General features: G+C 48.7%; 1 protein-coding gene and 1 long non-coding RNA gene across 2 annotated transcripts; both read right to left on the bottom strand.

The window, feature by feature from the left end:
- Window positions 1-38271: 38271 nt before the first annotated feature.
- LOC122691379 (proto-oncogene tyrosine-protein kinase receptor Ret-like) lies at window positions 38272-60711 on the bottom strand. The gene is made up of 16 exons (XM_043897955.1): window positions 60505-60711; window positions 59020-59215; window positions 57540-57739; window positions 55155-55413; window positions 54315-54440; window positions 52685-52795; window positions 51747-51869; window positions 50539-50804; window positions 47909-48056; window positions 46381-46488; window positions 44971-45185; window positions 44766-44888; window positions 42576-42646; window positions 41168-41305; window positions 40017-40120; window positions 38272-38543 (listed from the first exon to the last, which is right to left on the bottom strand). The coding sequence occupies exons 1-15, from the start codon at window positions 60631-60633 to the stop codon at window positions 40036-40038; spliced, it is 2298 nt and encodes a 765-aa protein (XP_043753890.1). The 5' UTR covers window positions 60634-60711; the 3' UTR covers window positions 38272-38543; window positions 40017-40035.
- Window positions 60712-60719: 8 nt separating this feature from the next.
- Window positions 60720-65433, bottom strand: LOC122691378. The gene is made up of 3 exons (XR_006340402.1): window positions 65203-65433; window positions 63110-63397; window positions 60720-60746 (listed from the first exon to the last, which is right to left on the bottom strand). It is a non-coding gene; the product is annotated as an uncharacterized LOC122691378 (long non-coding RNA).
- Window positions 65434-70546: the final 5113 nt, after the last annotated feature.

The following is a 70546-nucleotide window of genomic DNA, read 5'->3' as shown; positions in this document are numbered from 1 at the left end:
ATACAAAAACGAGGAGAACACAAGGGGCGAAAATCAGAGGAGGATCAACAGTATGCCACTACGTGGAGTAAGAGAAGTGTGAAAATGCTGATGCGAAGAAACAGGGGAGAAGAATACGAGGAGCAAGAAAAAAAAAGCAAAATACAAAAACGAGGAGAACACAAGGGGCGAAAATCAGAGGAGGATCAACAGTATGCCACTACGTGGAGTAAGAGAAGTGTGAAAAACCCGAGGTGAAGAAACAGGGGAGAAGAATACGAGGAGCAAGAAAAAAAAAGCAAAATACAAAAACGAGGAGAACACAAGGGGCGAAAATCAGAGGAGGATCAAAAGTGTGGCACTACGTGGAGTAAGAGAAGTGTGAAAAACGCGAGGCGAAGAAACAGGGGAGAAGAATACGAGGAGCAAGAAAAAAAAAGCAAAATACAAAAACGAGGAGAACACAAGGGGCGAAAATCAGAGGAGGATCAACAGTATGCCACTACGTGGAGTAAGAGAAGTGTGAAAAACCCGAGGCGAAGAAACAGGGGAGAAGAATACGAGGAGCAAGAAAAAAAAAGCAAAATATAAAAACGAGGAGAACACAAGGGGCGAAAATCAGAGGAGGATCAACAGTATGCCACTACGTGGAGTAAGAGAAGTGTGAAAACGCTGATGCGAAGAAACAGGGGAGAAGAATACGAGGAGCAAGAAAAAAAAAGCAAAATACAAAAACGAGGAGAACACAAGGGGCGAAAATCAGAGGAGGATCAACAGTATGCCACTACGTGGAGTAAGAGAAGTGTGAAAAACCCGAGGCGAAGAAACAGGGGAGAAGAATACGAGGAGCAAGAAAAAAAAAGCAAAATACAAAAACGAGGAGAACACAAGGGGCGAAAATCAGAGGAGGATCAACAGTATGCCACTACGTGGAGTAAGAGAAGTGTGAAAAACCCGAGGTGAAGAAACAGGGGAGAAGAATACGAGGAGCAAGAAAAAAAAAGCAAAATACAAAAACGAGGAGAACACAAGGGGCGAAAATCAGAGGAGGATCAAAAGTGTGGCACTACGTGGAGTAAGAGAAGTGTGAAAAACCCGAGGTGAAGAAACAGGGGAGAAGAATACGAGGAGCAAGAAAAAAAAAGCAAAATACAAAAACGAGGAGAACACAAGGGGCGAAAATCAGAGGAGGATCAACAGTATGCCACTACGTGGAGTAAGAGAAGTGTGAAAAACCCGAGGCGAAGAAACAGGGGAGAAGAATACGAGGAGCAAGAAAAAAAAAGCAAAATATAAAAACGAGGAGAACACAAGGGGCGAAAATCAGAGGAGGATCAACAGTATGCCACTACGTGGAGTAAGAGAAGTGTGAAAACGCTGATGCGAAGAAACAGGGGAGAAGAATACGAGGAGCAAGAAAAAAAAAGCAAAATACAAAAACGAGGAGAACACAAGGGGCGAAAATCAGAGGAGGATCAACAGTATGCCACTACGTGGAGTAAGAGAAGTGTGAAAAACCCGAGGCGAAGAAACAGGGGAGAAGAATACGAGGAGCAAGAAAAAAAAAGCAAAATACAAAAACGAGGAGAACACAAGGGGCGAAAATCAGAGGAGGATCAACAGTATGCCACTACGTGGAGTAAGAGAAGTGTGAAAAACCCGAGGCGAAGAAACAGGGGAGAAGAATACGAGGAGCAAGAAAAAAAAAGCAAAATACAAAAACGAGGAGAACACAAGGGGCGAAAATCAGAGGAGGATCAAAAGTGTGGCACTACGTGGAGTAAGAGAAGTGTGAAAAACCCGAGGTGAAGAAACAGGGGAGAAGAATACGAGGAGCAAGAAAAAAAAAGCAAAATACAAAAACGAGGAGAACACAAGGGGCGAAAATCAGAGGAGGATCAACAGTATGCCACTACGTGGAGTAAGAGAAGTGTGAAAAACCCGAGGCGAAGAAACAGGGGAGAAGAATACGAGGAGCAAGAAAAAAAAAGCAAAATATAAAAACGAGGAGAACACAAGGGGCGAAAATCAGAGGAGGATCAACAGTATGCCACTACGTGGAGTAAGAGAAGTGTGAAAATGCTGATGCGAAGAAACAGGGGAGAAGAATACGAGGAGCAAGAAAAAAAAAGCAAAATACAAAAACGAGGAGAACACAAGGGGCGAAAATCAGAGGAGGATCAACAGTATGCCACTACGTGGAGTAAGAGAAGTGTGAAAAACCCGAGGCGAAGAAACAGGGGAGAAGAATACGAGGAGCAAGAAAAAAAAAGCAAAATACAAAAACGAGGAGAACACAAGGGGCGAAAATCAGAGGAGGATCAACAGTATGCCACTACGTGGAGTAAGAGAAGTGTGAAAAACCCGAGGCGAAGAAACAGGGGAGAAGAATACGAGGAGCAAGAAAAAAAAAGCAAAATACAAAAACGAGGAGAACACAAGGGGCGAAAATCAGAGGAGGATCAACAGTATGCCACTACGTGGAGTAAGAGAAGTGTGAAAAACCCGAGGCGAAGAAACAGGGGAGAAGAATACGAGGAGCAAGAAAAAAAAAGCAAAATACAAAAACGAGGAGAACACAAGGGGCGAAAATCAGAGGAGGATCAACAGTATGCCACTACGTGGAGTAAGAGAAGTGTGAAAAACCCGAGGCGAAGAAACAGGGGAGAAGAATACGAGGAGCAAGAAAAAAAAAGCAAAATACAAAAACGAGGAGAACACAAGGGGCGAAAATCAGAGGAGGATCAAAAGTGTGGCACTACGTGGAGTAAGAGAAGTGTGAAAAACCCGAGGCGAAGAAACAGGGGAGAAGAATACGAGGGGCAAGAAAAAAAAAGCAAAATACAAAAACGAGGAGAACACAAGGGGCGAAAATCAGAGGAGGATCAACAGTATGCCACTACGTGGAGTAAGAGAAATGTGAAAAACCCGAGGCGAAGAAACAGGGGAGAAGAATACGAGGAGCAAGAAAAAAAAGCAAAATACAAAAACGAGGAGAACACAAGGGGCGAAAATCAGAGGAGGATCAACAGTATGCCACTACGTGGAGTAAGAGAAGTGTGAAAATGCTGATGCGAAGAAACAGGGGAGAAGAATACGAGGAGCAAGAAAAAAAAAGCAAAATACAAAAACGAGGAGAACACAAGGGGCGAAAATCAGAGGAGGATCAACAGTATGCCACTACGTGGAGTAAGAGAAGTGTGAAAAACCCGAGGCGAAGAAACAGGGGAGAAGAATACGAGGAGCAAGAAAAAAAAAGCAAAATACAAAAACGAGGAGAACACAAGGGGCGAAAATCAGAGGAGGATCAACAGTATGCCACTACGTGGAGTAAGAGAAGTGTGAAAAACCCGAGGCGAAGAAACAGGGGAGAAGAATACGAGGAGCAAGAAAAAAAAAGCAAAATACAAAAACGAGGAGAACACAAGGGGCGAAAATCAGAGGAGGATCAACAGTATGCCACTACGTGGAGTAAGAGAAGTGTGAAAATGCTGATGCGAAGAAACAGAGGAGAAGAATACGAGGAGCAAGAAAAAAAAAGCAAAATACAAAAACGAGGAGAACACAAGGGGCGAAAATCAGAGGAGGATCAACAGTATGCCACTACGTGGAGTAAGAGAAGTGTGAAAAACCCGAGGCGAAGAAACAGGGGAGAAGAATACGAGGAGCAAGAAAAAAAGAGCACAATACAAAAACGAGGAGAACACAAGGGGCGAAAATCAGAGGAGGATCAACAGTATACCACTACGTGGAGTAAGAGAAGTGTGAAAAACCCGAGGCGAAGAAACAGGGGAGAAGAATACGAGGAGCAAGAAAAAAAAAGCAAAATACAAAAACGAGGAGAACACAAGGGGCGAAAATCAGAGGAGGATCAAAAGTGTGGCACTACGTGGAGTAAGAGAAGTGTGAAAAACCCGAGGCGAAGAAACAGGGGAGAAGAATACGAGGAGCAAGAAAAAAAAAGCAAAATACAAAAACGAGGAGAACACAAGGGGCGAAAATCAGAGGAGGATCAACAGTATGCCACTACGTGGAGTAAGAGAAGTGTGAAAATGCTGATGCGAAGAAACAGGGGAGAAGAATACGAGGAGCAAGAAAAAAAAAGCAAAATACAAAAACGAGGAGAACACAAGGGGCGAAAATCAGAGGAGGATCAACAGTATGCCACTACGTGGAGTAAGAGAAGTGTGAAAATGCTGATGCGAAGAATCAGGGGAGAAGAATACGAGGAGCAAGAAAAAAAAAGCAAAATACAAAAACGAGGAGAACACAAGGGGCGAAAATCAGAGGAGGATCAACAGTATGCCACTACGTGGAGTAAGAGAAGTGTGAAAAACCCGAGGTGAAGAAACAGGGGAGAAGAATACGAGGAGCAAGAAAAAAAAAGCAAAATACAAAAACGAGGAGAACAAAAGGGGCGAAAATCAGAGGAGGATCAACAGGATGCCACTACGTGGAGTAAGAGAAGTGTGAAAAACCCGAGGTGAAGAAACAGGGGAGAAGAATACGAGGAGCAAGAAAAAAAAAGCAAAATACAAAAACGAGGAGAACACAAGGGGCGAAAATCAGAGGAGGATCAAAAGTGTGGCACTACGTGGAGTAAGAGAAGTGTGAAAAACCCGAGGCGAAGAAACAGGGGAGAAGAATACGAGGAGCAAGAAAAAAAAAGCAAAATACAAAAACGAGGAGAACACAAGGGGCGAAAATCAGAGGAGGATCAACAGTATGCCACTACGTGGAGTAAGAGAAGTGTGAAAAACCCGAGGCGAAGAAACAGGGGAGAAGAATACGAGGAGCAAGAAAAAAAAAGCAAAATATAAAAACGAGGAGAACACAAGGGGCGAAAATCAGAGGAGGATCAACAGTATGCCACTACGTGGAGTAAGAGAAGTGTGAAAACGCTGATGCGAAGAAACAGGGGAGAAGAATACGAGGAGAAAGAAAAAAAAAGCAAAATACAAAAACGAGGAGAACACAAGGGGCGAAAATCAGAGGAGGATCAACAGTATGCCACTACGTGGAGTAAGAGAAGTGTGAAAAACCCGAGGCGAAGAAACAGGGGAGAAGAATACGAGGAGCAAGAAAAAAAAAGCAAAATACAAAAACGAGGAGAACACAAGGGGCGAAAATCAGAGGAGGATCAACAGTATGCCACTACGTGGAGTAAGAGAAGTGTGAAAAACCCGAGGCGAAGAAACAGGGGAGAAGAATACGAGGAGCAAGAAAAAAAAAGCAAAATACAAAAACGAGGAGAACACAAGGGGCGAAAATCAGAGGAGGATCAACAGTATGCCACTACGTGGAGTAAGAGAAGTGTGAAAAACCCGAGGCGAAGAAACAGGGGAGAAGAATACGAGGAGCAAGAAAAAAAAAGCAAAATACAAAAACGAGGAGAACACAAGGGGCGAAAATCAGAGGAGGATCAACAGTATGCCACTACGTGGAGTAAGAGAAGTGTGAAAATGCTGATGCGAAGAAACAGAGGAGAAGAATACGAGGAGCAAGAAAAAAAAAGCAAAATACAAAAACGAGGAGAACACAAGGGGCGAAAATCAGAGGAGGATCAACAGTATGCCACTACGTGGAGTAAGAGAAGTGTGAAAAACCCGAGGCGAAGAAACAGGGGAGAAGAATACGAGGAGCAAGAAAAAAAGAGCAAAAGACAAAAACGAGGAGAACACAAGGGGCGAAAATCAGAGGAGGATCAACAGTATACCACTACGTGGAGTAAGAGAAGTGTGAAAAACCCGAGGCGAAGAAACAGGGGAGAAGAATACGAGGAGCAAGAAAAAAAAAGCAAAATACAAAAACGAGGAGAACACAAGGGGCGAAAATCAGAGGAGGATCAAAAGTGTGGCACTACGTGGAGTAAGAGAAGTGTGAAAAACCCGAGGCGAAGAAACAGGGGAGAAGAATACGAGGAGCAAGAAAAAAAAAGCAAAATACAAAAACGAGGAGAACACAAGGGGCGAAAATCAGAGGAGGATCAACAGTATGCCACTACGTGGAGTAAGAGAAGTGTGAAAATGCTGATGCGAAGAAACAGGGGAGAAGAATACGAGGAGCAAGAAAAAAAAAGCAAAATACAAAAACGAGGAGAACACAAGGGGCGAAAATCAGAGGAGGATCAACAGTATGCCACTACGTGGAGTAAGAGAAGTGTGAAAATGCTGATGCGAAGAATCAGGGGAGAAGAATACGAGGAGCAAGAAAAAAAAAGCAAAATACAAAAACGAGGAGAACACAAGGGGCGAAAATCAGAGGAGGATCAACAGTATGCCACTACGTGGAGTAAGAGAAGTGTGAAAAACCCGAGGTGAAGAAACAGGGGAGAAGAATACGAGGAGCAAGAAAAAAAAAGCAAAATACAAAAACGAGGAGAACAAAAGGGGCGAAAATCAGAGGAGGATCAACAGGATGCCACTACGTGGAGTAAGAGAAGTGTGAAAAACCCGAGGCGAAGAAACAGGGGAGAAGAATACGAGGAGCAAGAAAAAAAAAGCAAAATACAAAAACGAGGAGAACACAAGGGGCGAAAATCAGAGGAGGATCAAAAGTGTGGCACTACGTGGAGTAAGAGAAGTGTGAAAAACCCGAGGCGAAGAAACAGGGGAGAAGAATACGAGGAGCAAGAAAAAAAAAGCAAAATACAAAAACGAGGAGAACACAAGGGGCGAAAATCAGAGGAGGATCAACAGTATGCCACTACGTGGAGTAAGAGAAGTGTGAAAAACCCGAGGCGAAGAAACAGGGGAGAAGAATACGAGGAGCAAGAAAAAAAAAGCAAAATATAAAAACGAGGAGAACACAAGGGGCGAAAATCAGAGGAGGATCAACAGTACGCCACTACGTGGAGTAAGAGAAGTGTGAAAACGCTGATGCGAAGAAACAGGGGAGAAGAATACGAGGAGCAAGAAAAAAAAAGCAAAATACAAAAACGAGGAGAACACAAGGGGCGAAAATCAGAGGAGGATCAACAGTATGCCACTACGTGGAGTAAGAGAAGTGTGAAAAACCCGAGGCGAAGAAACAGGGGAGAAGAATACGAGGAGCAAGAAAAAAAAAGCAAAATACAAAAACGAGGAGAACACAAGGGGCGAAAATCAGAGGAGGATCAACAGTATGCCACTACGTGGAGTAAGAGAAGTGTGAAAAACCCGAGGTGAAGAAACAGGGGAGAAGAATACGAGGAGCAAGAAAAAAAAAGCAAAATACAAAAACGAGGAGAACACAAGGGGCGAAAATCAGAGGAGGATCAAAAGTGTGGCACTACGTGGAGTAAGAGAAGTGTGAAAAACCCGAGGCGAAGAAACAGGGGAGAAGAATACGAGGAGCAAGAAAAAAAAAGCAAAATACAAAAACGAGGAGAACACAAGGGGCGAAAATCAGAGGAGGATCAACAGTATGCCACTACGTGGAGTAAGAGAAGTGTGAAAAACCCGAGGCGAAGAAACAGGGGAGAAGAATACGAGGAGCAAGAAAAAAAAAGCAAAATATAAAAACGAGGAGAACACAAGGGGCGAAAATCAGAGGAGGATCAACAGTATGCCACTACGTGGAGTAAGAGAAGTGTGAAAATGCTGATGCGAAGAAACAGGGGAGAAGAATACGAGGAGCAAGAAAAAAAAAGCAAAATACAAAAACGAGGAGAACACAAGGGGCGAAAATTAGAGGAGGATCAACAGTATGCCACTACGTGGAGTAAGAGAAGTGTGAAAAACCCGAGGCGAAGAAACAGGGGAGAAGAATACGAGGAGCAAGAAAAAAAAAGCAAAATACAAAAACGAGGAGAACACATGGGGCGAAAATCAGAGGAGGATCAACAGTATGCCACTACGTGGAGTAAGAGAAGTGTGAAAAACCCGAGGCGAAGAAACAGGGGAGAAGAATACGAGGAGCAAGAAAAAAAAAGCAAAATACAAAAACGAGGAGAACACAAGGGGCGAAAATCAGAGGAGGATCAACAGTATGCCACTACGTGGAGTAAGAGAAGTGTGAAAAACCCGAGGCGAAGAAACAGGGGAGAAGAATACGAGGAGCAAGAAAAAAAAAGCAAAATACAAAAACGAGGAGAACACAAGGGGCGAAAATCAGAGGAGGATCAAAAGTGTGGCACTACGTGGAGTAAGAGAAGTGTGAAAAACCCGAGGCGAAGAAACAGGGGAGAAGAATACGAGGAGCAAGAAAAAAAAAGCAAAATACAAAAACGAGGAGAACACAAGGAGCGAAAATCAGAGGAGGATCAACAGTATGCCACTACGTGGAGTAAGAGAAGTGTGAAAAACCCGAGGCGAAGAAACAGGGGAGAAGAATACGAGGAGCAAGAAAAAAAAGCAAAATACAAAAACGAGGAGAACACAGGGGGCGAAAATCAGAGGAGGATCAACAGTATGCCACTACGTGGAGTAAGAGAAGTGTGAAAAACCCGAGGCGAAGAAACAGGGGAGAAGAATACGAGGAGCAAGAAAAAAAAAGCAAAATACAAAAACGAGGAGAACACAAGGGGCGAAAATCAGAGGAGGATCAACAGTATGCCACTACGTGGAGTAAGAGAAGTGTGAAAAACCCGAGGAAAAGAAACAAGGGAGAAGAATACGAGGAGCAAGAAAAAAAAAGCAAAATACAAAAACGAGGAGAACACAAGGGGCGAAAATCAGAGGAGGATCAACAGTATGCCACTACGTGGAGTAAGAGAAGTGTGAAAAACCCGAGGCGAAGAAACAGGGGAGAAGAATACGAGGAGCAAGAAAAAAAAAGCAAAATACAAAAACGAGGAGAACACAAGGGGCGAAAATCAGAGGAGGATCAACAGTATGCCACTACGTGGAGTAAGAGAAGTGTGAAAATGCTGATGCGAAGAAACAGGGGAGAAGAATACGAGGAGCAAGAAAAAAAAAGCAAAATACAAAAACGAGGAGAACACAAGGGGCGAAAATCAGAGGAGGATCAACAGTATGCCACTACGTGGAGTAAGAGAAGTGTGAAAAACCCGAGGCGAAGAAACAGGGGAGAAGAATACGAGGAGCAAGAAAAAAAAAGCAAAATACAAAAACGAGGAGAACACAAGGGGCGAAAATCAGAGGAGGATCAACAGTATGCCACTACGTGGAGTAAGAGAAGTGTGAAAAACCCGAGGCGAAGAAACAGGGGAGAAGAATACGAGGAGCAAGAAAAAAAAAGCAAAATACAAAAACGAGGAGAACACAAGGGGCGAAAATCAGAGGAGGATCAACAGTATGCCACTACGTGGAGTAAGAGAAGTGTGAAAATGCTGATGCGAAGAAACAGGGGAGAAGAATACGAGGAGCAAGAAAAAAAAAGCAAAATACAAAAACGAGGAGAACACAAGGGGCGAAAATCAGAGGAGGATCAACAGTATGCCACTACGTGGAGTAAGAGAAGTGTGAAAAACCCGAGGCGAAGAAACAGGGGAGAAGAATACGAGGAGCAAGAAAAAAAAAAGCAAAATACAAAAACGAGGAGAACACAAGGGGCGAAAATCAGAGGAGGATCAACAGTATGCCACTACGTGGAGTAAGAGAAGTGTGAAAAACCCGAGGCGAAGAAACAGGGGAGAAGAATACGAGGAGCAAGAAAAAAAAAGCAAAATACAAAAACGAGGAGAACACAAGGGGCGAAAATCAGAGGAGGATCAACAGTATGCCACTACGTGGAGTAAGAGAAGTGTGAAAAACCCGAGGCGAAGAAACAAGGGAGAAGAATACGAGGAGCAAGAAAAAAAAAGCAAAATACAAAAACGAGGAGAACACAAGGGGCGAAAAATCAGAGGAGGATCAACAGTATGCCACTACGTGGAGTAAGAGAAGTGTGAAAAACCCGAGGCGAAGAAACAGGGGAGAAGAATACGAGGAGCAAGGAAAAAAAAAGCAAAATACAAAAACGAGGAGAACACAAGGGGGCGAAAATCAGAGGAGGATCAACAGTATGCCACTACGTGAGAGTAAGAGAAGTGTGAAAATGCTGATGCGAAGAACCAGGGGGAGAAGAATACGAGGAGCAAGAAAAAAAAAGCAAAAATACAAAAACGAGGAGAACACAAGGGGCGAAAATCAGAGGAGGATCAACAGTATGCCACTACGTGGAGTAAGAGAAGTGTGGAAAAACCCGAGGTGAAGAAACAGGGGAGAAGAATACGAGGAGCAAGAAAAAAAAAGCAAAATACAAAAACGAGGAGAACACAAGGGGCGAAAATCAGAGGAGGATCAACAGTATGCCACTACGTGGAGTAAGAGAAGTGTGAAAAACCCGAGGTGAAGAAACAGGGGAGAAGAATACGAGGAGCAAGAAAAAAAAAGCAAAATACAAAAACGAGGAGAACACAAGGGGCGGAAAATCAGAGGAGGATCAACAGTATGCCACTACGTGGAGTAAGAGAAGTGTGGAAAAACCCGAGGCGAAGAAAACAGGGGAGAAGAATACGAGGAGCAAGAAAAAAAAAGCAAAATACAAAAACGAGGAGAACACAAGGGGCGAAAATCAGAGGAGGATCAAAAGTGTGGCACTACGTGGAGTAAGAGAAGTGGTGAAAAACCCGAGGTGGAAGAAACAGGGGAGAAGAATACGAGGAGCAAGAAAAAAAAAGCAAAATACAAAAACGAGGAGAACACAAGGGGCGAAAATCAGAGGAGGATCAACAGTATGCCACTACGTGGAGTAAGAGAAGTGTGAAAAATGCTGATGCGAAGAAACAGGGGGAGAAGAATACGAGGAGCAAGAAAAAAAAAAGCAAAATACAAAAACGAGGAGAACACAAGGGGCGAAAATCAGAGGAGGATCAACAGTATGCCACTACGTGGAGTAAGAGAAGTGTGAAAATGCTGATGCGAAGAAACAGGGGAGAAGAATACGAGGAGCAAGAAAAAAAAAGCAAAATACAAAAACGAGGAGAACACAAGGGGCGAAAATCAGAGGAGGATCAACAGTATGCCACTACGTGGAGTAAGAGAAGTGTGAAAATGCTGATGCGAAGAAACAGGGGAGAAGAATACGAGGAGCAAGAAAAAAAAAGCAAATACAAAAACGAGGAGAACACAAGGGGCGAGAAATCAGAGGAGGATCAACAGTATGCCACTACGTGGAGTAAGAGAAGTGTGAAAAACCCGAGGTGAAGAAACAGGGGAGAAGGAATACGAGGAGCAACAAAAAAAAAAGAAAAAAACAAAAACGAGGAGAACACAAGGGGCGAAAATCAGAGGAGGATCAAAAGTGAGGCACTACGTGGAGTAAGAGAAGTGTGAAAAACGCGAGGCGAAGAAACAGGGGAGAAGAATACGAGGAGCAAGAAAAAAAAAGCAAAATACAAAAACGAGGAGAACACAAGGGGCGAAAATCAGAGGAGGATCAACAGTATGCCACTACGTGGAGTAAGAGAAGTGTGAAAAAACCCGAGGCGAAGAAACAGGGGAGAAGAATACGAGGAGCAAGAAAAAAAAAGCAAAATATAAAAACGAGGAGAACACAAGGGGCGAAAATCAGAGGAGGATCAACAGTATGCCACTACGTGGAGTAAGAGAAGTGTGAAAACGCTGATGCGAAGAAACAGGGGAGAAGAATACGAGGAGCAAGAAAAAAAAAGCAAAATACAAAAACGAGGAGAACACAAGGGGCGAAAATCAGAGGAGGATCAACAGTATGCCACTACGTGAGTAAGAGAAGTGTGAAAAACCCGAGGCGAAGAAACAGGGGAGAAGGAATACGAGGAGCAAGAAAAAAAAAGCAAAATACAAAACGAGGAGAACACAAGGGGCGAAAATCAGAGGAGGATCAACAGTATGCCACTACGTGGAGTAAGAGAAGTGTGAAAAACCCGAGGTGAAGAAACAGGGGAGAAGAATACGAGGAGCAAGAAAAAAAAAAGCAAATACAAAAACGAGGAGAACCACAAGGGGCGAAAATCAGAGGAGGATCAAAAGTGTGGCACTACGTGGAGTAAGAGAAGTGTGAAAAACCCGAGGTGAAGAAACAGGGGAGAAGAATACGAGGAGCAAGAAAAAAAAGCAAAATACAAAAACGAGGAGAACACAAGGGGCGAAAATCAGAGGAGGATCAACAGTATGCCACTACGTGGAGTAAGAGAAGTGTGAAAAACCCGAGGCGAAGAAACAGGGGAGAAGAATACGAGGAGCAAGAAAAAAAAAAGCAAAATATAAAAACGAGGAGAACACAAGGGGCGAAAATCAGAGGAGGATCAACAGTATGCCACTACGTGGAGTAAGAGAAGTGTGAAAACGCTGATGCGAAGAAACAGGGGAGAAGAATACGAGGAGCAAGAAAAAAAAAGCAAAATACAAAAACGAGGAGAACACAAGGGGCGAAAATCAGAGGAGGATCAACAGTATGCCACTACGTGGAGTAAGAGAAGTGTGGAAAAACCCGAGGCGAAGAACAGGGGAGAAGAATACGAGGAGCAAGAAAAAAAAAGCAAAATACAAAAACGAGGAGAACACAAGGGGCGAAAATCAGAGGAGGATCAACAGTATGCCACTACGTGGAGTAAGAGAAGTGTGAAAAACCCGAGGCGAAGAAACAGGGGAGAAGAATACGAGGAGCAAGAAAAAAAAAGCAAAATACAAAAACGAGGAGAACACAAGGGGCGAAAATCAGAGGAGGATCAAAAGTGTGGCACTACGTGGAGTAAGAGAAGTGTGAAAAACCCGAGGTGAAGAAACAGGGGAGAAGAATACGAGGAGCAAGAAAAAAAAAGCAAAATACAAAAACGAGGAGAACACAAGGGGCGAAAATCAGAGGAGGATCAACAGTATGCCACTACGTGGAGTAAGAGAAGTGTGAAAAACCCGAGGCGAAGAAACAGGGGAGAAGAATACGAGGAGCAAGAAAAAAAAAAGCAAAATATAAAATCGAGGAGAACACAAGGGGCGAAAATCAGAGGAGGATCAACAGTATGCCACTACGTGGAGTAAGAGAAGTGTGAAAATGCTGATGCGAAGAAACAGGGAGAAGAATACGAGGAGCAAGAAAAAAAAAGCAAAATACAAAAACGAGGAGAACACAAGGGGCGAAAATCAGAGGAGGATCAACAGTATGCCACTACGTGGAGTAAGAGAAGTGTGAAAAACCCGAGGCGAGAAACAGGGGAGAAGAATACGAGGAGCAAGAAAAAAAAAAGCAAAAATACAAAAACGAGGAGAACACAAGGGGCGAAAATCAGAGGAGGATCAACAGTATGCCACTACGTGGAGTAAGAGAAGTGTGAAAAACCCGAGGCGAAGAAACAGGGGAGAAGAATACGAGGAGCAAGAAAAAAAAAAGCAAAATACAAAAACGAGGAGAACACAAGGGGCGAAAATCAGAGGAGGATCAACAGTATGCCACTACGTGGAGTAAGAGAAGTGTGAAAAACCCGAGGCGAAGAAACAGGGGAGAAGAATACGAGGAGCAAGAAAAAAAAAGCAAAATACAAAAACGAGGAGAACACAAGGGGCGAAAATCAGAGGAGGATCAACAGTATGCCACTACGTGGAGTAAGAGAAGTGTGAAAAACCCGAGGCGAAGAAACAGGGGAGAAGAATACGAGAGCAAGAAAAAAAAAGCAAAATACAAAAACGAGGAGAACACAAGGGGCGGAAAATCAGAGGAGGATCAAAAGTGTGGCACTACGTGGAGTAAGAGAAGTGTGAAAAACCCGAGGCGAAGAAACAGGGGAGAAGAATACGAGGGGCAAGAAAAAAAAAGCAAAATACAAAAACGAGGAGAACACAAGGGGCGAAAATCAGAGGAGGATCAACAGTATGCCACTACGTGGAGTAAGAGAAATGTGAAAAACCCGAGGCGAAGAAACAGGGGAGAAGAATACGAGGAGCAAGAAAAAAAAGCAAAATACAAAAACGAGGGAGAACACAAGGGGCGAAAATCAGAGGAGGATCAACAGTATGCCACTACGTGGAGTAAGAGAAGTGTGAAAATGCTGATGCGAAGAAACAGGGGAGAAGAATACGAGGAGCAAGAAAAAAAAAGCAAAATACAAAAACGAGGAGAACACAAGGGGCCGAAAATCAGAGGAGGATCAACAGTATGCCACTACGTGGAGTAAGAGAAGTGTGAAAAACCCGAGGCGAAGAAACAGGGGAGAAGAATACGAGGAGCAAGAAAGAACACAAGGGGCGAAAATCAGAGGAGGATCAACAGTATGCCACTACGTGGAGTAAGAGAAGTGTGAAAAACCCGAGGCGAAGAAACAGGGGAGAAGAATACGAGGAGCAAGAAAAAAAAAGCAAAATACAAAAACGAGGAGAACACAAGGGGCGAAAATCAGAGGAGGATCAACAGTATGCCACTACGTGGAGTAAGAGAAGTGTGAAAATGCTGATGCGAAGAAACAGAGGAGAAGAATACGAGGAGCAAGAAAAAAAAAGCAAAATACAAAAACGAGGAGAACACAAGGGGCGAAAATCAGAGGAGGATCAACAGTATGCCACTACGTGGAGTAAGAGAAGTGTGAAAAACCCGAGGCGAAGAAACAGGGGAGAAGAATACGAGGAGCAAGAAAAAAAGAGCAAAATACAAAAACGAGGAGAACACAAGGGGCGAAAATCAGAGGAGGATCAACAGTATACCACTACGTGGAGTAAGAGAAGTGTGAAAAACCCGAGGCGAAGAAACAGGGGAGAAGAATACGAGGAGCAAGAAAAAAAAAGCAAAATACAAAAACGAGGAGAACACAAGGGGCGAAAATCAGAGGAGGATCAAAAGTGTGGCACTACGTGGAGTAAGAGAAGTGTGAAAAACCCGAGGCGAAGAAACAGGGGAGAAGAATACGAGGAGCAAGAAAAAAAAAGCAAAATACAAAAACGAGGAGAACACAAGGGGCGAAAATCAGAGGAGGATCAACAGTATGCCACTACGTGGAGTAAGAGAAGTGTGAAAATGCTGATGCGAAGAAACAGGGGAGAAGAATACGAGGAGCAAGAAAAAAAAAGCAAAATACAAAAACGAGGAGAACACAAGGGGCGAAAATCAGAGGAGGATCAACAGTATGCCACTACGTGGAGTAAGAGAAGTGTGAAAATGCTGATGCGAAGAATCAGGGGAGAAGAATACGAGGAGCAAGAAAAAAAAAGCAAAATACAAAAACGAGGAGAACACAAGGGGCGAAAATCAGAGGAGGATCAACAGTATGCCACTACGTGGAGTAAGAGAAGTGTGAAAAACCCGAGGTGAAGAAACAGGGGAGAAGAATACGAGGAGCAAGAAAAAAAAAGCAAAATACAAAAACGAGGAGAACAAAAGGGGCGAAAATCAGAGGAGGATCAACAGGATGCCACTACGTGGAGTAAGAGAAGTGTGAAAAACCCGAGGTGAAGAAACAGGGGAGAAGAATACGAGGAGCAAGAAAAAAAAAGCAAAATACAAAAACGAGGAGAACACAAGGGGCGAAAATCAGAGGAGGATCAAAAGTGTGGCACTACGTGGAGTAAGAGAAGTGTGAAAAACCCGAGGCGAAGAAACAGGGGAGAAGAATACGAGGAGCAAGAAAAAAAAAGCAAAATACAAAAACGAGGAGAACACAAGGGGCGAAAATCAGAGGAGGATCAACAGTATGCCACTACGTGGAGTAAGAGAAGTGTGAAAAACCCGAGGCGAAGAAACAGGGGAGAAGAATACGAGGAGCAAGAAAAAAAAAGCAAAATATAAAAACGAGGAGAACACAAGGGGCGAAAATCAGAGGAGGATCAACAGTATGCCACTACGTGGAGTAAGAGAAGTGTGAAAACGCTGATGCGAAGAAACAGGGGAGAAGAATACGAGGAGAAAGAAAAAAAAAGCAAAATACAAAAACGAGGAGAACACAAGGGGCGAAAATCAGAGGAGGATCAACAGTATGCCACTACGTGGAGTAAGAGAAGTGTGAAAAACCCGAGGCGAAGAAACAGGGGAGAAGAATACGAGGAGCAAGAAAAAAAAAGCAAAATACAAAAACGAGGAGAACACAAGGGGCGAAAATCAGAGGAGGATCAACAGTATGCCACTACGTGGAGTAAGAGAAGTGTGAAAAACCCGAGGCGAAGAAACAGGGGAGAAGAATACGAGGAGCAAGAAAAAAAAAGCAAAATACAAAAACGAGGAGAACACAAGGGGCGAAAATCAGAGGAGGATCAACAGTATGCCACTACGTGGAGTAAGAGAAGTGTGAAAAACCCGAGGCGAAGAAACAGGGGAGAAGAATACGAGGAGCAAGAAAAAAAAAGCAAAATACAAAAACGAGGAGAACACAAGGGGCGAAAATCAGAGGAGGATCAACAGTATGCCACTACGTGGAGTAAGAGAAGTGTGAAAATGCTGATGCGAAGAAAAAGAGGAGAAGAATACGAGGAGCAAGAAAAAAAAAGCAAAATACAAAAACGAGGAGAACACAAGGGGCGAAAATCAGAGGAGGATCAACAGTATGCCACTACGTGGAGTAAGAGAAGTGTGAAAAACCCGAGGCGAAGAAACAGGGGAGAAGAATACGAGGAGCAAGAAAAAAAGAGCAAAATACAAAAACGAGGAGAACACAAGGGGCGAAAATCAGAGGAGGATCAACAGTATACCACTACGTGGAGTAAGAGAAGTGTGAAAAACCCGAGGCGAAGAAACAGGGGAGAAGAATACGAGGAGCAAGAAAAAAAAAGCAAAATACAAAAACGAGGAGAACACAAGGGGCGAAAATCAGAGGAGGATCAAAAGTGTGGCACTACGTGGAGTAAGAGAAGTGTGAAAAACCCGAGGCGAAGAAACAGGGGAGAAGAATACGAGGAGCAAGAAAAAAAAAGCAAAATACAAAAACGAGGAGAACACAAGGGGCGAAAATCAGAGGAGGATCAACAGTATGCCACTACGTGGAGTAAGAGAAGTGTGAAAATGCTGATGCGAAGAAACAGGGGAGAAGAATACGAGGAGCAAGAAAAAAAAAGCAAAATACAAAAACGAGGAGAACACAAGGGGCGAAAATCAGAGGAGGATCAACAGTATGCCACTACGTGGAGTAAGAGAAGTGTGAAAATGCTGATGCGAAGAATCAGGGGAGAAGAATACGAGGAGCAAGAAAAAAAAAGCAAAATACAAAAACGAGGAGAACACAAGGGGCGAAAATCAGAGGAGGATCAACAGTATGCCACTACGTGGAGTAAGAGAAGTGTGAAAAACCCGAGGCGAAGAAACAGGGGAGAAGAATACGAGGAGCAAGAAAAAAAAAGCAAAATACAAAAACGAGGAGAACAAAAGGGGCGAAAATCAGAGGAGGATCAACAGGATGCCACTACGTGGAGTAAGAGAAGTGTGAAAAACCCGAGGTGAAGAAACAGGGGAGAAGAATACGAGGAGCAAGAAAAAAAAAGCAAAATACAAAAACGAGGAGAACACAAGGGGCGAAAATCAGAGGAGGATCAAAAGTGTGGCACTACGTGGAGTAAGAGAAGTGTGAAAAACCCGAGGCGAAGAAACAGGGGAGAAGAATACGAGGAGCAAGAAAAAAAAAGCAAAAAACAAAAACGAGAAGAACACAAGGGGCGAAAATCAGAGGAGGATCAACAGTATGCCACTACGTGGAGTAAGAGAAGTGTGAAAAACCCGAGGCGAAGAAACAGGGGAGAAGAATACGAGGAGCAAGAAAAAAAAAGCAAAATATAAAAACGAGGAGAACACAAGGGGCGAAAATCAGAGGAGGATCAACAGTATGCCACTACGTGGAGTAAGAGAAGTGTGAAAACGCTGATGCGAAGAAACAGGGGAGAAGAATACGAGGAGCAAGAAAAAAAAAGCAAAATACAAAAACGAGGAGAACACAAGGGGCGAAAATCAGAGGAGGATCAACAGTATGCCACTACGTGGAGTAAGAGAAGTGTGAAAAACCCGAGGCGAAGAAACAGGGGAGAAGAATACGAGGAGCAAGAAAAAAAAAGCAAAATACAAAAACGAGGAGAACACAAGGGGCGAAAATCAGAGGAGGATCAACAGTATGCCACTACGTGGAGTAAGAGAAGTGTGAAAAACCCGAGGTGAAGAAACAGGGGAGAAGAATACGAGGAGCAAGAAAAAAAAAGCAAAATACAAAAACGAGGAGAACACAAGGGGCGAAAATCAGAGGAGGATCAAAAGTGTGGCACTACGTGGAGTAAGAGAAGTGTGAAAAACCCGAGGCGAAGAAACAGGGGAGAAGAATACGAGGAGCAAGAAAAAAAAAGCAAAATACAAAAACGAGGAGAACACAAGGGGCGAAAATCAGAGGAGGATCAACAGTATGCCACTACGTGGAGTAAGAGAAGTGTGAAAAACCCGAGGCGAAGAAACAGGGGAGAAGAATACGAGGAGCAAGAAAAAAAAAGCAAAATATAAAAACGAGGAGAACACAAGGGGCGAAAATCAGAGGAGGATCAACAGTATGCCACTACGTGGAGTAAGAGAAGTGTGAAAATGCTGATGCGAAGAAACAGGGGAGAAGAATACGAGGAGCAAGAAAAAAAAAGCAAAATACAAAAACGAGGAGAACACAAGGGGCGAAAATTAGAGGAGGATCAACAGTATGCCACTACGTGGAGTAAGAGAAGTGTGAAAAACCCGAGGCGAAGAAACAGGGGAGAAGAATACGAGGAGCAAGAAAAAAAAAGCAAAATACAAAAACGAGGAGAACACAAGGGGCGAAAATCAGAGGAGGATCAACAGTAGGCCACTACGTGGAGTAAGAGAAGTGTGAAAAACCCGAGGCGAAGAAACAGGGGAGAAGAATACGAGGAGCAAGAAAAAAAAAGCAAAATACAAAAACGAGGAGAACACAAGGGGCGAAAATCAGAGGAGGATCAACAGTATGCCACTACGTGGAGTAAGAGAAGTGTGAAAAACCCGAGGCGAAGAAACAGGGGAGAAGAATACGAGGAGCAAGAAAAAAAAAGCAAAATACAAAAACGAGGAGAACACAAGGGGCGAAAATCAGAGGAGGATCAAAAGTGTGGCACTACGTGGAGTAAGAGAAGTGTGAAAAACCCGAGGCGAAGAAACAGGGGAGAAGAATACGAGGAGCAAGAAAAAAAAAGCAAAATACAAAAACGAGGAGAACACAAGGAGCGAAAATCAGAGGAGGATCAACAGTATGCCACTACGTGGAGTAAGAGAAATGTGAAAAACCCGAGGCGAAGAAACAGGGGAGAAGAATACGAGGAGCAAGAAAAAAAAGCAAAATACAAAAACGAGGAGAACACAGGGGGCGAAAATCAGAGGAGGATCAACAGTATGCCACTACGTGGAGTAAGAGAAGTGTGAAAAACCCGAGGCGAAGAAACAGGGGAGAAGAATACGAGGAGCAAGAAAAAAAAAGCAAAATACAAAAACGAGGAGAACACAAGGGGCGAAAATCAGAGGAGGATCAACAGTATGCCACTACGTGGAGTAAGAGAAGTGTGAAAAACCCGAGGCGAAGAAACAAGGGAGAAGAATACGAGGAGCAAGAAAAAAAAAGCAAAATACAAAAACGAGGAGAACACAAGGGGCGAAAATCAGAGGAGGATCAACAGTATGCCACTACGTGGAGTAAGAGAAGTGTGAAAAACCCGAGGCGAAGAAACAGGGGAGAAGAATACGAGGAGCAAGAAAAAAAAAGCAAAATACAAAAACGAGGAGAACACAAGGGGCGAAAATCAGAGGAGGATCAACAGTATGCCACTACGTGGAGTAAGAGAAGTGTGAAAATGCTGATGCGAAGAAACAGGGGAGAAGAATACGAGGAGCAAGAAAAAAAAAGCAAAATACAAAAACGAGGAGAACACAAGGGGCGAAAATCAGAGGAGGATCAACAGTATGCCACTACGTGGAGTAAGAGAAGTGTGAAAAACCCGAGGCGAAGAAACAGGGGAGAAGAATACGAGGAGCAAGAAAAAAAAAGCAAAATACAAAAACGAGGAGAACACAAGGGGCGAAAATCAGAGGAGGATCAACAGTATGCCACTACGTGGAGTAAGAGAAGTGTGAAAAACCCGAGGCGAAGAAACAGGGGAGAAGAATACGAGGAGCAAGAAAAAAAAAGCAAAATACAAAAACGAGGAGAACACAAGGGGCGAAAATCAGAGGAGGATCAACAGTATGCCACTACGTGGAGTAAGAGAAGTGTGAAAATGCTGATGCGAAGAAACAGGGGAGAAGAATACGAGGAGCAAGAAAAAAAAAGCAAAATACAAAAACGAGGAGAACACAAGGGGCGAAAATCAGAGGAGGATCAACAGTATGCCACTACGTGGAGTAAGAGAAGTGTGAAAAACCCGAGGCGAAGAAACAGGGGAGAAGAATACGAGGAGCAAGAAAAAAAAAAGCAAAATACAAAAACGAGGAGAACACAAGGGGCGAAAATCAGAGGAGGATCAACAGTATGCCACTACGTGGAGTAAGAGAAGTGTGAAAAACCCGAGGCGAAGAAACAGGGGAGAAGAATACGAGGAGCAAGAAAAAAAAAGCAAAATACAAAAACGAGGAGAACACAAGGGGCGAAAATCAGAGGAGGATCAACAGTATGCCACTACGTGGAGTAAGAGAAGTGTGAAAAACCCGAGGCGAAGAAACAAGGGAGAAGAATACGAGGAGAAAGAAAAAAAAAGCAAAATACAAAAACGAGGAGAACACAAGGGGCGAAAATCAGAGGAGGATCAACAGTATGCCACTACGTGGAGTAAGAGAAGTGTGAAAAACCCGAGGCGAAGAAACAGGGGAGAAGAATACGAGGAGCAAGAAAAAAAAAGCAAAATACAAAAACGAGGAGAACACAAGGGGCGAAAATCAGAGGAGGATCAACAGTATGCCACTACGTGGAGTAAGAGAAGTGTGAAAATGCTGATGCGAAGAAACAGGGGAGAAGAATACGAGGAGCAAGAAAAAAAAAGCAAAATACAAAAACGAGGAGAACACAAGGGGCGAAAATCAGAGGAGGATCAACAGTATGCCACTACGTGGAGTAAGAGAAGTGTGAAAAACCCGAGGCGAAGAAACAGGGGAGAAGAATACGAGGAGCAAGAAAAAAAAAGCAAAATACAAAAACGAGGAGAACACAAGGGGCGAAAATCAGAGGAGGATCAACAGTATGCCACTACGTGGAGTAAGAGAAGTGTGAAAAACCCGAGGCGAAGAAACAGGGGAGAAGAATACGAGGAGCAAGAAAAAAAAAGCAAAATACAAAAACGAGGAGAACACAAGGGGCGAAAATCAGAGGAGGATCAACAGTATGCCACTACGTGGAGTAAGAGAAGTGTGAAAATGCTGATGCGAAGAAACAGGGGAGAAGAATACGAGGAGCAAGAAAAAAAAAGCAAAATACAAAAACGAGGAGAACACAAGGGGCGAAAATTAGAGGAGGATCAACAGTATGCCACTACGTGGAGTAAGAGAAGTGTGAAAAACCCGAGGCGAAGAAACAGGGGAGAAGAATACGAGGAGCAAGAAAAAAAAAGCAAAATACAAAAACGAGGAGAACACAAGGGGCGAAAATCAGAGGAGGATCAACAGTATGCCACTACGTGGAGTAAGAGAAGTGTGAAAAACCCGAGGCGAAGAAACAGGGGAGAAGAATACGAGGAGCAAGAAAAAAAAAGCAAAATACAAAAACGAGGAGAACACAAGGGGCGAAAATCAGAGGAGGATCAACAGTATGCCACTACGTGGAGTAAGAGAAGTGTGAAAAACCCGAGGCGAAGAAACAGGGGAGAAGAATACGAGGAGCAAGAAAAAAAAAGCAAAATACAAAAACGAGGAGAACACAAGGGGCGAAAATCAGAGGAGGATCAAAAGTGTGGCACTACGTGGAGTAAGAGAAGTGTGAAAAACCCGAGGCGAAGAAACAGGGGAGAAGAATACGAGGAGCAAGAAAAAAAAAGCAAAATACAAAAACGAGGAGAACACAAGGAGCGAAAATCAGAGGAGGATCAACAGTATGCCACTACGTGGAGTAAGAGAAATGTGAAAAACCCGAGGCGAAGAAACAGGGGAGAAGAATACGAGGAGCAAGAAAAAAAAGCAAAATACAAAAACGAGGAGAACACAAGGGGCGAAAATCAGAGGAGGATCAACAGTATGCCACTACGTGGAGTAAGAGAAGTGTGAAAAACCCGAGGCGAAGAAACAGGGGAGAAGAATACGAGGAGCAAGAAAAAAAAAGCAAAATACAAAAACGAGGAGAACACAAGGGGCGAAAATCAGAGGAGGATCAACAGTATGCCACTACGTGGAGTAAGAGAAGTGTGAAAAACCCGAGGCGAAGAAACAAGGGAGAAGAATACGAGGAGCAAGAAAAAAAAAGCAAAATACAAAAACGAGGAGAACACAAGGGGCGAAAATCAGAGGAGGATCAACAGTATGCCACTACGTGGAGTAAGAGAAGTGTGAAAAACCCGAGGCGAAGAAACAGGGGAGAAGAATACGAGGAGCAAGAAAAAAAAAGCAAAATACAAAAACGAGGAGAACACAAGGGGCGAAAATCAGAGGAGGATCAACAGTATGCCACTACGTGGAGTAAGAGAAGTGTGAAAATGCTGATGCGAAGAAACAGGGGAGAAGAATACGAGGAGCAAGAAAAAAAAAGCAAAATACAAAAACGAGGAGAACACAAGGGGCGAAAATCAGAGGAGGATCAACAGTATGCCACTACGTGGAGTAAGAGAAGTGTGAAAAACCCGAGGCGAAGAAACAGGGGAGAAGAATACGAGGAGCAAGAAAAAAAAAGCAAAATACAAAAACGAGGAGAACACAAGGGGCGAAAATCAGAGGAGGATCAACAGTATGCCACTACGTGGAGTAAGAGAAGTGTGAAAAACCCGAGGCGAAGAAACAGGGGAGAAGAATACGAGGAGCAAGAAAAAAAAAGCAAAATACAAAAACGAGGAGAACACAAGGGGCGAAAATCAGAGGAGGATCAACAGTATGCCACTACGTGGAGTAAGAGAAGTGTGAAAATGCTGATGCGAAGAAACAGGGGAGAAGAATACGAGGAGCAAGAAAAAAAAAGCAAAATACAAAAACGAGGAGAACACAAGGGGCGAAAATCAGAGGAGGATCAACAGTATGCCACTACGTGGAGTAAGAGAAGTGTGAAAAACCCGAGGCGAAGAAACAGGGGAGAAGAATACGAGGAGCAAGAAAAAAAAAGCAAAATACAAAAACGAGGAGAACACAAGGGGCGAAAATCAGAGGAGGATCAACAGTATGCCACTACGTGGAGTAAGAGAAGTGTGAAAAACCCGAGGCGAAGAAACAGGGGAGAAGAATACGAGGAGCAAGAAAAAAAAAGCAAAATACAAAAACGAGGAGAACACAAGGGGCGAAAATCAGAGGAGGATCAAAAGTGTGGCACTACGTGGAGTAAGAGAAGTGTGAAAAACCCGAGGCGAAGAAACAGGGGAGAAGAATACGAGGAGCAAGAAAAAAAAAGCAAAATACAAAAACGAGGAGAACACAAGGGGCGAAAATCAGAGGAGGATCAACAGTATGCCACTACGTGGAGTAAGAGAAGTGTGAAAAACCCGAGGTGAAGAAACAGGGGAGAAGAATACGAGGAGCAAGAAAAAAAAAGCAAAATACAAAAACGAGGAGAACACAAGGGGCGAAAATCAGAGGAGGATCAACAGTATGCCACTACGTGGAGTAAGAGAAGTGTGAAAATGCTGATGCGAAGAAACAGGGGAGAAGAATACGAGGAGCAAGAAAAAAAAAGCAAAATACAAAAACGAGGAGAACACAAGGGGCGAAAATCAGAGGAGGATCAACAGTATGCCACTACGTGGAGTAAGAGAAGTGTGAAAAACCCGAGGCGAAGAAACAGGGGAGAAGAATACGAGGAGCAAGAAAAAAAAAGCAAAATACAAAAACGAGGAGAACACAAGGGGCGAAAATCAGAGGAGGATCAACAGTATGCCACTACGTGGAGTAAGAGAAGTGTGAAAAACCCGAGGCGAAGAAACAGGGGAGAAGAATACGAGGAGCAAGAAAAAAAAAAGCAAAATACAAAAACGAGGAGAACACAAGGGGCGAAAATCAGAGGAGGATCAACAGTATGCCACTACGTGGAGTAAGAGAAGTGTGAAAAACCCGAGGCGAAGAAACAGGGGAGAAGAATACGAGGAGCAAGAAAAAAAAAGCAAAATACAAAAACGAGGAGAACACAAGGGGCGAAAATCAGAGGAGGATCAACAGTATGCCACTACGTGGAGTAAGAGAAGTGTGAAAAACCCGAGGCGAAGAAACAGGGGAGAAGAATACGAGGAGCAAGAAAAAAAAAGCAAAATACAAAAACGAGGAGAACACAAGGGGCGAAAATCAGAGGAGGATCAACAGTATGCCACTACGTGGAGTAAGAGAAGTGTGAAAAACCCGAGGCGAAGAAACAGGGGAGAAGAATACGAGGAGCAAGAAAAAAAAGCAAAATACAAAAACGAGGAGAACACAAGGGGCGAAAATCAGAGGAGGATCAACAGTATGCTACTACGTGGAGTAAGAGAAGTGTGAAAATGCTGATGCGAAGAAACAGGGGAGAAGAATACGAGGAGCAAGAAAAAAAAAGCAAAATACAAAAACGAGGAGAACACAAGGGGCGAAAATCAGAGGAGGATCAACAGTATGCCACTACGTGGAGTAAGAGAAGTGTGAAAAACCCGAGGCGAAGAAACAGGGGAGAAGAATACGAGGAGCAAGAAAAAAAAAGCAAAATACAAAAATGAGGAGAACACAAGGGGCGAAAATCAGAGGAGGATCAAAAGCGTGGCACTACGTGGAGTAAGAGAAGTGTGAAAAACCCGAGGCGAAGAAACAGGGGAGAAGAATACGAGGAGCAAGAAAAAAAAAGCAAAATACAAAAACGAGGAGAACACAAGGGGCGAAAATCAGAGGAGGATCAACAGTATGCCACTACGTGGAGTAAGAGAAGTGTGAAAAACCTGAGGCGAAGAAACAGGGGAGAAGAATACGAGGAGCAAGAAAAAAAAAGCAAAATACAAAAACGAGGAGAACACAAGGGGCGAAAATCAGAGGAGGATCAACAGTATGCCACTACGTGGAGTAAGAGAAGTGTGAAAAACCCGAGGCGAAGAAACAGGGGAGAAGAATACGAGGAGCAAGAAAAAAAAAGCAAAATACAAAAACGAGGAGAACACAAGGGGCGAAAATCAGAGGAGGATCAACAGTATGCCACTACGTGGAGTAAGAGAAGTGTGAAAAACCCGAGGCGAAGAAACAGGGGAGAAGAATACGAGGAGCAAGAAAAAAAAAGCAAAATACAAAAACGAGGAGAACACAAGGGGCGAAAATCAGAGGAGGATCAACAGTATGCCACTACGTGGAGTAAGAGAAGTGTGAAAAACCCGAGGCGAAGAAACAGGGGAGAAGAATACGAGGAGCAAGAAAAAAAAAGCAAAATACAAAAACGAGGAGAACACAGGGGGCAAAAATCAGAGGAGGATCAAAAGTGTGGCACTACGTGGAGTAAGAGAAGTGTGAAAAACCCGAGGCGAAGAAACAGGGGAGAAGAATACGAGGAGCAAGAAAAAAAAAGCAAAATACAAAAACGAGGAGAACACAAGGGGCGAAAATCAGAGGAGGATCAACAGTATGCCACTACGTGGAGTAAGAGAAGTGTGAAAAACCCGAGGCGAAGAAACAGGGGAGAAGAATACGAGGAGCAAGAAAAAAAAAGCAAAATACAAAAACGAGGAGAACACAAGGGGCGAAAATCAGAGGAGGATCAACAGTATGCCACTACGTGGAGTAAGAGAAGTGTGAAAAACCCGAGGCGAAGAAACAGGGGAGAAGAATACGAGGAGCAAGAAAAGAAAAGCAAAATACAAAAACGAGGAGAACACAAGGGGCGAAAATCAGAGGAGGATCAACAGTATGCCACTACGTGGAGTAAGAGAAGTGTGAAAATGCTGATGCGAAGAAACAGGGGAGAAGAATACGAGGAGCAAGAAAAAAAAAGCAAAATACAAAAACGAGGAGAACACAAGGGGCGAAAATCAGAGGAGGATCAACAGTATGCCACTACGTGGAGTAAGAGAAGTGTGAAAAACCCGAGGCGAAGAAACAGGGGAGAAGAATACGAGGAGCAAGAAAAAAAAAGCAAAATACAAAAACGAGGAGAACACAAGGGGCGAAAATCAGAGGAGGATCAACAGTATGCCACTACGTGGAGTAAGAGAAGTGTGAAAATGCTGATGTGAAGAAACAGGGGAGAAGAATACGAGGAGCAAGAAAAAAAAAGCAAAATACAAAAACGAGGAGAACACAAGGGGCGAAAATCAGAGGAGGATCAACAGTATGCCACTACGTGGAGTAAGAGAAGTGTGAAAAACCCGAGGCGAAGAAACAGGGGAGAAGAATACGAGGAGCAAGAAAAAAAAAGCAAAATACAAAAACGAGGAGAACACAAGGGGCGAAAATCAGAGGAGGATCAACAGTATGCCACTACGTGGAGTAAGAGAAGTGTGAAAAACCCGAGGCGAAGAAACAGGGGAGAAGAATACGAGGAGCAAGAAAAAAAAAGCAAAATACAAAAACGAGGAGAACACAAGGGGCAAAAATCAGAGGAGGATCAAAAGTGTGGCACTACGTGGAGTAAGAGAAGTGTGAAAAACCCGAGGCGAAGAAACAGGGGAGAAGAATACGAGGAGCAAGAAAAAAAAAGCAAAATACAAAAACGAGGAGAACACAAGGGGCGAAAATCAGAGGAGGATCAACAGTATGCCACTACGTGGAGTAAGAGAAGTGTGAAAAACCCGAGGCGAAGAAACAGGGGAGAAGAATACGAGGAGCAAGAAAAAAAAAGCAAAATACAAAAACGAGGAGAACACAAGGGGCGAAAATCAGAGGAGGATCAACAGTATGCCACTACGTGGAGTAAGAGAAGTGTGAAAATGCTGATGCGAAGAAACAGGGGAGAAGAATACGAGGAGCAAGAAAAAAAAAGCAAAATACAAAAACGAGGAGAACACAAGGGGCGAAAATCAGAGGAGGATCAACAGTATGCCACTACGTGGAGTAAGAGAAGTGTGAAAAACCCGAGGCGAAGAAACAGGGGAGAAGAATACGAGGAGCAAGAAAAAAAAAGCAAAATACAAAAACGAGGAGAACACAAGGGGCGAAAATCAGAGGAGGATCAACAGTATGCCACTACGTGGAGTAAGAGAAGTGTGAAAAACCCGAGGCGAAGAAACAGGGGAGAAGAATACGAGGAGCAAGAAAAAAAAAGCAAAATACAAAAACGAGGAGAACACAAGGGGCGAAAATCAGAGGAGGATCAACAGTATGCCACTACGTGGAGTAAGAGAAGTGTGAAAAACCCGAGGCGAAGAAACAGGGGAGAAGAATACGAGGAGCAAGAAAAAAAAAGCAAAATACAAAAACGAGGAGAACACAAGGGGCGAAAATCAGAGGAGGATCAAAAGTGTGGCACTACGTGGAGTAAGAGAAGTGTGAAAAACCCGAGGCGAAGAAACAGGGGAGAAGAATACGAGGAGCAAGAAAAAAAAAGCAAAATACAAAAACGAGGAGAACACAAGGGGCGAAAATCAGAGGAGGATCAACAGTATGCCACTACGTGGAGTAAGAGAAGTGTGAAAAACCCGAGGTGAAGAAACAGGGGAGAAGAATACGAGGAGCAAGAAAAAAAAAGCAAAATACAAAAACGAGGAGAACACAAGGGGCGAAAATCAGAGGAGGATCAACAGTATGCCACTACGTGGAGTAAGAGAAGTGTGAAAAACCCGAGGCGAAGAAACAGGGGAGAAGAATACGAGGAGCAAGAAAAAAAAAGCAAAATACAAAAACGAGGAGAACACAAGGGGCGAAAATCAGAGGAGGATCAACAGTATGCCACTACGTGGAGTAAGAGAAGTGTGAAAATGCTGATGCGAAGAAACAGGGGAGAAGAATACGAGGAGCAAGAAAAAAAAAGCAAAATACAAAAACGAGGAGAACACAAGGGGCGAAAATCAGAGGAGGATCAACAGTATGCCACTACGTGGAGTAAGAGAAGTGTGAAAAACCCGAGGCGAAGAAACAGGGGAGAAGAATACGAGGAGCAAGAAAAAAAAAGCAAAATACAAAAACGAGGAGAACACAAGGGGCGAAAATCAGAGGAGGATCAACAGTATGCCACTACGTGGAGTAAGAGAAGTGTGAAAATGCTGATGCGAAGAAACAGGGGAGAAGAATACGAGGAGCAAGAAAAAAAAAGCAAAATACAAAAACGAGGAGAACAATAGGGGCGAAAATCAGAGGAGGATCAACAGTATGCCACTACGTGGAGTAAGAGAAGTGTGAAAAACCCGAGGCGAAGAAACAGGGGAGAAGAATACGAGGATCAAGAAAAAAAAAGCAAAATACAAAAACGAGGAGAACACAAGGGGCGAAAATCAGAGGAGGATCAACAGTATGCCACTACGTGGAGTAAGAGAAGTGTGAAAAACCCGAGGCGAAGAAACAGGGGAGAAGAATACGAGGAGCAAGAAAAAAAAAGCAAAATACAAAAACGAGGAGAACACAAGGGGCGAAAATCAGAGGAGGATCAACAGTATGCCACTACGTGGAGTAAGAGAAGTGTGAAAATGCTGATGCGAAGAAACAGGGGAGAAGAATACGAGGAGCAAGAAAAAAAAAGCAAAATACAAAAACGAGGAGAACAATAGGGGCGAAAATCAGAGGAGGATCAACAGTATGCCACTACGTGGAGTAAGAGAAGTGTGAAAAACCCGAGGCGAAGAAACAGGGGAGAAGAATACGAGGAGCAAGAAAAAAAAAGCAAAATACAAAAACGAGGAGAACACAAGGGGCGAAAATCAGAGGAGGATCAACAGTATGCCACTACGTGGAGTAAGAGAAGTGTGAAAAACCCGAGGCGAAGAAACAGGGGAGAAGAATACGAGGAGCAAGAAAAAAAAAGCAAAATACAAAAACGAGGAGAACACAAGGGGCGAAAATCAGAGGAGGATCAACAGTATGCCACTACGTGGAGTAAGAGAAGTGTGAAAAACCCGAGGCGAAGAAACAGGGGAGAAGAATACGAGGAGCAAGAAAAAAAAAGCAAAATACAAAAACGAGGAGAACACAAGGGGCGAAAATCAGAGGAGGATCAAAAGTGTGGCACTACGTGGAGTAAGAGAAGTGTGAAAAACCCGAGGCGAAGAAACAGGGGAGAAGAATACGAGGAGCAAGAAAAAAAAAGCAAAATACAAAAACGAGGAGAACACAAGGGGCGAAAATCAGAGGAGGATCAACAGTATGCCACTACGTGGAGTAAGAGAAGTGTGAAAAACCCGAGGCGAAGAAACAGGGGAGAAGAATACGAGGAGCAAGAAAAAAAAAGCAAAATACAAAAACGAGGAGAACACAAGGGGCGAAAATCAGAGGAGGATCAACAGTATGCCACTACGTGGAGTAAGAGAAGTGTGAAAAACCCGAGGCGAAGAAACAGGGGAGAAGAATACGAGGAGCAAGAAAAAAAAAGCAAAATACAAAAACGAGGAGAACACAAGGGGCGAAAATCAGAGGAGGATCAACAGTATGCCACTACGTGGAGTAAGAGAAGTGTGAAAAACCCGAGGCGAAGAAACAGGGGAGAAGAATACGAGGAGCAAGAAAAAAAAAGCAAAATACAAAAACGAGGAGAACACAAGGGGCGAAAATCAGAGGAGGATCAACAGTATGCCACTACGTGGAGTAAGAGAAGTGTGAAAAACCCGAGGCGAAGAAACAGGGGAGAAGAATACGAGGAGCAAGAAAAAAAAAGCAAAATACAAAAACGAGGAGAACACAAGGGGCGAAAATCAGAGGAGGATCAACAGTATGCCACTACGTGGAGTAAGAGAAGTGTGAAAAACCCGAGGCGAAGAAACAGGGGAGAAGAATACGAGGAGCAAGAAAAAAAAAGCAAAATACAAAAACGAGGAGAACACAAGGGGCGAAAATCAGAGGAGGATCAACAGTATGCCACTACGTGGAGTAAGAGAAGTGTGAAAAACCCGAGGCGAAGAAACAGGGGAGAAGAATACGAGGAGCAAGAAAAAAAAAGCAAAATACAAAAACGAGGAGAACACAAGGGGCGAAAATCAGAGGAGGATCAACAGTATGCCACTACGTGGAGTAAGAGAAGTGTGAAAAACCCGAGGCGAAGAAACAGGGGAGAAGAATACGAGGAGCAAGAAAAAAAAGCAAAATACAAAAACGAGGAGAACACAAGGGGCGAAAATCAGAGGAGGATCAACAGTATGCCACTACGTGGAGTAAGAGAAGTGTGAAAAACCCGAGGCGAAGAAACAGGGGAGAAGAATACGAGGAGCAAGAAAAAAAAAGCAAAATACAAAAACGAGGAGAACACAAGGGGCGAAAATCAGAGGAGGATCAACAGTATGCCACTACGTGGAGTAAGAGAAGTGTGAAAAACCCGAGGCGAAGAAACAGGGGAGAAGAATACGAGGAGCAAGAAAAAAAAAGCAAAATACAAAAATGAGGAGAACACAAGGGGCGAAAATCACAGGAGGATCAAAAGCGTGGCACTACGTGGAGTAAGAGAAGTGTGAAAAACCCGAGGCGAAGAAACAGGGGAGAAGAATACGAGGAGCAAGAAAAAAAAAGCAAAATACAAAAACGAGGAGAACACAAGGGGCGAAAATCAGAGGAGGATCAACAGTATGCCACTACGTGGAGTAAGAGAAGTGTGAAAAACCTGAGGCGAAGAAACAGGGGAGAAGAATACGAGGAGCAAGAAAAAAAAAGCAAAATACAAAAACGAGGAGAACACAAGGGGCGAAAATCAGAGGAGGATCAACAGTATGCCACTACGTGGAGTAAGAGAAGTGTGAAAAACCCGAGGCGAAGAAACAGGGGAGAAGAATACGAGGAGCAAGAAAAAAAAAGCAAAATACAAAAACGAGGAGAACACAAGGGGCGAAAATCAGAGGAGGATCAACAGTATGCCACTACGTGGAGTAAGAGAAGTGTGAAAAACCCGAGGCGAAGAAACAGGGGAGAAGAATACGAGGAGCAAGAAAAAAAAAGCAAAATACAAAAACGAGGAGAACACAAGGGGCGAAAATCAGAGGAGGATCAACAGTATGCCACTACGTGGAGTAAGAGAAGTGTGAAAAACCCGAGGCGAAGAAACAGGGGAGAAGAATACGAGGAGCAAGAAAAAAAAAGCAAAATACAAAAACGAGGAGAACACAGGGGGCAAAAATCAGAGGAGGATCAAAAGTGTGGCACTACGTGGAGTAAGAGAAGTGTGAAAAACCCGAGGCGAAGAAACAGGGGAGAAGAATACGAGGAGCAAGAAAAAAAAAGCAAAATACAAAAACGAGGAGAACACAAGGGGCGAAAATCAGAGGAGCATCAACAGTATGCCACTACGTGGAGTAAGAGAAGTGTGAAAAACCCGAGGCGAAGAAACAGGGGAGAAGAATACGAGGAGCAAGAAAAAAAAAGCAAAATACAAAAACGAGGAGAACACAAGGGGCGAAAATCAGAGGAGGATCAACAGTATGCCACTACGTGGAGTAAGAGAAGTGTGAAAAACCCGAGGCGAAGAAACAGGGGAGAAGAATACGAGGAGCAAGAAAAAAAAAGCAAAATACAAAAACGAGGAGAACACAAGGGGCGAAAATCAGAGGAGGATCAACAGTATGCCACTACGTGGAGTAAGAGAAGTGTGAAAAACCCGAGGCGAAGAAACAGGGGAGAAGAATACGAGGAGCAAGAAAAAAAAAGCAAAATACAAAAACGAGGAGAACACAAGGGGCGAAAATCAGAGGAGGATCAACAGTATGCCACTACGTGGAGTAAGAGAAGTGTGAAAAACCCGAGGCGAAGAAACAGGGGAGAAGAATACGAGGAGCAAGAAAAAAAAAGCAAAATACAAAAACGAGGAGAACACAAGGGGCGAAAATCAGAGGAGGATCAACAGTATGCCACTACGTGGAGTAAGAGAAGTGTGAAAATGCTGATGTGAAGAAACAGGGGAGAAGAATACGAGGAGCAAGAAAAAAAAAGCAAAATACAAAAACGAGGAGAACACAAGGGGCGAAAATCAGAGGAGGATCAACAGTATGCCACTACGTGGAGTAAGAGAAGTGTGAAAAACCCGAGGCGAAGAAACAGGGGAGAAGAATACGAGGAGCAAGAAAAAAAAAGCAAAATACAAAAACGAGGAGAACACAAGGGGCGAAAATCAGAGGAGGATCAACAGTATGCCACTACGTGGAGTAAGAGAAGTGTGAAAAACCCGAGGCGAAGAAACAGGGGAGAAGAATACGAGGAGCAAGAAAAAAAAAGCAAAATACAAAAACGAGGAGAACACAAGGGGCAAAAATCAGAGGAGGATCAAAAGTGTGGCACTACGTGGAGTAAGAGAAGTGTGAAAAAACCCGAGGCGAAGAAACAGGGGAGAAGAATACGAGGAGCAAGAAAAAAAAAGCAAAATACAAAAACGAGGAGAACACAAGGGGCGAAAATCAGAGGAGGATCAACAGTATGCCACTACGTGGAGTAAGAGAAGTGTGAAAAACCCGAGGCGAAGAAACAGGGGAGAAGAATACGAGGAGCAAGAAAAAAAAAGCAAAATACAAAAACGAGGAGAACACAAGGGGCGAAAATCAGAGGAGGATCAACAGTATGCCACTACGTGGAGTAAGAGAAGTGTGAAAATGCTGATGCGAAGAAACAGGGGAGAAGAATACGAGGAGCAAGAAAAAAAAAGCAAAATACAAAAACGAGGAGAACACAAGGGGCGAAAATCAGAGGAGGATCAACAGTATGCCACTACGTGGAGTAAGAGAAGTGTGAAAATGCTGATGCGAAGAAACAGGGGAGAAGAATACGAGGAGCAAGAAAAAAAAAGCAAAATACAAAAACGAGGAGAACACAAGGGGCGAAAATCAGAGGAGGATCAACAGTATGCCACTACGTGGAGTAAGAGAAGTGTGAAAAACCCGAGGCGAAGAAACAGGGGAGAAGAATACGAGGAGCAAGAAAAAAAAAGCAAAATACAAAAACGAGGAGAACACAAGGGGCAAAAATCAGAGGAGGATCAACAGTATGCCACTACGTGGAGTAAGAGAAGTGTGAAAATGCTGATGTGAAGAAACAGGGGAGAAGAATACGAGGAGCAAGAAAAAAAAAGCAAAATACAAAAACGAGGAGAACACAAGGGGCGAAAATCAGAGGAGGATCAACAGTATGCCACTACGTGGAGTAAGAGAAGTGTGAAAAACCCGAGGCGAAGAAACAGGGGAGAAGAATACGAGGAGCAAGAAAAAAAAAGCAAAATACAAAAACGAGGAGAACACAAGGGGCGAAAATCAGAGGAGGATCAACAGTATGCCACTACGTGGAGTAAGAGAAGTGTGAAAAACCCGAGGCGAAGAAACAGGGGAGAAGAATACGAGGAGCAAGAAAAAAAAAGCAAAATACAAAAACGAGGAGAACACAAGGGGCGAAAATCAGAGGAGGATCAACAGTATGCCACTACGTGGAGTAAGAGAAGTGTGAAAAACCCGAGGCGAAGAAACAGGGGAGAAGAATACGAGGAGCAAGAAAAAAAAAGCAAAATACAAAAACGAGGAGAACACAAGGGGCGAAAATCAGAGGAGGATCAACAGTATGCCACTACGTGGAGTAAGAGAAGTGTGAAAATGCTGATGCGAAGAAACAGGGGAGAAGAATACGAGGAGCAAGAAAAAAAAAGCAAAATACAAAAACGAGGAGAACACAAGGGGCGAAAATCAGAGGAGGATCAACAGTATGCCACTACGTGGAGTAAGAGAAGTGTGAAAAACCCGAGGCGAAGAAACAGGGGAGAAGAATACGAGGAGCAAGAAAAAAAAAGCAAAATACAAAAACGAGGAGAACACAAGGGGCGAAAATCAGAGGAGGATCAACAGTATGCCACTACATGGAGTAAGAGAAGTGTGAAAATGCTGATGCGAAGAAACAGGGGAGAAGAATACGAGGAGCAAGAAAAAAAAAGCAAAATACAAAAACGAGGAGAACACAAGGGGCGAAAATCAGAGGAGGATCAACAGTATGCCACTACGTGGAGTAAGAGAAGTGTGAAAAACCCGAGGCGAAGAAACAGGGGAGAAGAATACGAGGAGCAAGAAAAAAAATGCAAAATACAAAAACGAGGAGAACACAAGGGGCGAAAATCAGAGGAGGATCAACAGTATGCCACTACGTGGAGTAAGAGAAGTGTGAAAAACCCGAGGCGAAGAAACAGGGGAGAAGAATACGAGGAGCAAGAAAAAAAAGCAAAATACAAAAACGAGGAGAACACAAGGGGTGAAAATCAGAGGAGGATCAACAGTATGCCACTACGTGGAGTAAGAGAAGTGTGAAAATGCTGATGCGAAGAAACAGGGGAGAAGAATACGAGGAGCAAGAAAAAAAAAGCAAAATACAAAAACGAGGAGAACACAAGGGGCGAAAATCAGAGGAGGATCAACAGTATGCCACTACGTGGAGTAAGAGAAGTGTGAAAAACCCGAGGCGAAGAAACAGGGGAGAAGAATACGAGGAGCAAGAAAAAAAAAGCAAAATACAAAAACGAGGAGAACACAAGGGGCGAAAATCAGAGGAGGATCAACAGTATGCCACTACGTGGAGTAAGAGAAGTGTGAAAAACCCGAGGCGAAGAAACAGGGGAGAAGAATACGAGGAGCAAGAAAAAAAAAGCAAAATACAAAAATGAGGAGAACACAAGGGGCGAAAATCAGAGGAGGATCAAAAGCGTGGCACTACGTGGAGTAAGAGAAGTGTGAAAAACCCGAGGCGAAGAAACAGGGGAGAAGAATACGAGGAGCAAGAAAAAAAAAGCAAAATACAAAAACGAGGAGAACACAAGGGGCGAAAATCAGAGGAGGATCAACAGTATGCCACTACGTGGAGTAAGAGAAGTGTGAAAAACCCGAGGCGAAGAAACAGGGGAGAAGAATACGAGGAGCAAGAAAAAAAAAGCAAAATACAAAAACGAGGAGAACACAAGGGGCGAAAATCAGAGGAGGATCAACAGTATGCCACTACGTAGAGTAAGAGAAGTGTGAAAAACCTGAGGCGAAGAAACAGGGGAGAAGAATACGAGGAGCAAGAAAAAAAAAGCAAAATACAAAAACGAGGAGAACACAAGGGGCGAAAATCAGAGGAGGATCAACAGTATGCCACTACGTGGAGTAAGAGAAGTGTGAAAAACCCGAGGCGAAGAAACAGGGGAGAAGAATACGAGGAGCAAGAAAAAAAAAGCAAAATACAAAAACGAGGAGAACACAAGGGGCGAAAATCAGAGGAGGATCAACAGTATGCCACTACGTGGAGTAAGAGAAGTGTGAAAAACCCGAGGCGAAGAAACAGGGGAGAAGAATACGAGGAGCAAGAAAAAAAAAGCAAAATACAAAAACGAGGAGAACACAAGGGGCGAAAATCAGAGGAGGATCAACAGTATGCCACTACGTGGAGTAAGAGAAGTGTGAAAAACCCGAGGCGAAGAAACAGGGGAGAAGAATACGAGGAGCAAGAAAAAAAAAGCAAAATACAAAAACGAGGAGAACACAAGGGGCAAAAATCAGAGGAGGATCAAAAGTGTGGCACTACGTGGAGTAAGAGAAGTGTGAAAAACCCGAGGCGAAGAAACAGGGGAGAAGAATACGAGGAGCAAGAAAAAAAAAGCAAAATACAAAAACGAGGAGAACACAAGGGGCGAAAATCAGAGGAGGATCAACAGTATGCCACTACGTGGAGTAAGAGAAGTGTGAAAAACCCGAGGCGAAGAAACAGGGGAGAAGAATACGAGGAGCAAGAAAAAAAAAGCAAAATACAAAAACGAGGAGAACACAAGGGGCGAAAATCAGAGGAGGATCAACAGTATGCCACTACGTGGAGTAAGAGAAGTGTGAAAAACCCGAGGCGAAGAAACAGGGGAGAAGAATACGAGGAGCAAGAAAAAAAAAGCAAAATACAAAAACGAGGAGAACACAAGGGGCGAAAATCAGAGGAGGATCAACAGTATGCCACTACGTGGAGTAAGAGAAGTGTGAAAATGCTGATGCGAAGAAACAGGGGAGAAGAATACGAGGAGCAAGAAAAAAAAAGCAAAATACAAAAACGAGGAGCAGACAAGGGGGGAAAATCAGAGGAGGATCAAAAGTGTGGCACTACGAGGAGCAAGAGCAGTGTGAAAAACCCGAGGCAATGAAACAGGGGAGAAGAATAAGAGGAGCAAGAAAAAAAAAGCAAAAGACAAAAACGAGGAGCAGACAACGGGGGAAAATCAGAGGAGGATCAAAAGTGTGGAAATACGAGGAACAAGAAAGGTGTGAAAAACCCGAGGCGAAGAAAAAGGGGAGAACAATACGAGGAGCAAAAAAAAAAAGAAAAAGAAAAATACGTGGAGCAGACAAGGGGGAAAAATAAGAGGAGGATCAAAAGTGTGGAAATACGAGGAGCAAGAAAAGTGGGAAAAACACGAGGAGAAGAAAAAGTGGAGAACAATACGAGGAGCAAAAAAAAAAAGAAAAGAAAAATTTGAGGAGCAGACAAGGGGGGAAAGTAAGAGGAGGATCAAAAGTGTGGAGATACGAGGAGCAAGAAAAGTGTGAAAAACACGAGGAGAAGAAAAAGTGGAGAACAATACGAGGAGCAAAAAAATAAAAATAAAAGACAAATACGAGGAGCAGACAAGGGGGGAAAATAAGAGGAGGATCAAAAGTGTGGAAATACGAGGAGCAAGAAAAGTGGGAAAAACACGAGGAGAAGAAAAAGGGGAGAACAATACGAGGAGCAAAAAAAAAAAAAGAAAAATACGAGGAGCAGACAATGGGGGAAAATAAGAGGAGGATCAAAAGTGTGGAGATACGAGGAGCAAGAAAAGTGGGAAAAACACGAGGAGAAGAAAAAGGGGAGAACAATACGAGGAGCAAAAAAAAAAAAGAAAAGAAAAAGTCAAGGAGCAGACAAGGGGGAAAAATAAGAGGAGGATCAAAAGTGTGGAAATACGAGGAGCAAGAAAAGTGGGAAAAACACGAGGAGACGCAAAAGGGGAGAACAATACGAGGAGCAAAAAAAAAAAAAAAGAAAATACGAGGAGCAGAAAAGGGGGGAAAATAAGAGGAGGATCAAAAGTGTGGAAATATGAGGAGCAAGAAAAGTGGGAAAAACACGAGGAGAAGAAAAAGGGGAGAACAATACGAGGAGCAAAAAAAAAAAGAAAAGAAAAATTCGAGGAGCAGACAAGGGGGAAAAATAAGAGGAGGATCAAAAGTGTGGAAATACGAGGAGCAAGAAAAGTGGGAAAAACACCAGGAGAAGAAAAAGGGGAGAACAATACGAGGAGCAAAAAAAAAAAGAAAAATACGAGGAGCAGAAAAGGGGGGAAAATAAGAGGTGGATCAAAAGTGTGGAAATACGAGGAGCAGGAAAAGTGGGAAAAACACGAGGAGAAGAAAAAGGGGAGAACAATACGAGGAGCGAAAAAAAAAAAAAAGAAAAATACGAGGAGCAGAAAAGGGGGAAAAATAAGAGGAGGATCAAAAGTGTGGAAATACGAGGAACAAGAAAGGTTTGAAAAACCCGAGGCGAAGAAAAAAGGGAGAAGAATACGAGGAGCAAAAAAAAAAAAAGAAAAAGAAAAATACGAGGAGCAGACAAGGGGGGAAAATAAGAGGAGGATCAAAAGTGTGGAAATACGAGGAGCAAGAAAAGCGGGAAAAACACGAGGAGAAGAAAAAGGGGAGAAGAATACGAGGAGCAAAAAAAAAGAAAAATACGAGGAGCAGACAAGGGGGGAAAATAAGAGGAGGATCAAAAGTGTGGAAATACGAGGAGCAAGAAAAGTGTGAAAAATCCCAGGAGCAGGAAAAGGGGAGAAAAATACGAAGAGCAAAAAAAAAAAAAAAAAAAACAGAAAAATACGAGGAGCAGAAAAGTGTGAAAAATAACAGGAGCATCAAAAGTGTGAAAATACGAGGAGCAAGAAAAGTGTGAAAAATCCCAGGAGCAGGAAAAGGGGAGAAAAATACGAGGAGCAAAAAAAAAAAAAAAAGACGAGGAGCATGAAAAGGTGTGAAAAATGCGAGGAGCATGAAAAGGTGTGAAAAATGCGAGGAGCCAAAAAAAAAAAAAATCCCCTGAGAGTTCTGCCCCGCCCTCTCCTCTATCATCTTAAGCTGCTGGGCAATGTGATCATCACACATATTTTCACATCCTTTAAAAAAAACATAGTTTTAAAAAAAATGCCTAAATGTAAATGGATGCAAAGTCAGACATTTACAAACAAAAAGGTTCAGAGCAGACTTTGGTTTCATTCAAACCAGAAACACTCTTAAAAAGCATTACAGAGAGTAAGGACAGTGCAGAGAGCAGGAACAACGTGGCTAGAATCTAGTAAATGCATGTGAAATTCTACCATAGAGTTTGTTTTCAATCCATGTGGAGGGGAGGGTGCGAGGGAGGGGAACATTATTACAGTCCCCCAGGGGTGTCTCCTCCTCTGACAGGCCATCATCATACAACAGTGAGTCGGATGGGGTGGACACGGCCAGGTCCAAGTAGTCCTGGAAGGGAGAGAGACCTGGTCACTCCTGGAGCAGGTCATTGCTGGACATGCCCACCCCTCCCCACCCCCGCCCTGCCTGATAGCAGAAGCCCCAGCCGAGTCCCACCCCGCACCTATCAACCTCTCGCCAGATCTGAGCCCCTGGCCAGGTCTGTCAGCATGAGTTCCCCCAGCCTCTGGTCCTCATCACAGAAAATCACCTCTTGGAGGCAGAAATGTGTTCCCTCATTGTTCTGGTCCTCTCTCTGCAGCGCTAGGGGCACCAGGCCCAGCACTGGAGAACAGGCCTGTTTATAAAACCTGAGGCTCTGGGATTGCAGTCCCGTGACTCATGTGGGAAGGCCAAGACACATTCCCCATCTGCTCCACACTTTCTGGCTTCCCTCCAGGCACTCCTGCCATCTCCAATATCAAGTCAGGACCAAGAAATCTGAGTCATCGGTGTGGGTTTTGCATAAGATGCTGCTAGAGGCTTCAGCTCCCAAGCAGGATGATTTGTGAGGACCGGCTACTTCCACTGCCCTGGTTAAAGGTGTCAAGAATGCTTCCAGTGTGTTTCTGGCTGGTTCTCAGCACTGTTCTAGGAAAGCTGTTTGTAGGCATCAGCTATTACCTCTGTTTAGGGCAAATCATAGGATGTGCCCAAACGATACACCAAGGTTGGGTTTTATTCCAAGGGGCCCAGTCCATGCATCTTGCCTTCCATGTTTGGAGAAATGACAACTTTCAGTAACTGTGTCAATTTAAGGATGAAACCACCAGAGGGCAAGCAAGGTCTGTGTCTATTTTCTTTACTTGCATCCCCAGCATCTAAGGCAGAATACAGGAGGCAGCCCATTGCCCAATCAATATTAGTGAAAACTGTGTTGATTTCCTCTATCACCTAGAGTTGTAAACTGGAGGCACACAGATATGTTGTTTGGCCCACACTGAGCTTTTGGAAATTGCTATAAAAACTGGGAAACATAAACATCCCTTAAAAAGCCCTGGCATGCTGGCACTCTTATTCCTACAGGTTACATTGTCTATGGTAACAGGTCCTTCAGAGCCAGCTGGTAGGTTACTATTTGTCACAGTTTCCACTGCTCCCTTCACTTCCCACCCCTAGCCAGACCCTTCATAGAATCTGAATTTAGGACACATTCATTCCAACTTTACTTCCTCAAGTTCCATTATTGAAAATAATTTTGTTTGGCTTTGGCATATCTTCTTCCCACCCCTGTCTGTGGAGGGCTCTTCCTAAGTGTCAAGGTAAAAATCCTGGTTTCTCCCTAATTTCAAGAAGTCCAAGAGGCCTGGATTAAGGATAAAGGTTCGTGCCCGCCCCCCCCCCTGCCCCCAGTCTGCCCTGCCCCCTACCAGGAGACGACATGACCATCTCACTCTGCACAGCCGCACTCTGCCTTTGTATTGGGAATTCCATGAACTGGGGTGAGGGAAGTGGCACCAGGGATTGGCTCCGGGTACTCACTCTGCTCTTAACCATCATCTTAGATATCTAGGTCTTTGCTGATGTCGGCAAACACTGGCCTCTTGTCTGGTTCCCGCTTCCAGCACTGCAGCATTAGACTGTACCTGGTGAGACAAACAGGTGGGTGGTGACAATCCAGCAAGGATTGCCCAGTCACAACCACCACACCCAGTACAGTGCACCTGGGCCCCAGAGGCTCTGGTCCAAAATCCCAAAGCTGTTCCTGTGTCACTGACATCCTTCTCTGAGTTGGGCCAGGGTATGATGGGTCAGCAGGGGCTCACAGTGTCTGGCGCTGTGGTCCAGCCATGCTTGTTATGGCAGCTAACGCAGAAATGCCAGTCCTTAAAACTCTTATGAAGGATGAACTGTGTATGAACACAAAAACCTGCCAAGCACACTCTGTCTTGCACCTCCCTCCCTCCCTCCCCTGGGGCTCTGGCAGGGCTGCAGGGGCCACCTTGTGGGTGAGTGCTGGGCCTGTGCCTGCCAGTCTAGGGTGCCCAGGGAGGCAGCACCTACTCACCCTTGCACTCCCACAGCCCTGAGCCAGGCACATGGCAGGTGCATGACAGACTTTGTAGAATGAATGGACCAGTGTGTGTCTAACTATGGATGACCCCCTTCTCATGTGTTCTCAACCTGTTCTCCAAGGATCATCTGATGGAACCACCATTTGATGAGAAGATTCTGGTGCCCTCAAGCTGAAGTCCAGGTGCCATCTGCCTGCTCTTTGTCTGCCTTGGTGTCTCCACTTGGGCGCTCCCCTGTATGTACCCCTGGGGCCATTCTGAATTACCTGCCCCTCCCCAAGCATCCTGGGACAGGTCTCTAGCCTTAGACTGAAGCTGCTCCCTCATCCTTCCACCACCTCTCCTGGGGTCCTGCTCCCCCTCAGCTTGTAAGTCCCCCCAGGAGGCCCACCCAGCCCCCAGTGGAATCTGGGTCCCCAGCATCTGCCATCATGCCCAAGGGTGGTTCTCTGTCATCTGTGCCTTTGTCTTAGCCCGTTGCTTCCAGCTGCCCAGCTCGCCTAGGGCTGGCACCCAGGGCTGCCCAGCAGTGGGAAAGGATGAGTGTGCATGACCCCACCCCTCCAAAACCTGGAGTGTCAGTGGCTGGGGAGGCTGGACCAGAGAAAGCATGCTCACATCTCCTCGCTGCAGTTGTCTGGCCTCTCCATCCGATAGTCTGTCTTCAGAAGGTTGAAGAGCCGCTCTGGAGGAATCCCAGGGTAGGGGTTGCCGCCCAGGGTCACAATCTCCCACAGCAGGACACCAAAGGACCACCTGCAGAACCAGAGGGCCAATGAGCGACTGCACTGAGTCTGTGGCATCCTCAGCGCCCCAGATATCCTCCCCCTGGGCAGCAACAGGACCCGAGTTCCCTGTACAGAGAGTGGTCCAAGTGCCCACAGTTTCAGCCTAGGCTGACCAGACAGATGGAAGTGGAATGGAGGCGGGACCAGGTGTCTGCCTGCCCTGCCCCAACCCCCTGGCAAGCTGCTGCCCAAGCTCAGCCCCCATATCCAAAAAGGGCAGGTGGCTGACTCCTGAGGTGAAGCTCTGTAGCATCAGAGACGGCACAGGGAATGCAAATGAGCACAGTGAAAAGCAGGTCAAACTGAGGCCACAGGGCACCAGGGCACTCTGCAAAACCCCTTCACCTTTTCTGTGTGCCTGGAAATTTTCATAAGATGTTAAAAGGAAAAAACACTGCAATGGGAAAATATCAACTGTGAGGGAAAATTTACTGTCAAGTGGGGACAAAATCATCACAAAACAGCATTATCACACAAGCCCGTTTACAGTAATAAAGAATGCCTGCATGCCACGGACAACTCTAGGCAAGGCCTGTGAGTGCTGGCCGTAGTTATTTTGGGATGGTGGGGCCCCATTGACTTTTAGTCTCATTATGCTTTCCCCTGCATTTCCAGTTGTTTTACAGTCCACTTGGTAATCAGAACACAGCTGTTAAAACTGTTTAAGAATTGCCTTTTCACAGCCTACTTTATTTAAAACATGCAAGGCTGTTTACAGCAGAACATTTGGAAACAAGTCTGTTGTGGTTTTCAAAACAATTGAGAATGCAGTTGGACTTGGAAGACTTGAGTTTTGGTCTTGGAGCAGTTTGGGTACCGGAAACCCATTCAAGGTCACTCCACCCTAAACCTGTCTCTGGGTGGGGACCAGTCTCCAGGGACCTGCTTGAAGCCCGCTCACACTCAGGCTCACAGAGAGGGAACTGTTCAGCTGGGACTGTGTGTCACTGAGATGTCCAAAGAGAGGGCAGGGGAGGTGGGGGAGGCAAGGGGGCTGCAGCTATGGCTCACATCCTCATGCATTCCACCGTGGCACTCAGAACTACTGCCTGGGCCTTTGCCATTTGCTGTGTGAGTACACAAAGCTTCCCCATCCACAGCCCCCCAGTTTGGGGAGGTCACTCTGGACGGCTGGAATGAGCTGACAGGGACTCAGGGCAACTCTGTTCCCCAGCAGAGCTGCCCAGACAGGTGCATACATGTAACCTCCACCCCAGGAAGGCAACACCCAGACTCACACATCACTCTGGGTGGTGTAGATATGATCAAAGAGGGACTCAATGGCCATCCACTTGACTGGGATCCGACCCTAAGGAAGGAGTGAAAGAAAGGCATTAACGTTGCTCTGAGATCCTAGGAACTGGTGTGTGTGGGGGACACATCTCAGGCTCTTTCAGCTCTTAGGGAACACTGAGTAATGACTCCAGTGTGTTCCTGGGTAGAGGCCAGCAGCCCAGCCTCACAGGGGCTGGAGTCCTAGCCCCGCCTTCCTAGGCTTGGCTGAGACCCCCGAGGGAGTCAGTCGGCCTGCCCACAGCTATACAAGGTGTGCTGGTCATGCACCACATCCCAAGGAATTGATGCTAAGTGCAAGCCAGGCCCCACTGTGGTCACTTCTCGGGAGATCAGGGGCACTGCACCCTGGGTGCTGCCCAGTGGGTAGGCTGGAAGCACTTCCATCAAGATCTCCCCTGATTTCTGAGGGTGAAGGGGTCTGGGAAGCCAACATCCAGTGTTTCCATCTTGGGAATTTCTGACACAAATGAACACACTAAAGGCCTTTCTAAGAAGCTCTGAGCGAAGAAATCAATGTGAGTGTCTTGAGTCTGATTTTTCCCTTATTTTATCCCAGGGCCCTTTTAGCATCCTCTAAAAGACTGTCCTCCACCATGGAGAGGCTGGAGTTCAACCTAACAAATCCTTTCTAATGCAACTTAAGAAATAGCTTTTTGGTACAAATAGATCAGCGGGCTTTCCTGGTGGCTCAGTGGTAAAGAATCCACCTGCAGTGCAGGAGATGCGGGTTTGATCCATGGGTCAGGAAGATACCCTGGAGGAGGAAATGGCAACCCACTCCAGTATTCTTGCCTGGGGAATTCCATAGACAGAGGATCCTGCTGGGCTACAGTCCATGGGTCGCAAAGAGTCAGACACGACTGATCGATTAAACAACAACAAACAGGTCAGCATCAAGGCACAATCAATTAAAAAAAAGGCATTTGCTTTGGATTTTAATGCATTTATTGTACTTCTTTTTTTTTTTTTAAAGTACTATTTAGGATTCATACCCTACATGAAGTGTGACTGCTTCGAGGGTGTGTGTTTCTAACAATGCAACCTGCAGGCTGTGCTCTCAGGGGCCGAGCTTGGGCACCTTGTGCTTCCTTGCTGGGTGACACAGGGCCTTCCCGAGGACCAGTGCATCAACAGGAAGTTCCATCCAGCCCCCTCCACGGGGTAGGGAGCACCCCTCTCCACTTCCCCTTCAGCACTTCTAAGATGTGCTGTCACAACAGAAACCCCACAAGAAATCAAATGTCATCCTCACAGCCCCAGGAGCACCTGGGCTTCACTCGCCCCTCAGAGCAAAGCTGAAGTGTATGTCGTGGCTTTCTGTGTTTTTCTTTTTGAGCAGCATCTGTTCTGAATGCCAGCTTAGCTGTGTGTCTTGAGGGGGCCTGTGATCTTCCCTGTCTAGTCTGTCACAGGGAGGCTACTAGAAAGGGGTTGGGAGGATAGCAGCACCAAGAAAGTCAAGACCAATGTCACAGGGAAGGGGACCATACCAGGGAACCAGGTTTCCCAAGAAGGTCCCCGAACCACCTGTTTTAGTGACTTGGAAAAAGCTTCCCAAATCTCTACACTGTAACTCTGGACTTTGTCTCCAGGATCCTCCTGATTGCCTTCCAAACTCACTTAGTCAGCCGTTCCTAGGCCCTTGGACCAGGAGCATACCCTGCTGTAAAGTGGTTCAATCCTTTCTGTAAAGAATGACTAGCAAGCTTGGGTTTAATTCATTTCTTTTCCCCAAGCAAAGGACTAAAGTTACACAGAAAGTAAAACAGTGACCTTCACTCTGCAGCAGTGAGAGGAGCAACTGCAGACAAGAAGATTGTTATTTCTGCAGTGGTGGGTGACCTTTAGAAGTGATAGTGATGAAAAGTGAGAGAAGCTGCAGGAACCCCACTCCCAGCAGGGAGCTCCAAAACAGCACGTGTGGCTGTGAGGAAGAGAAGGAACAGGCTCAAGACTGAGTCCTGCTCTGGGTCTCTGGGGACCCAGGACTAGGAAAGAGTTCGGGGATGAGGACTGGAAGTTTGCACTCTAAAAACCCGCTTTATCTTCCTCAGATCAAAATCTGTCCCCACCCTGTGGGCTCCCTGACCATGCCCTCTGCCCTCAGGCCATCACACCCCAGAGCCTGGTACCTTGCTCCTCTTCACGTAGGAATCCTCTTCATAAACATCTCGGGACAGACCAAAATCTGAGATTTTCATCCTGTGGCCCTCGGCTACCAGGATGTTTCTGGCTGCCAAGTCCCGATGGACAAGCTGTGGAAAAGACAACAGCAGGGACCCCTGAACCCCGGGCCAATCGCTGGCGGAGGGGGCGCGGGGCTGGGGCGGCACGCACCTTCATCTCAGCCAGGTACTGGATCCCTTGTGAGATCTGCCAGGCAAAGGAGACAAGGTCGCCCATGGTCAGGGCCTGCTCCTCCAGGTTGTCCAGGTAACTGGAGTTGCGGCTGCCCCCGCTGCCCACGTAGCCAGGTCCCGCCTTGCGGCTCTCTCGGAGGAAGCCCCGCAGGGAGCCGTACTTGGCATACTCCACGATGAGGAGCAGTGGCCCTAGGGGCAGAGCAGTAGGTACGTGGGCTGGCTGCTTAGGTGACCCTGGGCAGGCAGAAGTTGGGCCAGCACGGGGCAATCGCTTCCAGCAGCCTGAGGACTCAAGCCTCAGCTCACTCTCCCATCACTCTGCTCTCCACCTTGCAGCACTATGTTACTTCAGTCATGTCTGACTCTTTGTGACCCTATAGACTGTAGCCTGCCAAGCTCCTCTGTCCATGGGATTTTCCAGGCAAGAAGAGTGGAGTAGGTTGTCATGTCCCCCTCCAAGGGATCTTCCTGACTCAGGGATTGAACCCAAGTCTTTTACATCTCCTGCATTGGCAGGCAGGTTCTTTATCACTAGTGCCACTTGGGAAGCTCCTCCATCTTGCAGGGGCTTTGGATTCCAAAGCCAGCTGCCTGGACAGTTGACCACAACCTCTTTCCTGGGTGTCCAGGGCAAGCAGTCACTGCATTTGAAGCTGCCCTGGGAGATAACCACTGCTGCTCGGATGTCAGGAACTTTCTGTACCCCTGGTCTTGCCACAGTATGGCCTGGGGACAGCTGATGGAGGCAGAGGTTCTGGACTGCCCCTGGCCACCCTCTCCCTGCCCTGCCTGCTCTCAGGCCACAGTCCTCCCCGAGGCCCGGCCCTGAGTGCTACTGGTGCCCCTGCTGCTCTCTCCCTGTCGGCCTCCCATCTCCCTCACACCCGAAATACACATGCACCCACGCGCACATGCACACACACACACACACACACACACACACACACAAAGTGGGAGGCCCCCAGGGTGGCAAAGCAGTTTTGGAAGACTAATAGAGCAAAATGCTCTTATGTGAAAAATGATCTGCCATTGCCTTTGCCACCCCAGGCTGGGGTGGGGTTGAGATCACCTGGAGGTTATGGCATATCTAGTAGGTGCCCAGGAGACACTGCTCATCTCTGGACTTCCCTGTCTTAAGGGCTCAGCCTGGGGCAGGGTGCTGACAACCAGGATGTCGCCAGAGACCCCAGGGAACACTCCTGTGGCAGCCCTCATGGTCCACTGACACACAAGTTTCAGGCAAGAGCCAGAGAAACCATGCTTCCAGGAAGAGAGAGGACAGGTGCCAGAGAAGAAAAGGATGGGGATGAGGGAGAATGCAGAATGGAGCAGCCCAGAGCCCCTGGCTTGTGCCCAGCAGCTGCTAGTCCCCGGCTGGTCTTACCATCCTGGCTGCAGGCCCCGTACAGCTTGATGACTTGCGGGTGGTTGACCTGCTTCAGGAGGTTGAACTCTGATAGCAGGTCCCACAGCTCGCTTGGGGAGGCATTCTCTGAAATGCACAGAAACAAAGCAGGTCACAAAGTCCCTGCTACCACCATGCTGGGTCACAGGCGCAAACGAGGGGTCTACACAGACTTGTCTCCTTCCCAGACATCCTACTCAGGTTCAGACTGAGGCCTGCCAGGACCTCACTGCTTGGAGCTACTCTCAGCCCATGGGAGGGTCAACAGCGGCCTCAATTGCCTACAGGGAGTAAGAACCAGAGGAGCGCACTTCCATGTGAGCAGAGTCTTTCCATGGAAAGCCTTCTGGGCTGGGCTATGCATGCAAATGGCATTATTTCCCTGCAATCACCATCTCTCAAAGACAGTGGCGTTAACCCTTCATTAACCCTTCTGGGGAGGTAAAGGGACTCCCTGGTGTCCCCAAACACCTGCCAACCAAGCACTTGGCAAAGGGGGGTGAGGCCCTGGAGAAAGGTGAAGGCCATGAGACTTCACAGAAGTCGTCTTGCCATGCTGAGTGTGTGTTTTCCAAGGGCAGAGATAGTTGTGCTCAGGAGCTTGGGTGTGGAGGTCTCCTGGCCAACTGTCCTCCTGGGTCATGGCCCCACATCCCACTGCCCAGTTGTGCCACTGCCTCTGGCTGTAGACTTGTCTGGAAATGAGAAGACAGCTGCAAGATGGGGCATTGGAACCCTTTGGACCACACATGAGTGACCCAGGGCCAGTCTCACTGTGCCCTCTTAGGGCCTGGGGTCTCATAGACAAGGGGCAACCCCAGTCTGAGGGCCTGGGTAAGTACACAAAAGTACCCGGCACTGCATGGCTCCCCGACTGCTGAACATCAGAGTGCATCAGCCTAAAATGTGCCCATCACATGGCCACTGGGCCCTCAGTTGGTCAAGCTGAGGCAGAACTCAGCCATGGCAGAGGACTGTCTACCCAGTCCCTGCTGAGAAGCAGCAGTGAGGATACCCAGCATGTGCTAAGACTGGGGCAGTGCTGGCCCACTAAGGGCTGGGGGGGATGGGGACTGGGAAAGGCAGGGACCTGGGGGACAGGGGCCAGTCCTTACAGGTGGTCTCTTCACCAGGACCTCAGTGGACGCTTGGCGAAAGAAATTAATGGGGCAGACTGAGGTGGGGAGAGCTGTCGGTTTTGAACTTAAGGGCTTTTAATTTAAACTCGGATCTTTACCCAACATTGATACACAAGCAACATGGCTCTGAAAGCTTTCAAGGGAGGAATGTCTTACCCTGCTTCTCCAGGGACCACACCAGCCCACATCATCCATGGTGGAGGTCCCTAGACTGCAGCCACTCAAGAAGAGCAGGGGAGGCGTATTGGTTCTTCAGGAGGCAGCAGGCTGATTGCCAGAGTCCTGGCTGTCATAAGGGCTTCATCCACCCACTGGGGCCCCCGCAGGTGTGAGTGGCAGAGCCCCCTGTGTACTGCCTGGGCACGTACCTTTCAGCATCTTCACAGCCACAGTCGTGTACCCTGCTTTGCCTTTCAGCCGAAAGGCTGTGGCCTTGACCACTTTTCCAAATTCACCTTCTCCCAGAGTTTTTCCAAGCACCAAGTTCTTCCGTGGGAATTCCCACTTGGGATCCTCCTACATTGGGTTTGAAGGAAAAAGAGAGGGAAGAGAGATGGCGAAGGTAAGAAGAAAGGAAGAAGGCAAGAGCCGGCGGACAAGCTCCATGTGCAGACGGCCAACTGTCACCTGAAGTGACAGGTGACAGTCACCATGTCCAAGGGCAAGACCCCACAGTCAGGCCCTGAGGTGCCATGACAAGATGCGTCCCCCCACAGGAAGGCAGGTGTTGCCACAGACTGGCTGGACTCCGTATGCTCATACCCTCACTGGCCTCCATCTACTATAGATGCCCTGGGCCACCTCAGGCCCAGGGCCTGGTATCTCCAGTGAGAGAGTCAGGGTTTACTCAGCACCCACAGGTGCTCACAGGGGGACCACAGCCTCTTCCCTGGGACTCAGGCCCAAGCCTCATGGCACCACCTCTGTTTTGGACACCAGGCACTGACAGTGGCCCAGGCTCCAGGACTTCCAAGAGAACTCAAGTGGCAGCTGTGGCCCCAGTTGCCTACCAGCCCTGCACTCCCAGCTACAGGATGGGGTGTCAAGAACACCTTCCTGGTGTGGCAGCCTCTAGAAAGTTACCACTGTGCCCCTCAGGTACCCCCCCATCCCTCCCTGACAATGTGTGGAAGAGTCTGCTCCTCCCACAGCCCAGCCACTGGCCAGAACTTGCACACACCGGCCTTCCCAACACACCATGCCCACTGAAGACCCCTCTGGGGTGGGGTCTTCCCAGACCCCAAGACTGGCTCGAAGACCTGAACTCTGGGGATGCTGAAGCCTGTCTGGAACCTGCCTTCCCGTCAGCACTGGATGCCCAGGTCCCCAAGTCTTGCTGTGGCTGGGTGTGGGCATGGCTCCAGGGGCTGCTTATGATGTGCCTGGCAGGCTCGCCTAACCCACAGACACACACTGGTGACCCACTGCCCCCCCCCCAGGGACCAGAACCCTGTGTTCTTACGTCTGGGAGCAGAGGCAGGCTCCTCTAAGCACCACGGCCAGGGGCGCCTTCCAGCCAGCTCCCCAGGTGTCCTGGTGTCTCAGCTTCCCCAATAACCCATGTTGTTTGTTCTTTAAGTTGCAAAAGAGGCAGTCGTGTCTGACTCCCATGGACTGTAGCCAGGCTCCTCTGTCCATGAGATTCTCCAGTCAAGAATACTGGAGTGGGTTGCCATTTCCTCCTCTACCAAGAATCCATAGTCAGGCTCAAAGGTGACAACAGAGTCACCACCACCCTGGTGTCCACACTGCACTGGATAACAGCTGACTGCACATAAAGACTGGGCTAAGAGGGGATATCTCTCATTTGTTTCTCTTTAAAAGTGCTAAAACCCCAAAGTGTCCTCCCCACTTTATGTAAGACAGAACTAAGGCCAAAGGGTCGAATAATGTGTCTAAGACCTCAGAGCTGGTCAGTGTGGTCCTGGGCCTCCGGCCCAGCTCTGGCTTCTCTGCACTCTGGGCTAGAGGCTGAAAGTGGTCCGTGGCCCCCCCCCCCCCCCACAGAAGAACCTCTCTCATTGTGTGTCTCAGCACAAACCGTCAGGGCATATAAGGGAATCAAATGGCTCGTCCCTGGGCCACGAGGGCCATTCCCAGATGTGGTGGCCACAGAGGCCTCCTTCCTGACTTTGCTGGTTCCAAACACTCAGCAGGTGGGAGGTCTCCAGCCCCCAGTCCCCATAGTATTTCAGTCTCCTCAGCAAAAACACTGGAGGGCAGACAGGCGGAGGAGCAGCCTGGCCGGGCAGGAGGTGGTGTCTGAGCCTCCCACACTAACTGCAGGCCCAGACCATGTCATGGAGGAGGAGGCTTGGGCTGATTCTCCCCTCTTGGCAGGCCAGTCACAGAGTCCTGGGGCCAGGCTCCCCTGATGGTGCCTGAGAGGCCTCTCAGCAACCCCACTCTCCAAGCCACAGACAGAATCCCCTCCTGGCTGCGGCCAGGCCCCCCACCTGCCAGTCTCTCTCGCCTGGATGGGGACAGTGTTTCATCATGGGGCTCCTACCCAACAGACTCCCCAGCAGAGCGACCCGTGGAAATGAAGGCAGAACATCAGCCTCCAGCCCTAGGGTGGTCCTACCTTCTGAGAATAAAACCCACACACTCCTCCTCAGGGCCTCCCCCAAGGCTGCATCCTCCAGCACTTGGGGCCTCCGTAGGAGATATCTTAGGTGGGTACAGCATGGCCTGCCCTCTCCTTGGAGCCTAATGGCCCAGATCTCAGTCATTTAAATCCACACCCATCCTTTTCCACACTGATTCACGCTCTCTGCCCCACCCCTGCCTTCTGCCCTCCCTGAAAGACATCTCGGTGGAGGTTAGAAGACAGCTGGAAGCTCACGAGGTCCTCCTGGCAGGCAAGGATGCAACAACCCCAAGGGCCCTGCCCCTTCTGTCCCCCCCTCCTTCCCCAGCTGCCCTAGACCAGAGGCTACCCACATGGCTACCTGGAAGGGCTGCCTCCCTGGCCCTGCTGCCACATGGAGAACCTCACCGGGAACTTGAAGGTGTCCACTGAGACCTGGTTCTCCATGGAGTCCAGAGAGGGCCGGCAGGCACCAGATGAGGAGTAGCTGACCGGAAAAGCTTGGGCGGGTCGACAGAAGGTCATCTCAGCCGAGGCAATGGGCGGCTTGTGGGCATTCTTGCAGTAGCGGTGGATGCAGAAGGTGGACAGCAGCACAGACAGCAGCACAGATACGATGGAGAAGACCACAGCTGCCGTGATCACTGTGCAGCAGAGGTCATCACGCAGGGTGTCTGCGGGCGAGTAGGGGCTGTGAGAGTAGACACCCCACAAGGGGGACCCCCAATACCCAACAGAGCCACACCTGTGACAGCCAGGAAGTGGCTGCTGTGACCGACTGTGAGCTGCCTGCCAACACTCCTGACCCATGGCAGGTACTGTTCTGTATGTTTTTGCTACAAGAGACTATTATTGCCCTTTTCTGGAAGGAATGAGCATTTATAAACATCCTGCCTGAGGTCACACACCAGAGGTTGTGCACCCCTGCACCTCCCCCACCCTGGAACGTTGCACTGAAGCCAGAGGCCCAGGGGCCCGGGGGGTGGGAGAAGTTCTTCTCCTGCATTCCTAATATCTTCTGTATTTTCTTCATGTTCAATATATAGTGGAGAGGAAAGACAAGTGGCCCAGGATCTGGGCCATGCAATGACCACCCAAATGCCAGAAAAGCTCCCCATGTGTTCAGTGGGGCCCCCCTGTTCTAGAAGAAGCACCTGGAGGGTGCTGGGAGGGGGGACCCAGCTGGCCAATGCCACAGGCCCAGGAAAGGCTCTACACAGGCACAGTCTGAGGAGATGCTGAGCTATTTGGTGGAATAACTAGTTTTCCAGCCCAATCTTTATTATAGAACTTGAGGCCAGGGAATTCTTTGGTGGTCCAGCAGTTAGGACAAGGAGCTTTCACGGCTGTGGCCAAGATTCAATCCCTGGTTGGGCACCTAAGATCCCATAAGCCTTGCCAAAAAAAAAAAAAGGAACTTCGGGCCACAAGGCAGTCTTAGTAGCCTTGAGCCAGCTCCTTGTCTGCACACATGGGGGAACCAAGACCCCAGGGAAGGAGGAAGATCTCCTAGGTTTCTCTTCCTTCCTGCAATCTTCTCCCTTGCTCCCTGGAGGCTCAGGGAGGTGTGGGGATCCCGGCCAGCTGTGCCCCCCACCCCCCCACCCCCAATGCACCTTGGCTATCCTCCGGCTCGCAGAAGCACTTCTTCTTCTCAGGGAAGCAGTTGCAGATACCGAAGCCAGCTTTAATCCCCCGGCGCTCCCCAGGTTCGTGCCCACCAATGATGCTGCCGCCCCCTGAGGACAGACACCACCCACTCAGCAGCCCACTCTCAGCCTCCAGGGGGACCTGGCCAGCCAGGACCACCAGACAGGATCATGAGAGGCCCCTCCCCACCTGATGTCAGCACTCTCACGCCCAGGGAGCACAGTGAGATCAGAAGTCTAGGTCACCCCAGGCAAGAGCCTCAGCATGCATGCATGTGTGCTAAGTCGCTTCAGTCAGGTCGACTCTTTGCAACACTGTGGACTGTAGCCCACCAAGCTCCTCTGTCCATGAGATTCTCCAGGCAAAAATACTGGAGTGGGTCACCAGGCCCTTCTTCAGGGGATCTTCCCAATCCAGAGATCAAACCTGCGCATCTCCTACATTGGCAGGTGGGTTTCTTTACCACTAGCGCCATCTGGGAAGCCCCAGTTGCAGCATGATGAGCCCCCAAACCAGCTCCCTGGCTGCAGCAGGTGAGAGGAGGAACCCACAGGCTGCCCTGGGCCCAGGTCAAGGTCCACACTTGGTTACTTTTCAGAAGCAGAAAAGGGGCAGAGGGGGCAGCTGGCAGTCAGCAAAACGGGGGACAGGGAGTCGTGCCCCATGAGTTGGCTAGAGCAACACTGGAAGGGTGTGGGTCAAGCCAGCAAGCTCTAATTTGGGGGGAGGAGCGCCTTTATTAAAAAAAAATGTTAGGAAAGGGCTCAGCACGCAAAACCCAGAAGCTTGGCTGGTCTGGCTGAAATGCAGGTGAGAGTCCAAGCCCCTTTAGCTTGTTACTCCCCCCACCCAATCAGGCTCCTGCTCGCTCAGAGTCACGGTGCAGGCTCATCGGGCTGCTTACGGAGGCAGTCCTTGGGGCAGATGTTGGGGTCTCTGCTCTCCACGGCATCACAGTGTCCATCGGGGCAGGTCCTGATGCTGGGGGAGCAGGTGGAGAAGTTCCTGGTTATCCCTACAACACAGAGTGGGCAGTTATGACCACAAGGGAGCAGCTGCCCTGTTCAGACTGCAGAGCCAGGAGGGTCATACCCCAGGGCCTTCCAGGTCAACCCTGTACCCCACCCCATCCCCTGCAAGGAAGAGCAAACTGAGATCTGAGCAGAGAAGAATCACACACAGAGCCCTACCAGCAGGGCATCCCTGAGGTACAGGGCAGCCAGGATGGTGGGGGCCAGAGGAGCCAGGCAGTCCCAGAGCTGTGCCAGGCTCACATCAGAGAGGCCAGAAGAGACCAGATGAGGCTGGGACCCTCTCTAGGCTGCACTGTGGGTGGGACCCTCAGATTGGTGGGCCCAGCTGGCAGCCAGTTACTGTCCACACCCAAGGCTGCTCAGGTCCCTCCTATTTGGGTCCATGTCCCCTGGGCTGGGAACTCCTGGGTAGAGCCTCTCTGAAGACCACTTTGGATATTTTGAATTATTTTAAGGTTTGTGTTTTCATGAAGTAAAGCCAACCATAAATGACATGTCAACAGTGTAGTCTACCTTAATTCCTCCACTTCTTGGATGCACAGTAATATTACCAAGAGATCTTCGAAAAGTGTCTGTGAACTATGTGTTTAAAAGCATTGGGTGAATGGGGGAAGAGTGGGGAGAAGGGATAGTCAGGGAGTTTGGGATACACATGTATACACACTATATTTAAAATAACCAACCAGAACCTACTGTATAGCACATGGAACTCTGCTCAATATGCTATAAAAACCTCAACGGAAAAAGGATTCGAAAAAGAATATATACACGTATATGTATACCTGAATCACTATGCTGTACACTGGAAACTGACACAACATTGTTCATCAACTATGCTCCAATATAACATAAAAAGTTAAAAAAAAAGAGAAGGCATTGGGTGAATATAGTGGCTCAGATAGTAAAGCGTCTGCCTGTAATGCTGGAGACCTGAGTTTGATCTCTGGCTTGGGACAGTCCCTGGAGAAGGAAATGGCTACCACTCCAGTATTCTTGTCAGAGAATTCCATGGACAGAGGAGCCTGGTGGGCTACAGTCCACAGAGTCCCAAAGAGTCAGACACGAGTGAGCGACTAACACTTTCAATTTCACATTCACAACTGCACATGTATTTATGTGTATATGGGTAGAGAAATGGATATATACATGTTAATTACCATCTGGTTTAGGCACCAATACAGAAATTCAGAATTTTAGAATAAAGTAAAAAGAAAACACACACATCTCAACTTTGGCCCCGACCTTCTCAAGTCCAGAGCGAGCTCAGTCTCAGGCACCTGTGATCCCATCGGTGATAAACAGTTGGAAGGTTCTCTGTTCCCTGCGCTCGTGACCACCCTCTCCTGGCATCAGGAGCCACGGCAGGGACCAAGCGCAGGGGAGGACTAGATGGGCAGGGGTGGGGGGTGTCACAGAGGCTGGCAGGGCCTGCATGCACAGACCCTACTCCCCCTCAGCCCCCATCACACTCCCCACCGCCTGGCTCTGCCCAGGGCCTACCTTTGCCATCTCCCTGTCTCCACTCGCACCTGCCTGTCAGAGAGCCCAGGCCACCGCATTCCTCACATTCGGGCTGCCTCTTGCTGACCACGCAGGACAGGGGGCAGCCAGGCTCTTCAGGCATGTCTAGGGGTGGCAGAAAGCAGTCATGGGGGGCCAGCCTGCCATGGGCACCCATGGGTGCAGGCAGCACTGGCTGGAGCTGTCCCGAGTTGAGCCCAGAGAGGAGGCAGTCACTAAACTCTGGGGGCGCAGGGTAGTGAGGGGGCTGCTGGGGGAGGGGTGGCATCATAGTCACACAGCAGGGGCAGCTAAGGGGCTGAGTATGGAGTGGGGATGGGAGGTGGCCAGACTCATCCAGGGACACGCAGGACACCCAATTAAACTTGAACTTCAGAGAACAGTGAATACCTGCTTTGTGTAAATATGGCCCTAATATCACAGGGACATAGGGGAGTTTGTCTTCTAATTCACTGCAAAGGCTGCACGAGATGTACTTACACCACAATAATTGCTTGTTGTTTACCTGAAATTCACACTCAACCTGGGTCCTATATTGTACCTGGCAGCCCTAAAACAAGTGCACAGGTAGGTCCTGCTGACAGAGGCGATGGGCAGCAGCGGCCACCCACAATGCTGTCACACTGGACTAAACTGTGTCATACCTCCCCCATCATCCTTCCAGTGCAGCTGTGCGCTGTTTTCTCATCTTACAGAGAAGGAGGCTCAAGAAAGCCCACTGGTCAGTGACGGGGTATAGGACGGCACCCTTCTGCAGGAACAGCCCGAGGCTCTGCCACGCCCCATCCACCCTGACCCTTCCCGCAGCCGGGCACTCACACATCCCTTCCACGGTAACGAGCAGCAGGGCCTGGGCTTGCTGGTGGGTTGGTTTCTCGGTGGCCACCACTGTGTACTGGAGCTGGGAACACTCGGGCCGCTGCAAGGCCTCCGTGTCATTCACGAACAGGGTCCCCGAGGTGTCCTCAGCTGAGGTGACCATCCCCAGGGCGCTGCAGTTGGCGCTGGAGGGCTGCAGCCTGTACTGCACTTGGATGCCGCTGAACTCCTGGCAGTTTTCCACGCAGACTTTCCCAATCTAGGCATGGGATCACGGAACCCTTAGCCAGGTGAGTAGACCACCTGGGACAGTGGCTGGAGGGGCTCCATGCCAGCTGAGTCCCAGGACAGTTTCCCACTCAGCCCAGAGATGGTGGCCCCCAATCTCCCCATCCTCCATGCCCCTGGAATCTGCAGACCCATCTGCCTGCCTGGCCTGGCCTGGCCCTGCGCAGACCGTGACACCACCCTTCATCCCTGCTCCTGGGAGCCGGAGGTGAAAAGAACACAGGGTGCCGGGCTTTGGTTTAGGGACTGGCCCTCCAGGGAGGCGCTTGCTGGCTTGCCCGGCTCACCCCTCACTTGCTCCCTCATTTGGGCACAGAGGCAGCCTGGATGCCTCCCACACACCTCCCTCCCCTCTGGGCAGGGGCCGTCGTGCTCTGGGCACCACTAGGGTCCATCCTCAGTGTCCTGCCTGGGTCACCTGCCTGGTCAGCCAGAGCACAGCACCCGGGCCATAATTCACACAGCAGGGTTGCTGTCCCACCCAGGTCCTGGAGCCTCCTCCGAGACTTGGGCCGGAACCCCTGGGAGAGAAGGGATACTTCTCCAGGGATGCCTCATGGCCACAGTGGTCACTGGGGCCTGAACTCTCCTTTTCCCTCCCTCACCACCCAAGGTGGAGTTAGGGCTGCTGGGGCTTGAGATCAGAAGCTCTGACCAGTCAAGGTCGAGGGCTGCGGGCCTGGCGGCAGTGATGGCACAGGGCCCCCTGCTTGCAGCCACAGGCCAGGCCCTTGCTCAGCCTTGCTCAGGCCCAGGGCAGAGCCAGGCTCCACCAAGCCCACTCCTCATACCACAACAAAACCACCTCCTAGGCTCCGAGCACTTCCTTGTACAGAGCAGGTTCACTTCCACTTTCTCCTGTGATCCTCAAAATTGCCTGAGATCACCACCTTCAATTTATAATCATGAATACTAAGGGGGGGCTGGTGAGAGACAGCAGTGTGTGTAAGGCTGGGCCAAGACTCGGGTCTCTGCACCCTCGTGAGTCCAGGCACAGGGAAAGACTTAGTCGTCAGGGGTGGGCGGTGTTGCAGAGGCTGGCAGGGCCCGCCCTCTCAGACCCCACTCCCACTCAGCCCTCATCACCCTCCCCACTGCCTGGCTCTGCTGACACACCCCTGGCAATGCCTATGCCTGCCTCAGCCCCCCTGGACACCCCTCAGGGCCCCCTGCTTCGTCACCTCTCACCAGCCTTGCCCTCTGCTTCCAGGAAAGGCCTGGCGGGGGTGGCAAGTGGGGTGGCCTGGCCACGTCCAAGGATGTGGCTCTTCTTGTGCTGGGTCCTAAGTGGCTGCCAGGAGCGGAGGTGGCATGGGAACCAACCACAGAAACTGGCAAAGCCACTGTCCTAATTAGGAGATGACCCTAAATGGGATATTCTAAAGGGCACATGGCCACAGCTATGCCATTAGGAGAATGCAGTATGTTAAGTCATGCCTGCCATAACTGCAAGTAAACTTTAAAAAGTGCTTCAGAGAAACATTCTAGAAAGAATTGCACCAAAACGTTAAACACTGGCTGATATGAGGAAAAGAGATCACTCTTATCTATCCCTTATATCCTTTTGATGAATTCTTACCACTTCCCTTTTTTTCTACTTCTAATCACTATTTTCTGATGACAAATGCAAAATAAGCTCTAGCAAACAGACTTGCAGGAAAGTAGGAAATAGAAGCACTTCCTGTCTTTCCTTGCAGAGGTCTCCACTAATGCCTATGTTTGCACACTTGGAAATTTCTGGCAATGAAGACTTGGTTTTGAACATATGGAGCCACCTAAGACCAATACTTCTGCAAACTACTTTTCCCACTTCATTCACCAGGAATGTCTTTCCAAGTCAGCATAGATTTAACTGGCACTGCTCTTTCATTAGTAAAAAATGTAAACATGCTGAGAAGGGAGAGGGCAAAGAGGGGCCCACAAAGCCCACCAGCCCCACTCCTTTCTCCCACGGCCTTAGCCTCCTTGGCTTTGTGCCTGTTGCTCCCCAGGGCCACTCTGTGTGCTCAGGGAGGTGGTGTCCCCCATGTGACCCCATCCTGGGAGTCCCTGCTCCTCCATTCCCCTCCCCAGGCTGGCAAGAGGCCAGGAGCTCACCTGGGCAAAGCGGTGGGCCCGCCGGCTCACGGAGAAGGAGTAGGCACTGGGCAGGCTCAGGCTGATGGGCAGCACGGACACATTGAAGTGGAGGAGGACGACACCCTCCCCCAGGCCCTGGAAGTCTGAGTCGTTGACCAGCACGGCCAGCTGCACAGCCCAGCTCTCCGAGATGGGGAGGCTCTGGTTGAGAACCAGCCCTGCAGGTGGAGGCATGTGATGATAGGTAGGGGCCCTGCCCAGGGTGGAGACCACTGCCCCACGATGCTGCACATCTCCCCTGCAAAGCATTCCCTGGACACATGGGCATACGTGTGACAACAGGTACTTCTACCCACACGGTACACAGACAACAGACCTGGCTGTAGGCACTAAGGTTGAAATATTTTAAATGTGAGTCACTGTGCTGAGCTGAGCCCAGAAGACCCTCCTCAGCTGGGAGGTAACCTCAGTGAGGTGTGTGTGTGTGTGCATGTGTATAAGAAAGATGCATGTCAGGGCAAGGACACACAGGTAAAGACCCACCACCACCACCAGCAAGGTCCCAGAAAGACCGTCCTGGCCCCTGAGAACTTCTCGCAACAGTACCAGCCTCCTATGGACCCTCAGATTCCACAGGCCTCAAGCACCCAGGAGCTTCCACACTCCTGAGCAGTCACCGTGTGCCAAGGCTAAGATCCCCATTTAGTGGAGTACAAAGGAGGCGAGGATCTCTGGGTGCACATGGCATACAGAGTGAGTGTGCAGGGGCAAGGATGACATTTTCCCTTGCACAGAATAGAGGTCATCAGAGCTTGGTGAGGAAGAAGACAGGAAATAGGATTAGGTCAGGCAGAAAGGGGTAAAGGCACCAGTGATCCTGGGTTCCCCAGAAGCAGGCCTCCAAACAAGGATCCAAGCACAAGTGGCATATTTGAAAGGTGATCCTACAAAACATAGGCAGGAGAGCAGGCGAGGGAGGTGGGGAGGTTTGGCAACTGATGAGGACACCCAATCCTGCAGGTGAGCCCTGGGGGCACGTGGTGCTTAGCCCTGAGGGTGGGCACATTTCAGAAGTCAGACAGGACAGTCATCCCAGAACCCTCCAATTTGAGGGCACAGAGCTGCTACTGGACATCAACTCCTGTTAGTGGAGAGTTGCTGGGGGGGGGGTGGTTAAGGATCCCTGGGCACTTGGGCACCTAGGAGGTTGCGGTGAGCCCTGGCGTGGTCAGCACAGGGTAGTGTGGTGGGGGTCCTGCCAGGGTCAGCCTTGGCCTTGGGGCAGTTCAGCGAGAAAGGACAGCCTGTAAACACCCACCAAGGTGGCCAAGGTGAGCCCAGCAGAGACAAAGGCTGGGAAGAGGGTTGGAAGGGGTGGCCACCTGGGGCTGAGAGGGCCAGGACAGGTGTCTACTTGTGCAGGGTGCTGCCCTGCCCAAGGAAAGCAGGTCGCCAGTTCCCCAGGGGGCCCTGTCAGGCCACACTGGTCCCCTCTTACTGTAGTCATGCACGGTTGCCCGCACAAAGCTGCCGTTGGCCTGGGCCAAGGTCTCATTGGGCATGTGCTCCACTCGGAAGGTCCGGAGGGCCTTGGCATCCCCAGAGAGCAGCGTGTTCGTGTACCGTCTCAGGAGCTCCCCAGAGGCTGGCACCACGTCTGCATCGAAGACACGTAACGTGGCTACCACTGTGCCCTGCAAAGAATATGGGGGCCAGTCAGGGCCCCGAAAGCCAGAGCCCATAGGAGGGCATGTGCCCTGCAGGTGGATCAGGTGTGTGCGGTCAGAGCTGGCTCCAGGGACAGCCTGACCAGGGTTCAAGCTGCAAGGGGCCCCCAGCCAGCCTGCTTGTCACCCTTCCTGGGCCACTGCACCTCACCTCTGCAACAGGTGCAATGGCATCTCCAGACTTCCCATGATTATGGGTTAGAACAGATGCCCTGGTGCTCTGTGGAAGACCTCATTCAGGTCCCCACAGTGCAGAGTGGGCACCCCCACTCTCCTTCCAGGAAGCTGGGCCCCGCACAGTGGAGAAGTTAGCTCAATGTCATGCAGTGACAGATGACAGAGCTGGGACCTAAGCACAGTGTCCACCAGAATGCTCTCCTACAGCTTCTTCTGTACCCCAGGCTAGATGGGGTCATGAGGGGGGTTCTGAGTAAAGCCACATGTCATCTCTGCTCTCACTCCTGGCCAAGCTCCACAGTGTTACCATGGAGCTGCCCCGCCAGGCTCATGGGACATTTCCCTACTCCATGTGCTTTCCTCTTGCCCATCCATCCACCAAACCTGCTCCCTGGGTGTCCAGAGAAGCAGGCAACCACAGCATATCCGACCCCGACCCTCCCCTTGCTCCCGCCAGCCTGCCGGCTGCAGGACAGCCCAGGGCCCAGCAGGTGGCAGTCACGCTCCGCCTGCACAGGCAAGAGGAAGGCGGGGCCCCGATGGGAGGGGCGGCGCAGGGACACCCCTGCCGGATCCACTGGCCTGTCTTCCTCCACTCCGGGGTACCCTCCCTGAACTCACTGGCCCTCCCTTGAGGGGCTGACAGCCCGAAGAAGGGAACACCCTCCTGGCAGATGTCCTCTCCGTCTCCTTGGGGCAGTGTGCCCCGCCTCTGCAGTACCACAGTTGTGCCCCTCTGATGCGAGCCCTGATGGTTGAGTCAGAGGCTGGGCACCCTTACCCTCAACCCCACCGGCACCCCAACCCCTCCCCTCACCCGCTTCCCAGGGCAGAGGTCAGCTCGGGGCCAGCGGGGCTGGTCCTCTCTCCTCCTCAGCTGTCCTGGAAACCAACAAAACCCCAACAGACAGACTGATGGACAAATGAAAGACGAATAACCACAGTGATGGTCAGCCACATGTCTGGATGGCTAGATGGACAGCTGAATAGACCGAGGAACAAATGACGAATGGAGAGACCCAGATGCACAACAAAGAGATGACAGACACTAGAGAAGCACCAGACAAACGCATAGGCACCTCCTTCCGCTTGAACTCCACCACCGCGCTGGCACTGTCGACGCCCCCGAAGAAGGTGGGCGCAGAGTCGTCCTCGTCGTACACGGTCACAGGGAAGGGCACCATCACCTCCTCCTCGCGCATGCCCATGCGAACCGTGCACGCGGCCACCAGCTCATACTTCTCCCGCTGCTCACGGTCCAGGGTCCAGCGCGTGCTCACCTCCAGGCTGTCCAGATCGCAGCGGAAAGGCAGACTCTCACCTGAGCACCAAACAGACCAGCAACCCCAGGATGACCCTGAGCTGAGGGGAGGGTGAGCTGCCTTCCTCAGGGCCCCACAGGGAGCAGTGTGCAAGAGGAGACAGAGCTGGGGTGCATGCTGGGCCTGGGCCGTGGCCCCTCTTCAGCTTCCACAGTGGAGCACAGCCTCCAAGCACAGTTTGCAGTGGAGATTATGCTCTGAGCATCACTGTGCCTGCAGCCTGCACTGGTGCTGATAGGGAAGAGCAGGGACCAGGAGGTCTGCCTCAGGTCCTCAACCCAATCACCTAGGAGGGCACACCCCTTCACACACCCTGCCTGCCTCCTCTGTGGCGAGGGCTGGCACCAGTCACGCTGCAGGCCCAGAGATCCAGCTCCTAGCGTTTGCTGGTATCTGAAAAACTGTCAGGAATTTTCTTAACTGTGGAAGCAAGACATGCTCATTTTAGAGAATGTGAGAAAAAAGCCACAATTCCACCACTTGAAAACCAACATTGGGGACATCTGGTGTAATTTCATGTTAACACACAAATATTTCTGACTGCCTGGTTTGGATCCCTGCCCTATACACCTGCAGGCTGCGTGGCCTGAGGCTGATGGTTCTGTCTCTGTTCTTCAGCTTCCTCGCCAGAAGATGAAGTGAAGTGAGAGTTGCTCAGTCATGTCTGACTCTGCGACCCCATGGACTATACAGTTCATGGAATTCTGTAGGCCAGAATATTGGAGTGGGTAGCCGTTCCCTTTTCCAAGGGGGTCTTCCCAACCCAGGGATTGAACCCAGGTCTCCCACACTGCAGGTAGATTTTCTATCAGCTGAGCCACCAGGGAAGCCCCAGAAGATGAGATGCTGTGTGTGTTCATCGCCAGACACTGCTGTAAGTTCAATGACTAACTGCAACCTGGTGAGGGGAGGACCAGTAATAACAATATACTCTTCAACCCAAGCCTGTCCTCGAATTCATCCTCCAGAAAGGACCCAGAAAGGGGGAAAAGCTGAACGCTTGAAGGTCAACAGTGACCACCCCATAGCCAACCTCAGGAGGGCTGTCAACTCCACTTGGTGGAAAATCACATCAGAGCCACATATTACATGTGAACTACACATTTCCCTGTATTGCTTATGGTTACAAAAATGGCTTTTCTTTTTAAGCGAAAAAGGCAGCACACTAAACCATATGCTTTGGGGACAATTTTGTACAAAGACATCCATCCCTGTGGCAGGATAAATGAAGGGATGTGGAAGTGTGAGTGACTACTTTCCTTACACTACTGAGTGCTCCTTTAACGTTATGACCATGTGTGGGTGCCATCAACCTGGGGGGAATCCAGGCTTCACTTACCAGCCATCCAGCATAAAAGTGTCCCCTTTAAGTCCCCTTTAAACTGTCCAATGGCACCTCACACACAGCGGCTCAGTTGCCTTCTCTCATCTCCACTCGGATCCAGTGCCCTTCCCCTACCCCATATCCATGTGGCTTCCCCAGGGCCATCGTGTGGTAGGACTATCTTGTGACAAGGTCCACTGTCCTTACAGTGGCTCAGGCGGAATCCTGGAACCATGCTTGGTCCCCTTGTGAATCTCTCAACACCCCACATTCAACTCCCCAGAAAATCTTGCTGGATCTTCCTGCAAAAACATGCCCAGAATCTGCCTGCTTCTTGTGGCCTAAAGGCTTTCACCCTCAACCCCAGTCCTCATCCTCTCACTCAAGGATGTCTCCTGCCTCTTCATAGTTTTCCTGCTTCCTCCAAACCACTCGCCCCAAATCATTTCGAACACATCAGCCCGACTAACCTTTTAAAGTAAGTTATATCCTGTCAATGACACCCTCCCCCCACTCCTGAAAACACCTTCTATGGCTCCCTAGTCCCCTCATCAGGAAGTCCTGCCCCCTCCCTTGCATTTTTCTGCCCTCAGCAGCCTCTGCCCTCCCCTCCAGCCGCACCTCCCCCTCCGCACTTTTGAATGAGCTCGCCCTGCTTGCTGGGCACCCTCCTTTACCTTGCTCCAGCCACCTGATTTAGGACAGTGGTCTCCACCAGTCCGTGCCTTCTCAGCATTACCTCCCACCTGGTCCCTTCAGAGGCCACCCAACGTCCTTAGCGCCTGTGTGGTCTCCACCTGCCCCAGGCATTGAAGGTCCAGACAGGCAGGATTTGGGCCTGAACTTGTTCACTGTTTCATCCCTGGTCCCTAGAACCATGCCTGGCCTGTGGCCAGCATACATGAGATACACGTGGACCTCTGAATGAATGGATGATGGGGTGGTGTAGTCAACTTGGACGGCTCATGTAGAGGAACTGCAGGGCCATGCCTGGCACTCGGCAGGCATCGAGGAAGGCTCCATGCGGCTGGCACTCACCTCCCAGGAGCCTGTAGGCCACACTGACGTTGGGGCAGAGGAACTGCACGGGCAGCAGGCAGAACTGGTGGAAGGTGCCAGGGGGCCTGTTCTCCCGGATGCGGAAGGACAGGCCTGACTCAGGGAAGCAGAGCTCCCGGGGCTTGAGGGCGCCGCAAGCTGGGAAGGAGGCATTGATGATGGAGAAGTACACTCGGGCACAGCCTGGCCACTGGCACTCGCCCTCACGTAGGGATGTGGGTGACAGGAAGACCCGCAGGTAGATGGTAAGCAGCGGGAAGCCGCCCTCTGCAGAGACAAGTCAGGCCCCGCCAGGGTGTCAGCCACACCTGCCCAGCTGGGATCTGAATGGGGAGAGGGCAGGAGCTCCGGGCTGGTGCAAAGCCTAGTCCTCACCAAGGCTAGCAGGGCTCTGCTGGGAACCCCGCCCTGCCCCCTACCTCCTGCTTGCCCCCTACGGCCCTGGACTTGGGATCTGGCAGCCTCAGGGCCCTATGGCTCTGCTCCCTCATCCTGGGGGGTGCCTCACAGGTCCATCTCTCTGATTATTCCAAATCTCAGTTCAAATACCCTTCCTCAGAGAGGTGCGCTGAACCCTGGGTCTAAGATGGAGTGCTTCCCCAAGGCAGGCTCTTGGCACCTCAGGTGACCTCCCTTCCCTCCCTCACCCACTACCCCAACCACTTTCTTTCTTTTCTCACTTTTAAAAACACTACAGGGGTGGAATTGGGTGGGAGGGGGGAGAGAGGTTCAAGAGGGAGGGGACATATGTATACCTATGGCTGATTCATTGTGATGTATGGCAGAAGCCAACACAATACTGTAATTATCCCTCAATTAAAAATAAATAAAACACTTATTCTATTCTATTTTTGCCAGTGTTGCTGCTTGTGGGATCTTAGTTCCCTGACCAGGGACTGAACCCAAGACCTCAACAATGAAAGCTCAGAGTCCTAACCACGGGACCCCCAGGGAATTCCATGCCACCCCTGCAGAGACACAGACTTCCCCAGCACCTAGAGAGGGGATTTCTGGCAAATTCCATCATGGAGGCACCATAGCAACCCCCGTCCAACCCATCTGGATCTCAGCTGGGGCGGGGGCTCTTCCTGGGCCTTCTATCTTAGCTCTAGGTAAGTGTCCCCCCTGCTACATCTACTCCTCCCATATTCATCAGTTCTCTGCTTCTTACTAGCCTGTCCTCTGTTGCTCCAGTCCCCTGCTGTGGTTAATAATTCTCCGTATAAACTTTCTCTGTTCTAATTACTGTGATTTCTCTCCTGACTAGAGCTGGCAGGTGCATGAGGCTGCTCTCCAATCACGAACAGAACAGGCCTCCTATGAAACTCAGACCCTTGGCAAATTTCACTCTGGCAGTACTGTTCACAGCAGAGTGTCTGCCTCTCAGCACTCACAGGAGCTCAGAGCTGGCGTGAGGGCCCAGGGAGGCCATGTCTATAGAGCAAGAGGTGGGGTTGTGATCACCATTTGGTGCCACAAGGCAGAACTCTGCTCCACAAACAACCTCCTCCCAGTACCAGGGTCACACATGGCCTTCACTCCAGCTTGGACCCCTGCTCTGAGAAGCCGTCCAGGCCTTCCTCCTGCTCCACTTTCCTCCCCGGCACCAGGCCCCAGTCCTCACCAGGTGCCAAGAGCAGCCTGCTGCTGATGGTAAGGTGGGCTTTCTGTGCAAACAGCTGCTTCTCCACCAAGTTCCAGATCATCCACTAAATCAAGATCTTGGGATGTCTCTAGCCTTTCTTAACTCTTCTCTCACAACCCCACATCTCTGTTAATCCAACTGGAAGACATTTGGAGCCAGCATGGAGAGAGCCCCTCAAGTCCTCCACATAAGTTCTCCAAAATCCCAACAGCCTCAGGAGGCCTGAGGGTCATCAGTGGTCCTCAAGCTCATCCTGGCTCCCTCACGGGCTGGACAAAGAGGACAGGCCAGCCCCATCTCACTTGCTCCACTCTTACACAGCAGGAGTCGTAGGAGCTGTGTGATGGGCTCTAAGGAAGGACCAGGTGAGGGCAGGGCGGGGTGGGTAATGAGGCATGTGGGGGTGGGGTCAGGGCCGCCCCCTTACTGCGGATGTTGAGCTTCTCCCAGGAGCTGTGGTCCAGGCTCTGGTTAAGGTAGAGAAGCCCCGTGTCCTCCTGGATGCGGACCCAGTCATTCTCGTGCAGCCGCGTGTGGTAGGCGCTGTAGAGGTGCTAGCCCAGGCGGAAGCTGGGCATCTCCTCTGGCACGTCCTGCAGGGCATGGACATAGAGCAGGGGCGTGCCGGCCGGCTGGTCCACGTATAGCTTCTCCCAGTAAGCGTCCCTGGAGAAGTAGAGTCCCAGCGGGGCTGTGGGAGGCAGGGAAACACGTGAGGGAAGGAGGGACTGAGGGACGACCACGGTGCAGAGCCCAGCAGCCCTCCCAGGCAGATCACCTTTCCCAGCGGCCTAACTTCACATTTTAGTAATAGCTTCCTTGTGGGCCAAAAAAGAAAACTTAGGTCTTTCTCATCTGTATTCCTAAGAACATCAACACACAGTTATCTGTATAGCTAAACACTAGCTGCAAATACACTGCTTTAAAACAGAAAAAGGAGGAAGTGAGGAAGCATAAACAGTTGCAATATCATCCTCGATTACCTGAGATAGATAAGCACGTAAACCACTCGGCTTTCACCCAAGCTTCTGAGCAAATCACCTGGAGCCAGAGTTTTGAAGTGTACAAGACGCTGCCAGACAAGCAGAGCAGGCAGGGGTCCCCAAAGATGAACTAGAGCACTTTATAAGTAACAACATTCGTGCATGCTAAGTCACTTCAGTCGTGTCCAACTCTTTGTAACCCTATGCACTATAGCCCTCCAGTCTCCTCTGTCCTTGGAATCCTCCAGACAAGAATACTGGAGTGGGTTGCCATGCCCTCCTCTAAGAGATCTTACCGACTCAAGGATTGAACCTGCATCACTTACACCTCCTGCATTGGCAGGTGGGTTCTTTACCACTAGTTCCACCTGGGAAGCCCCTGTAAGTAACAAAATCTTCATCTAAAGTCAAACATGCTCCTACCATAGTACCGAAAAATTCCACTCCATTTATCTGAGAAAAATGAAAACATATGTCCGTCTAGTGACTTGTTCACAAATGCTGGGGTTATTCACAGAGCCAAGAACTGGGAAGAACCCAGATGTGTTCCAGCAGGTTATCAGATAACAAACCTCAGTCCATCACACCATGGAACCCTATGCAGTTAGGATGGGGCACAAACTATTGATACACACGACAGCCTGGACACATCTCATAGACATCCTGCTAAGTGGAAGAAGCAGCACAAAAGAATCACATGGCACCATTCCAGACTGATTTTAGGTGACAGAAATCAAACTGGGTACCAGCTGGGGGTAGGGGAGGTAATAGACTGGAAAAGCAGGGGGCATATTCTGGGAAACATACATGTTTCATATCTTGATGGGGTGTGGGTCACACAGGGACATCCATTTGTCAACAACATACAGCCAAGATTTGTGCATTTCAACGTATGTAATTGTGGCCTAAATTTATCACTGAGAGGCTGTGGGTAGAGCTGTAAATGCCATGAGGAAGAGGGATGCTGACCATGGCCACGCTGGGTGAACCAATGGGGCACTCATCCTACTACTCTCTTGACTTGGTGTATGTTCAACATTTTGCATCATAAACAGTTATTTTTAAATAGTAAGAAATTTTAAAAAGATGGATAAATGGGCAGGTGATGCTTTAAAAAAAAACTGAAAACCTGCCAATATTCTCTACAAAGCATAAAAAATACTAACACACAAAGCAAACATGAGAAACATTGTACTTGTGTGTGAGCGATTTCTCTTTTCAATCAATTTGTTTCCACCTACATTCTGCTTCTCTTGCAGCCACCAAGATGAGTGGTTGGTCCACTCCACACCAGTGGAAGATACCCTGGGGCTGCCTGGGTCCTTGAAGACACACTTGTGTGTGGGAAACAATCAAGAGCCAACTAGAGTCAGGTGAGGAGAACTGGTGAAGACCTTTTGGATCCCAAAGTGGTGAAACAGAAGAAAACTGGAAGGTTGCCAGCACTGTGCCAGGCTTCCCAAGGATGACTTCAAAGGCAACCCGCTGGGAATGCCAACTTGAAGTGTGCATTGATTGGGTCCCACCCACCAGTGTGGGTGCTGCCCTGCCAAACAGGCTGGACCACGGAGCCAGCAGGAGAGGGAGGGAACAGGAAGAGAAACAGGGAGAGAGAGGGAAGGAGGGAAAAGACAAATGGGGCTAAGGACAAAGGTAAGTAAGGCAGAGAGGATGGAGGGGAGAGATGCTCTGGCCAGTAGTCAAAGGCTACTGCACACCCGGCACTAAAGACAGGAGATGGAAGGAGGGGGCTGCAGGTACGGAGCTGACTTATTAGACCTTCGGAAAACTGCTCCCTAGGAGTGCTGTCCCTGGAGTGGGACCCAGAATCACTGGGTCTCTGCAGGTGAGGTACTGGGAAGGGCAGCTGAACTCCAAGGAGCTGGCCCTGTGCCCAAGTCAGGCTCTGCGTGTGGCCTTCCTGCCCTGCCACCTCTTGGGGGAAGGGATCCACCCAGAGCATCATGCTGCCTGCCATCCAAGGGGGTGGCAGCTCCAGGAGCCCTAGGAAGAAGTCACTCTGGGGAACTCTGGGGAGGGAGCACTGAGACCTGACTTCCCTTGCCGGGGGTCTCACTGGTAGAGACCACGACAGGAGCCACCCACACATGGCTGGATGCCACCCTCCTGTCCCACAGCCTCCCAACTGGCCACGAGGACATGGACTGCCTCTCAGATACACTCAGAGTGTTCATTTCTTCGGGATTTAGTAGCCAACCCTAGCAGGGATGGGTGGCAGCTCAGAGAACTGTGTCAGCCCCAAATGGCCTCAAGACTGGCCTTGATGCTTCTGTGAAAAGGCAGCCAATGGCACTAGCTCGGAGCAGGCCTTTTACAAGCTGGGCAGAGTGACAGGCCACAGCTGACAGATCCTCCTGCACAGCTAGGATGCACTCCACTGGCTCACGCTTCCTGAGAAGTACACAGTTCGGGGTCCCAAAGAGGACCCTACAGCACTGCTCATACTGCTCTTGTGACAAAGGCAGGAGGGTTCCTGTGGTGTTTCCTCAGCCAACGAGAGGAAGGGGCAGCTGCTCCCCACCTGTAGTGCACTGAAGCCCCACTGCACTGCCTGGCAGAGTCCTGGCAGAGTAATAAACCTGGGTCTGCACTCCTCACAGGAAATCAGAAGGGCTCCGAGCCCACGGTGGCCCCCTGTCCTGCCCCAGTAAGGCCGGGTCTGGGAAGGCAGATTCAAAGTGGGGGTCAACACCAGACACAGCCCTGCTGCCCCCAAAACAAGTGCCCTGATTCATAAGCAGCAGCCCAGCTTCCTTCCCCTCCAACACTCCATGAAGGTTGCAAGTAAAAGAGTCTAGGGGGAGCTCTGGGGTGGGCTGTGGGGGGCTGGGGAAGGAGCGCAGAAGCTGATGCTCACAGCCCTGCGGACAGCAAGAGGAGTGGCTTGCTTTTCCCTCCACTGCCACCTTCTCCAGAGGACCTGGCCCACCGCATTCACCCACCCCGCCTCTCAAAGGTGCAGAGTGGGGTGAGCACGGCCAGGTGGACTCACACAGCACGAGGCCAGGCCCCGTGGCACATGGTGACCCTGCATTTTCTTCGCAGCCCCAGATGGAGCTGCTGATGGGATCACTGCTTTGCAAACAGACACCTGGGCAGGACAGAAAGAAAGTTGTTTGTATGCTCGAGGGCACATGTGCAGCCAGCCAGGGGATTGGGATTTGGAGGGCTGTCTTTCCAGCAGCATAGCCCTCACCGGCCTGCTCAACCCCATGTCACATGGTCCAGAACCCACGGTTACTGTGCCCACCCTCCACCCCCACCCCAAGTCCTGGGCAGTGACCGCAAGTCAGGGGACACTGGCCTGCAGTAGAAAGCAGCCCCGGAGGGTGCACCATCTTTCGGGAAGGTTGACTTTCTGGCCACAAAGAGATGAGAGATTTCCCAGTGGCTTGACAGGGTGGTGACCTGGTGGCAGTCCAGGCTTGTGACACCATGCTGGATGGGAAGGGGGCTCTGTGCTGCCAGCCTCCTTCTCATCCTGGCAGAAAGGTGAGCGCCAACCACTAGCGATCTGAGATGCTGCCTTCAGGGCCCCAACCCCAGAGCTGCAGGAGACTCAGTTGGGTGGGGAGGGGGAAAGCCCAGGGTGGGTGTGGGTGGGTCCCCCAGATGGCACACAGCCAAGGGCAGCCTGTGTCTGCCAGCCTGCCTGGCACCAGCTCTCCTTGGTGTGCCAGAGCTCTCCGTGGAGAAGTGAGGTCTGCATTCTGGTCTCCGGAGTACTGTCAAGGATGGTGTGGGACGCCTGCACCCACATCAGCAGAATATCGCGACTTTTGCCTTCTTATTCTCTCAGGATATAATCCCTGTGGCCTCGGTCAGCTGTGCAAGAACTGGCAGCCCTGGGAGCCACCCATGGGGGGTAGGGCTTGCAGATCGGTCTTCTAAGCGGGGGCGAGATGCTCACTCCACCTACCAGGTAGTGAGGAGCAGATCCAGAATAGGGCTCCTCCCCTGGGGCCCCCTTGAGCACATGTACATTCAATGGTCCAGGGGCTGGGAGGTGCCTTGAGCTCCAGGGGAGCCCCCACCTCCGAGCTGGTCCAGTCACCACCACACAGACTTCACGTGCAGGATGAGAGCACTGCCTGCTCTCATCTCCGAGCCAGGTCCTACAGGATCCATGTGGGGCCTGGTCTGTTGCTGCCAAAAGTGATTTGTGGGTTGGGCGATGATTGTGAGCAGAAACAGTCTTAAATGCACTTAAAATGCTTCCCAGGTGGTCCCTACTCAGGGCATGGCCGCCTTAATGCTCCTCCTTGTCACAGACACGTTTAGATGGAAAAAACACATGGTCCAAGGTAGGGAACGAGGGTGTGGGTGCAGGGCTGGCCTCAGGGGGGTGTAGCCTGGGGAGACCACAGTTCCCCATACTTGGTTTAATGCTCTCCTGTCATTGTCCTAAAATAATCATAATTCTAGAACAATCTGCATTCTATGGTGGGGCCCTACAGATGATGGGGCCAACCCCAGAGGGGTGAAGGAGAAGAGCCCGGAAAGGGCCATCAGAGGTGTCCAGTTTCCTGGGCTGTGCAGCCTCTGTAAAGTTCTAGCCTCCTCTGGGCCTCACTTTCTCTGACTGTGAACAAGAGTAGGGCAGGGCTGGGGAGAGGAGGAGCTGGTATAAGGCCTCACCTTTGCACAGGTACACGCGGTATGAAGTTCACACTTCCGATTTATAATCACTGGGCAAACCTCTTCACTGCCCCATTAAATAGGTAAGAACACGGAGGCTGGGAGGTGAGAAGACTTCCCATGGTCAAA

This window comes from Cervus elaphus, unplaced genomic scaffold (genome assembly GCF_910594005.1).
Source record: "Cervus elaphus unplaced genomic scaffold, mCerEla1.1, whole genome shotgun sequence".
Lineage (NCBI taxonomy): Eukaryota > Metazoa > Chordata > Mammalia > Artiodactyla > Cervidae > Cervus > Cervus elaphus.
The sequence above is the reverse complement of the archived record's forward strand: the minus strand, read 5'-3'. Positions and strand labels throughout refer to the sequence as shown.

Excerpts from the sequence above, each read along its gene's own strand:
- LOC122691379 (XM_043897955.1), bottom strand. The coding sequence starts at position 60,633 with ATGGGCATGCGCGAGGAGGAGGTGATGGTGCCCTTCCCTGTGACCGTG. Across the intron at positions 54,441-55,154 it reads CGTTACCGTGGAAGGGATGT|ACATGCCTGAAGAGCCTGGC; the intron begins GTGAGTGCCCGG and ends TGCCACCCCTAG. Across the intron at positions 42,647-44,765 it reads CCTACGTGAAGAGGAGCAAG|GGTCGGATCCCAGTCAAGTG; the intron begins GTACCAGGCTCT and ends CTCCTTCCTTAG.